General features: G+C 43.3%; 5 protein-coding genes and 1 gene segment (V, D, J or C); 5 read left to right on the top strand and 1 right to left on the bottom strand.

Annotated features, from left to right (window-relative positions):
* Positions 1-5,496: 5,496 nt before the first annotated feature.
* LOC115150133 (transcriptional repressor scratch 1-like) lies at positions 5,497-9,450 on the top strand. Its single transcript, XM_029693092.1, has 2 exons — positions 5,497-5,939; positions 8,132-9,450. Exons 1-2 carry the CDS (start codon positions 5,792-5,794, stop codon positions 8,965-8,967), a joined length of 984 nt encoding a protein of 327 aa, XP_029548952.1. The 5' UTR covers positions 5,497-5,791; the 3' UTR covers positions 8,968-9,450.
* Positions 9,451-17,482: 8,032 nt separating this feature from the next.
* On the top strand, positions 17,483-19,118 carry LOC115150134 (transcription factor 15-like). The gene is made up of 2 exons (XM_029693093.1): positions 17,483-18,132; positions 18,767-19,118. The coding sequence occupies exons 1-2, from the start codon at positions 17,635-17,637 to the stop codon at positions 18,830-18,832; spliced, it is 564 nt and encodes a 187-aa protein (XP_029548953.1). The 5' UTR covers positions 17,483-17,634; the 3' UTR covers positions 18,833-19,118.
* A 20,905-nt stretch (positions 19,119-40,023) lies between these two features.
* Positions 40,024-51,621, top strand: LOC115150132 (casein kinase II subunit alpha). Its single transcript, XM_029693091.1, has 13 exons — positions 40,024-40,163; positions 42,492-42,760; positions 42,929-43,040; positions 43,180-43,281; positions 43,367-43,417; positions 45,496-45,555; positions 45,867-45,950; positions 46,225-46,335; positions 46,654-46,755; positions 46,979-47,079; positions 47,197-47,345; positions 48,161-48,250; positions 50,122-51,621. The coding sequence occupies exons 2-13, from the start codon at positions 42,660-42,662 to the stop codon at positions 50,238-50,240; spliced, it is 1,182 nt and encodes a 393-aa protein (XP_029548951.1). The 5' UTR covers positions 40,024-40,163; positions 42,492-42,659; the 3' UTR covers positions 50,241-51,621.
* A 2,125-nt stretch (positions 51,622-53,746) lies between these two features.
* On the bottom strand, positions 53,747-57,438 carry LOC115151173 (solute carrier family 2, facilitated glucose transporter member 10-like). Its single transcript, XM_029695185.1, has 2 exons — positions 57,412-57,438; positions 53,747-54,712 (listed from the first exon to the last, which is right to left on the bottom strand). Exons 1-2 carry the CDS (start codon positions 57,436-57,438, stop codon positions 53,759-53,761), a joined length of 981 nt encoding a protein of 326 aa, XP_029551045.1. The 3' UTR covers positions 53,747-53,758.
* Positions 57,439-57,603: 165 nt separating this feature from the next.
* LOC115150131 (EKC/KEOPS complex subunit TP53RK) lies at positions 57,604-63,477 on the top strand. The gene is made up of 2 exons (XM_029693090.1): positions 57,604-57,861; positions 62,978-63,477. Exons 1-2 carry the CDS (start codon positions 57,636-57,638, stop codon positions 63,469-63,471), a joined length of 720 nt encoding a protein of 239 aa, XP_029548950.1. The 5' UTR covers positions 57,604-57,635; the 3' UTR covers positions 63,472-63,477.
* A 133-nt stretch (positions 63,478-63,610) lies between these two features.
* LOC115150130 (Ig mu chain C region-like) lies at positions 63,611-70,888 on the top strand. The segment is given in 7 exon segments: positions 63,611-64,290; positions 65,093-65,434; positions 65,908-66,252; positions 66,750-66,860; positions 68,989-69,330; positions 69,615-69,932; positions 70,451-70,888. Coding segments are annotated over 7 exon segments (1,842 nt in total).
* The last annotated feature ends 415 nt before the right edge of the window (positions 70,889-71,303 follow it).

Below are 71,303 nucleotides of genomic sequence, written 5' to 3'. Positions count from 1 at the left end.
TGGGCCTCTGTACGTCAATGTAGATATTCCATTAAAAAAATCAGCCGTTTCCAGCTACAATAGTCATTTACAACATTAACTATGTCTACACTGATTTCTGATCAATTTGATGTTATTTTAATGGACAATTCTTTTTGCTTTTCTTTAAAAAACAAGGACATTTTTAAGTGACCCCAAACTTTTGAACGGTAGTGTATATCTTATATTTATTCATTTAATGTCGTAAACTTGTGTTCATTAGACCAACTGCCTGATCATCAAATGAAATATCTGTAGTCGCACACATGTTGATTATTGACTCCATTCTCTGATTGCACTCCATTTGTTGCGTTCAGATGTCAAACACAGACAGAGAGAAGACCAGCTGTGGGAGGAGTCACATGATCCACTGACACACATAGTGCCACACCATTCTCCAGCATGACCCGATGTGTATGGGGCTGCGCCGAGCAGTTTTGAGAGGCCCATCTGCTCATGTGGTCAATACCACACACACACACACACACATTTAAACACACACTCTCGCTCAAAGAGAGTGAGACCCACAACTAGAGTGCCAATTAGCTAAATGAGACAGATTGTTTGCTTTGTGTTGAGTTTCATTTCGAACGATGGCGCACATGCAGTACATGGGACATTTTGGGTTTGCTTTGAGATTTGTCCCGTTGATTGAAACGGCTATTGATTAAGTTGATCATACTCTGTCATATGTCCTTTTGGACTTTCTCATTTATAAACAAACGTGTTGATTTTGTTTAGACACTTGGGCATTGGAGAAAAGTGGAAGGTGAGTTTTCCCTCCCTTGATAATAATGACAAATAAACATAGAGAAACTGAGGGCTAGTTCAGCTTACTTGGGGGCTGCAGAGGAGCTGTTGACAAGGTTGTCAGTCTTCTATCTAGCATATCTCATTTATAATAAAAAAATACTTACCAAAGGCACCCATTCTAAGAAAATAAAGTTATATGTTATATGTTAGTAATCCGGACTTCCTGTCAGTTTTGACTGGAGCCAACTGCTTTGTCAGTGCCGTCATGCCACACGTGTCGAACACAGATATTTCCCCCCTTTATTCTGAACAAAAAAACTAAAATAGCTGATAAACCAATGCAACTGATAAGGGAAATGGAGAGTAATTTCGGCAAGGTCACTTGGGCACTGTAAATCTCCATCTCTGTGTCACGGCGCCAGGCTTCGGCCCCAATAGCCTGGTCCCAAGGGAGCAGCTGAGTAGCTGGCTGTCGCATGGCTTTAAGGTGACGGAATGTAGCCCTCTACCAATATCCCACCCCTTACACCCCCTCACACTACTGCACGCCCCATTACGAAACCCTGAGCAGATGGCCCCGGGACAAAGAGTGTGAGAGGGTGAGAAATCCCTCCCCCTGAACACACACACACCACTTCCCCCCTTAGACCCCCTCCCTCTAGCACACAGCTCGTGGTCTCAGCACTACAGCTGGCCCCTATCACACCCATTGCAACCTCTCCTCGAACCCCCCCCCAACACACAGACACACACACACTTTCCTGCACGTGCCACGTGCCCCTCAATTAGGCAGAATTGATGATGCGTTCTCCCAACATTCCTTTTTCAGCTCATATACAGATACAGTGATTATTCTAGTGGTACTTCAGTTTGTAAAAAATAGCTTTTTTAATGCAGACCATAGCCAAATGGTATGTTGTTTCCTTTCAGATAAGAGTCCCCATTGGGGTCCTCTGCAGGTAATTCTCCCTTAATACTACTACTAATAATTAATAATACTCCCTTTGACAGTGCAATTGAACCGCGAGCGCTGAAGGGCTATCTGGCAAAGAGCCATTTAGTGTAAGTGCTCTCAAGGCCACCGAATGACACTTGTAGAGACAATGTCACCCCAAGTGGCACCATGAGTTGATTGCATATTGAATAGGGACAAGGGAAGTGATATATGCTCCTCTGGGTTAGAAATATGCAGTATTATTGGCAAGCATGAAGTCCCAAGGCCAAATGTCCTCCTACGAAAGTTAATTCACTCTGGATGTGTCCCAAATGACACCCTACTCTCCACATAGTGCACTTCTTTTTACCAGAGCCCTATGGGTCCAGGTAAAAAGTAGTGCACTATATAGGGAATAGGGTGACATTTGAGGCGCAAGCCTCTTTATCAATATCAGGAGCCAAGGACAACGGGATGCTATTGGGACATTTAGCCAATAAAATCGGGTTATTTCAGTAATGCGATAGACACAAATGGTACGACATAATCTTTTGTTATGGCTTATCAGTGTAGTGGACACCTGTTCTTTTTCTGAAACACAATAGAATGCACCAAACAGGCACTCGTCAGCATTTTCAACATTGTCTAATGTCATTGATCTACTGTCTGAAGCTGAGCTGACCTTTGCATGTTGTTTGTACATTTATTTTGTATTTTCTTTTGGGGGGGGTAGTTTGAGCGAAAATGGCCACAGTCCACGTTTTAGCGCTATAAAAAAAGAATCACATGTTCTTGTATCCTGTGTTCCTGGTTTGTAATGTATCATTATTGGTCAATAAGAACACAATCACAAGTACTATTGAAATGAATGTCTCATGCAGTACAGTACATTTCTCCTATTGTCTGCTCTAGCATCCATCCAGATCAGGCATCATGTCACAGCTTTCTCCTCCTAATGCACCTTATTCTCTCTTCTTCTGCCTTCTGTAGGTCCCAGTTCCCAGGAGACCTGGTCCTCCTCACACCACCACAACGGATGGACGTCGTGGAGAAAGACCGGTGGGAGGGAGGGAGGGAGGGAGGGAGTGACACGTTTGATTGATGACCACCGAAATGGAGAGGAGAGAGACGGACAGAATCCTTTTATCAGGATTGAGGCTCGACTAGATTAAAATGTAGTTGTACAACCCCTGTTGTTCCCCCCAACAGCTCTCCGCCCTACTCCATCTCTCCCCCCTTATCACAACACCTAATGGGTTGATGTTTTTCTCATATCTCTTTCCGTGACCTCTCATCAGACCTTCTTGTTAAGGTCTTTGGGTGGGATAGGGATGGTGAGGATAGAGTTGATTGTACATGCCTTTTCAAGTCACCTCAAAATTCAAGTGGAGGTTTTGTCATGTGTTTGTCCTATGCAGAATCCCTGTGGTCTTTGTAGCATTGTTTTCCCAAGCAGAAATAGAGCTGAAGTCAACAAAATGTTTATGTGCGTTATGGGTATGTATAAGACTACACTAAAAGTATATATTTTTGAAGAAGAATTCTTCATTTTCAACTTGGACAATACTCAGAAATAAGTGAGTGAAGGGAATAAGTGGAGTGAAGGTGAAAACAAGTTAATTCCTTTCTTTTCTCAGATTCACTCACTGGTTACTGCCGATTAATGGACAAGACAATCAGGCTCATTCATTGGCTTGCAGCTGTCTCATTGTCAGGTGCTGAAGAAAGCGACTTTAGCGAAGCGCTGAAAATACGTTCTTAGTGAAAAGGACCTGCATTTGTTTTGCAGAGGGCCCTCCACCAATGACTGGATGTGATTAGCACAAATTATCTCAATTATCGCTACTAAAACAGACCACAATAGCCACTCCCTACTAACACACTGTATGGCCTAATTGCTATGCGGTTAGCTAGTCAAATAGTGCACAGTCGCACACAAAATGAATCAGTGATGTGTATAGAGTTAAAACACACGTGCCATGTTGTACTTTATATGTAAGTATCTTTACAGATTTGCAGGATTGCACATTTTCTACCATTACCTTGTTCCTTGTATGAGTAAAACACTTGTTTTCCCCAAGAAGAAAAGAAACAGAAAAGGAATGAAATTAGGCATATCGCTTTTCTTGTTGTTGGAGAGAGGCTTTTCCTTCTGTTCGTTCATTAGCAAAAAATACATCCAAAGACTTTTCAAGTCACATAGCCCACGATTTAATCCAACTGTACCTTTAGAATCTATAAACCCATCCGTATGTGTGAGTGTGTGTATCCTCACTGTCCAGGCCTTGGTAAAGCCGAGTCCCAGCCGTCCGGTTGACGTTGGGGTTAAGATATTATTAAGTGGACATAAAACTGCCAGAAACCTACAATAAGGGATGAGAGTGAACAATAGCAGCTGTGGTCTCAGCACTGACTGCAGTATCTCTGAAATGTCAAAAATGTAAATGTAAAATGTGGAAGTGGTTTATGCTGGAGAGATACACATCGCAATGTAATGCCCTTCGTTCATTACATCCAATTCAATATGTATGGCTGATGGCTACATTCACAGTTTACAGCCTCTGCCACATATATGTACATGTAACTACCAAAATAAAGGAAACACCAACATAAAGTGTATTAATAGGGCGTTGGGCCACCACGAGCCGCCAGAACAGCTTCAATGCACATTGGCATAGATTCTACAACTGTCTGGAATTTGGTGTTTTGTTGATGGTGGTGGAAAACGCTGTCTCAGGTGCCGCTCCAGAATCTCCCAGAAGTGTTCAATTGGGGTAAGATCTGGTGACTGAGACACACAAACCCTTTAAACCCTCTATGCACCCTCCTAATCATATTTCATTTACAGTTAAGACCTGAAGCTAGTTCCATTGGACACCTCCCTCTACAGCCGTCAAATTATACATGACCCATTATACATGACCCTAAGCATGATGGGATGTTTTAATTTCTTAATTAACTCAGGAACCACACCTGTGTGGAAACACATGCTTTCAATATACTGCCTCATTTAAATGTTTCCTTTATTTTGGCAGTTGCCTATATATTGCCTTTTGTTAAAATCCATATCCCCATTTACAGGAGGTTGGTGGCACCTTAATTGGGGAGGACGGGCTCGTGGTAATGGCTGGAGCAGAATAAGTGGAATGGTATCAAACACATGGTTTATATGTGTTTGATGCCATTCCATTTGCTCCGTTACAGCCATTACCATGAGCTGTCCTCCCCTCAGCAGCCTCCACTGCCACTTACATATACTTTATAAAAGAAGATTATCATTATGAAATCAAATTCCATGAATCAGCATTTAGCCGTTAAATATTCTAATATCTGCAGAAGAGGGTAAGACAAGATGTTGTGTGTAGTGTCACCCACGTGCTTCAGCCATGCTATTGTCTGCTCTCTCTCTCTCTCTCTCTCTCTCTCTCTCTCTCTCTCTGTGTGAGCGCAGTGATGAAGGGGTGAAAGAGTGGGGGTGGGAGGGGAGGGGAGGGGGGGAGTTGGCTGCAATGTGCATGTGCACTCGTGTGTGTGTGTATGTGTGTGTGTGTGTGTGTGCGTGCGTGTGTGCGTGCGCGCGTGCGTGCGTGCGTGCATGCGTGCGCGCGCTGGCATGCACAGACGGCTTGTGGTAATTTGATGTGTGTCCTCGGGGATGTTTGATGGATTAATGCTAAGCAGGCTCCCTTTTCCAAAGGCACCACCTGATCTTAGGGGACTCGTGTCCCATATAAAAGCCTGTGCGATTGCTGAGCTCAGCTAGTCTAGCCCTCTTCTCTCGCCCTCTATCTCTCTACACTTTATTTATTTCTCTGTGTTATTTCTCCTATCCTTTGTCTTTCACTTTTCCCTTTCTCTTCTGTCCTTTCTGTTTCTCTTCTTTCTGGCATTCAGACTGAGGCTTTTCAGGCTATTCAGGCCTGGGAGTTTTAGCAGTGAGGGAAATCTCAGAGCATCTTTTAGCATCGTCCACCACCATTTTGGCTTTCTTTGACTTGAGGCCTTTTCTAAAGGGTGCAGGCCTTTGGCTTTTTCCTGTGCAGTTTTGTTCTTCATACGTGGCATTAGGAACAGCCCGTCAAGAAAATGCCGCGTTCTTTTTTGGTGAAGCAACTGAAGGTCCACGATTTCTCCTCCAATCATCCTCATCAGCATCACAACAACGGATCGTACACAATCACACGTGCCATCAACGAGTCCACCACCAACTTGGCGGTCCGTTTGAGTGAAAATGGTGAGTCAAGATTACTTACAAATTCTGTCTCCACATTGAAAACAAAAAGTGCATTTTCATCATTAATTTGCTTGCTGTATATTTTTTATTATTTTATTTTTATTGAACCTTTATTTAACTAAGCAAGTCAATTAAGAACAAATTCTTATTTCCAATGACGGCGTACCCCAACCAAACCCTAACGACGCTGGGACAATTCTGCGCTGCCCTATGGGACTCCCAATCACGGCCGGTTGTGATACAGCCTGGAATCAAACCAGGGTCTGTTGTGATGCCTCTAGCACTGAGATGCAGTGCCTTAGACCGCAGCGCCACTCAGGAGTATATAGATTAGAGTTGTAGGTTTTAGATAACTTTTTTGTTGCAATACTGTATTTGTTCAGGAATGGAAAAATCACAAACGCATTCGGTTTAAAAATTACTTTTATTTAAAAAAATATTCAGTAAACGGATCAACTTCTTGATCCATGTTTTGTCTTCTGCCGTGAAGCCTGTGATGTTGTGTTTGCAATTCAACCTTCTGTTTTCTAACTCCAGTGATGCTAAATAGTATTCAGGTCACACTGGACCAATCAATTTAATACCGAGCAGATCACACAACAGGCTTTAATACTATTGTGTACATACATAATGGTATACATGGATGCGTACATTAGGCTTGAAATCCCATCCAAGCCTTTGTGAGGTCCAAACCTCTCCACCACCACCAGAAAGCAGATATCCACATGGGACTGGTTTGTCCTTAGCTGTTGTTCTCGAGCTTTTCCCCTTATCATCACCAACCCCCCTCCATATCTCCATCCCTCCATCTCTCCATCTCCTCATCCCTCCATCCCATCTGATCTTACAGGATGCTAGATACCCACAGGGGGTCGAATTGCAGAAATTAAATCCCTCTCTCTCCCTCTCTCTAAAATCCATTGACAAAATATACAGTTTCTCTGATGAATTGACAAAACTCAATGTTAAATGGTGAAAAAGAGCATACATTAGAAAATATTACCTTAAATGGAAAAGGGCAACATGCTTTATGTAACATCATTTGTTTATGTCACAAAATGGATTCAAAAAACGAGAGGGGAGTACAACCAACTTTAGATGTACAGGTTTTGTCAGCTGATACTGTGATTTCAGGGCAAAACACTTCCATAGAAATTTGTGGTGTGTTTTGTTTTTGTTGTTGGTGGAATGTCCTTCATAACCACAGAGCTTTGGCTCGCCGGATCATCTGTCCCCAGATTTAGGATGCCAGCTGTCTGGTTCCCTTTGTGTTGCAGGGGGGAGCACAATATAGTGTGCACTGCTGTCAAGATCAGACTATAACTCCTCCTCTCCATCCCCATCCTCAAATCACACGGCACCTGTCATTCAATCTCTGTATTACCATACTCACAGGCACTTTCAACACGCCACAGATGGAGAATGATCTGATTACAATCAATTAGTGCTTTGGGGGATATCTCTTCTTAGACATTCTGTTTTGTTTTGGCCCAGATTTAGATATGGTGGCATTGAATGGGAAGGTGACAAGTGGATCGGTTGTGGAGAACTAACAAGTGTGTTTAATTTTATGACTGTTGTGTCAGTGCATAGAACTTGTGTTTTGTATGTGATGGTGTTTTTGATGTAGCTAGCAATGATAGTCCTTATGTGCGTCCCAAATGGCACCCTATCCCCTATGGGCCCTGGTCAAAAGTAGTGCATTATATAGGGAATAGGGTGCCATTTGGGATACAACCCTTGTTCTGAGCCGGATGAGTTATTGATCGCTGCAAAACGGTGCACTGAAGAGTCATTCATATTTAATTCGCAAATCTTGCTGAACCAAGTACTTGCAATTGGTTTCCTGTATACAGTTTCATATTGATTCGCAATGCACGGAAGATCCAGCTCACTGGACACACTGGTTGAATCAACGTCGTTTCCATGTCATTTCAATGAAATTATGTTGAACCAACATTGAATAGACGTTGAATCGACGTCTGTGCCCAGTGGGAGATTTTTACTCAATGGCTCAACAAACAAATAAAAAACAACAAGATGCTTTCAACTGGCATCAGAAAAAGTGCTGGAATCATAAAACCATAGCATCCTCGACCCCAAAACGTATTTTGTAACAAATTATTTAGTAACATTTTTTATAAATGTATGCCCTTATTTATACAAAATCTTTCTCTTCCAACCCGCTACAGGCTACATCCAGGATTATGTCATCCCCTCAATATGCCAGAGCACAAAGGAGCTGGGTTCGAAGCGGCAGACCGGGCTCTCTGTGGGGCCCCTGTACTCTCCAGGGAGCACGGGGAGCAGCGGGGGGGAGGACTACTCCGACCATGACATGGAGCAGCCCGACAGCCCCCACTCGAGCGTCACCACCGAGTCGGATAGCAGCATCTACTACCCGGTGGATGCTTTCCTCATCTCCGACGGCCGCTCTCGGAAAAGGGCCAACCACAGGCACCAACACAAGGAAGGTGAGGAGAGAGATAGCAGTACAGAAGCAAGCTCCACAGGAGCCACAGCGGCCAAGGCTGCCAAAGGGAAGTCCGGGAAATCCAAGGGACCGGGCCGCCACACGTGTGGCGAATGTGGCAAGACCTACGCCACCTCGTCCAACCTGAGCCGCCACAAGCAGACACACCGCAGCCTGGACGGCCAGCAGGCCAGGACATGCCCCACGTGCCACAAGGCCTATGTGTCCATGCCGGCGCTGGCTATGCACATGCTCACCCACGACCTGCGGCACGAGTGCAGCCTATGCAGCAAGGCGTTCAGCCGGCCGTGGCTGCTGCAGGGTCACATGCGCTCGCACACGGGCGAAAAACCATTTGCCTGTGCCCACTGTGGCAAAGCGTTTGCGGACCGCTCTAACCTGCGTGCCCACATGCAGACGCACTCAGCCTTCAAGCATTATGAGTGCAAGCACTGCAGCAAGAGCTTTGTACTCAAGTCCTACCTGAACAAGCACTATGAGTCGGCCTGCTTCAAGGGCTCTGGAGACGAAGAGGACTGCTGCTCTGAGGACTGATCAGGGATCAGTTTATTTTCTATTTCAGCTTATTTATCCAGGTCAGTCTCACTGAGATATCATCTCGTTACAAGAGAGACCAGGGTTGTGTTCATTAGGGCATATAACAGAAAATATTTTAAAATGCTTCGTAACTGAAAGCGAAAATTAGGGTTTCTTATTGGACAAATCCAGGTAGTCCCTCTCCTTGTTTCAGTCCGATTTCTTCCATTCGGTGCCTAATAAACACGACCCTTGTCAAAGACGGCACTCCTCAACACTCGTCTTCCTCTTCCTGCCTTTTGGTAGAGAGCAATAATAATGACATTGAGGGTTGTTCAATAACATAGAAGATAACTGATGATGAGGACTGAATAACTTATTAAAATGTGAATATTTTTTATTCAATATTTATTTTATGGATTCTTATTTATTTACTTGCAATAATTTACATTCCAGTATTATTTTATCATGCCAATTAGCTCTTAATTCCCCTTAAACATGTCTTCCACAAGAGACATATAGTGGGGCAAAAAAGTATTTAGTCAGCCACCAATTGTGCAAGTTCTCCCACTTAAAAAGATGAGAGATGCCTGTAATTTTCATCATAGGTACACGTCAACTATGACAGACCAAAAAAAATCCAGAAAATCACATTGTGAATTTATTTGCAAATTATGGTGGAAAATAAGTATTTGGTCACCTACAAACAAGCAAGATTTCTGGCTCTCACAGACCTGTAACTTCTTCTTTAAGAGGCTCCTCTGTCCTCCACTCATTACCTGTATTAATGGCACCTGTTTGAACTTGTTATCAGTATAAAAGACACCTGTCCACAAACTCAAACAGTCACACTCCAAACTCCACTATGGCCAAGATGAAAGAGCTGTCAAAGGACACCAGAAACAAAATTGTAGACCTGCACCAGGCTGGGAAGACTGAATCTGCAATAGGTAAGCAGCTTGGTTTGAAGAAATCAACTGTGGGAGCAATTATTAGGAAATGGAAGACATACAAGACCACTGATAATCTCCCTCGATCTGGGGCTCCACGCAAGATCTCACCCCGTGGGGTCAAAATGATCACAAGAACGGTGAGCAAAAATCCCAGAACCACACGGGGGGACCTAGTGAATGACCTGCAGAGAGCTGGGACCAAAGTAACAAAGCCTACCATCAGTAACACACTACGCCGCCAGGGACTCAAATCCTGCAGTGCCAGACGTGTCCCCCTGCTTAAGCCAGTACATGTCCAGGCCCGTCTGAAGTTTGCTAGAGAGCATTTGGATGATCCAAAAGAGGATTGGGAGAATGTCATATGGTCAGATGAAACCAAAATATAACTTTTTGGTAAAAACTCAACTCGTCGTGTTTGGAGGACAAAGAATGCTGAGTTGCATCCAAAGAACACCATACCTACTGTGAAGCATGGGGGTGGAAACATCATGCTTTGGGGCTGTTTTTCTGCAAAGGGAACAGGGTGACTGATCCGTGTAAAGGAAAGAATGAATGGGGCCATGTATCGTGAGAAAACCTCCTTCCATCAGCAAGGGCATTGAAGATGAAACGTGGCTGCGTCTTTCAGCATGACAATGATCCCAAACACACCGCCCGGGCAACGAAGGAGTGGCTTCGTAAGAAGCATTTCAAGGTCCTGGAGTGGCCTATCCAGTCTCCAGATCTCAACCCCATAGAAAATCTTTGGAGGGAGTTGAAAGTCCGTGTTGCCCAGCGACAGCCCCAAAACATCACTGCTCTAGAGGAGATCTGTATGGAAGAATGGGCCAAAATACTAGCAACAGTGTGTGAAAACATTGTGAAGACTTACAGAAAACGTTTGACCTGTGTCTAAACTTTTGTTATTGACCAAATACTTATTTTCCACCATAATTTGCAAATAAATTCATTACAAATCCTACAATGTGATTTTCTGGATTTTTTTTCTAATTTTGTCTGTCATAGTTGAAGTGTACCTATGATGAAAATTACAGGCCTCTCTCATCTTTTTAAGTGGGAGAACTTGCACAGTTGGTGGTTGAATAAATACTTTTTTGCCCCACTGTATTTGTTTATTTATTTATTTTTTCATTAATGTATTTATTTATTTATCAAATGATGAATTGATTGGTGATGTTGTTAATTGATGTGATTTATGAATTGAACATCTTATAGAATGCTGTAATATATTTCTGAGACTAAGTAGTGCTATATCTGATTTCATTCACAATAATTGTTATATTCATGTTCCACGTAGAAAATGATGAATATGCCCCTTTGGTTTTGAATCTATGCAAAGGATGTAATTGTAAGCTACAATGTGATAGTTAGACATGTAAAGACAGAGTGAAATTGTTATACCATTCATTATTTGTCCTATGTAGGTCTACAATACAGCTGTTGAATTTGAATTGTACTCAACTTTGTATGTAATCATGAAAAGCCTTGAACTTTTACCAAGTAATATTAATGATTAAAATATCATATTTTCACTAAGTTGTTGTCTGTGCCGTGTTCCATTTTCAATGGGTCAACCATCATTGACTCAACACACATGTTCACTCCAGGTAACATTACCTGACACATAAGCCATTAAGAAAACAAAAGTATCAACGAATTCAGAATATATTTTGTTTGAATCCTTCTTGCTTTACACAACATCTTTGAGTTAATTCAACTAACAAATAACAGACAACCAACCATCAGTGATTTACTTTAACTGTAGCTCTTCTCTTGACCAGCAGAGGGGGCTACCACTTTTATGAATCAGGATCCATCAAACAAACAAGGTTTGTACGACCAACCAGTCAGTCCTTAGTATACAGTACATAGGGAAAACCACCATGTAGGGTGTGACAGTAGTGTGTTTCCCCCATGCTTGTGCCTCCAGAGAGCCAGTCAGAGAGCCAGTCAGAGACCCATCCGGATCTAGTTTGGGTCAGAGGCTCTCCACTGGCTCGGCTCGGCCCCCTGACCACACCACGCTGTGGGGCTGAGGACAGGATGTGGACTGGGTCAGGTGTCATGAGAACCAGGCCCCTTTCCCCCCTCTGGCCCAGACGGGGGCCCAGAAACTTCCCTTCTCGGCCCCCGGCCACTGGGTCCCCCATGGGAAAGTACAGCTATGTGTCTCAGTGCACTCCAGATGACTATTTTTAGACACAATGCGGTCCGTACACACATAAACACCCATCCCACATACACGCGCTATTCTAAACCACAGTCCATGAAAAGGATGTACCTAGCTATTAAAAACAGCCAAACCCCACACACACTATACATTAAAAAAAACATCAAAACAATTAACAAAAGAGTCCGTATCCCCACTCCAGGTCCACTCTCAGCCAATCGCGACTAAGGATACAAGCGGCCCAAATCAAGAGCACATTACATCAGAGGGCTAAAGCGGAAGGGGCCTTTTATAGCCTACCTTTACTAAATCTGATCAAATCTTCAACCTTGGAAGTAGGATCATAAAAAAGGAGCTTTTATGACCCGCTTTGTATGTTCTTGTAGATTCTCCAGCCTGATAAACTAGCCGGCCCGTGAACACCATGGAGTTGAGACAAGGGTCCCGAGGTCCCATGCGATCCAAGAGGAAGCTGTCTAATGTGGGTCAGAGGAACCGCAGACAAGGCCAGGCGACCATTAAAGCCTGTTAGCAGGCTTCTCCAAAGAATCGTCGCGTGTGAGAAAACTTCCTGTTGTGATCGAGGGGTTGACCTCCAAACTGTCTGGGAGAGATGAGGGTCTCAGAGGAGATGATGATGACATGATAGTTAGTTCATCAAACGCAGTATCAAACCTCGGCACCTGCTCCGTTTGGATATCCGTCCGTCCCACCAAAAATACCACCCAAATGTCCCCAGGTCAATACTTGACCAAGCAAGTGTAACCTTGAGAAACTGTCACCTATAATAGGAAATGTTTGCTGTTTTTGAATCTATCCTACAATGTAACAAAATACATTGTTATTATATAGGAAACATATCTAAGTACTATCTCAAACCAGAAAATCTGCTGTTCTGCCCTTGAGCAAGGCAGATAACCCTCACAACAACTGCTCCCCGGGCCCCAATGACCTCGATAAGGGACCTCGATAAGGGCACCTCGATAAGGGCACCTCGATAAGTGCACCTCGATAAGGGCACCTCGATAAGGGAACCTCTCTGATTCAGAGGGATTGATATTAGCCACTTTCAATGCAACATACCCAAATAAAACTAACTATGCAAGACTTACTATGCAAAACCTATGCAAGAGATTTTGCAAAGAGCATCAGATTAGGATTCTATTGCATTGACAGGCACCAGCAGTCTTGAGTAGATGTGCTTGTTTTGAGATCAAAGCGAGAGCTGCATGTAGCCACGTGTACACTTACTGTATGTTCATATTCATTGCTAGTTGTGTGGAGTTATTGGCCCTGTTCTATCTCATTTCTGGTCAACATTGGGAGAGTGATTGCTTCCTACAAGAACACAAAACATGTACATTTCTAGCCATCTTTGAAAAACAGGTCAGGTAAAGAGCATTTTTTATGTCTTAAAAGGACAGTGTTGTATTTTGAGATGGGCTTGAATAAGCTAAGTAGCTAATAGGCAGAGGGTAGCATACATTTTCATCTGATTCTCTGGGAATAATCATTTATTTTATTTTGTAAAGTGTTTTCTTGCATCAAACACAATACAACATTTCACTCACCTCCATTTCCAGTCACCTCTAAAGGACAAGTGAATAAACAGGTTAATGTTAAGCCCTGCATGTTTTTTCATATGTCTCATGGAATGTAGCCCTACATTGAACACCACACATTGGCTGCTACTGTAGACTGAATGATAGAACAGCTATTTCCATGTTAAAATGTTATGGGATGCATTTTCTCCATTGTTTTGGATGGTAGGCCACTCTGGTATGCCTACATTATGATTTTAAAAATAATGTTTTGAGGGAACATTGCACCTATTTCATTGGACCAGTCTCAAACATGTACATTTTCATAATTTGTTCATGTAATCCTGAAATAAAGTGAAACTAGGGTAAATACATTGTGGTGTAGTCAGACTACTGAAGTATAGGGCCATTTAGTGCTGATTTTAACTGACACCCACCTGTCCAGATAACTCAGCATGTCGAAAGCTGTGTAAGACGATCAGTATCTTTGGGAAGGCGGGAGAGAGGGAGGCAGGGAGAAAAAAAGTGGGGGGAGGGTTAGATTGAAAGCCTCATCTTTAGGTCACATTTAAGGGGTCAAAAAAGTAGAGTCTTGCTACTTTATAATCCTACCAAGTTGCATGAACTGACGGACAAACTGGAAACAATGGTATTGATAGACATTAAAGTAGAATAAAAAGTGTCATGTTCTTATATTTAACACGTTATATAACAACAATGACAACTGATGTGTTTCAGCATGAAATAGTCTCAGTCAGTAGTCAAGTAATAATAAGGAATTTCCCTCGACCACGCCCACAAATTGGGGGAAAATAACATTTCCCACGTAGGGAAATACAGGGTGCGAGAAGAGCCCTGTGGCTTCAGGCTATTCAGGGTGGGAGAGTGGGAAATGTGGGGACCCGGTGCCCAAGTAGGCTACAAGTAGCTATGTGTGTGGGAAACATTTCATCACAGGTACGACTTGTTTAGTCCGTTTGTAACTCCACTCACTATTTCTAGCTGACTGTATAGTCTGTTTGTTTGTGTTATTGGTCTTGGCTAGCTTAATGTTCCAGTCGGTAGCTAGTTAGCACTCACACACGTGGCTGCTAGCACCGCCATGACAAGGGGCATGAGAGAAGCCCTACAATATTAGGTTTTTCTGAGTAGTGAAATTGCTAGGGAGAAGGCAATGTTGAAAAGTCATCTTTAGACATGTTGTACTTTTCTTAAACGTAGCTTCGTCATTGATTTAAACAAGCAGACAACAAGAAAATTGTGTTTGAAAAAGGTAATGTTTTTGCTGTGGGCCAATGGAGTAACCTAGTTAACCTTGTTTTCCCCACAGGCGGGAGGGGCAGCGACGTTCTGTTTAATACAGACATCATCATGATGCACCTCCTCCACAAAAACGGTGTGATGTTTGCAGCAATAACCACTTCTATTGGAGCAGTCTCTTTGAATGAGTGATATAGGCACCTGAAATGTTATTCAGACCTCATATCCTACCACTGCTTTTACTTTTCTGTACATAAACCTCATGCTGGAAGTATTGACAATATTAAAATCTATTGTATGCCCCCAATATTCTAGGAGAGCTGCAGCTGGCAGGGTGATATTCGGGTAGCTACTCTAGCCTGGTTCCAGATCTGTTTGTGTTGTCTTGCCAACTCCTACACTCTTAGAAAAAAGGGTTCCAAAAGGGTTCTTCAGCTGTCCCCATTGGAGAACCCTTTTTGGTTTGAGGTATAACCCTTTTGGGTTCCATGTAGAACCCTCTGTGGAAAGGATTCTACATAGAACCCAAAATAGTTCTACCTGGAACTAAAACGTTTTCTTCAAAGGGTTCTCTTACGAGGACAGTCGAAAAACCCTTTTAGGTTCTAGATATAACCTTTTTATCTAAGAGTGTGTGATGACTTCATGACCACAGGTGTTGGCAAAACAGCACAAACAGATCTGGGACCAGGCTAGAGCTGCTCTGGGTCGGGGTTTCATCTGTTTTCTCCGAGGCTTCCATGAGTCAACACGCCTGACTACAGAGAGTATGTAACCCTGGCGGGTCATCATGGCAGCGCTCTGCTGGCTCTATTACAATATTGGGTCTGACTCACGATGTGGTCACCATAACATCACTCAAAACAGTGCAGGAGTTGTCCAAGAGAGAAAACAGTCAGGAGGAGTTGATGTATTGTCCTAAAGGGAGATATTTGTCAGGCCTGTTGTGACACTGTTCAGCTGCCTGCCTATACAGACATCACTTAAAAACATTATCTTGATTTTTACTTTATTTTGTCATGTAATGGTCACAACTCGTGGTTTCTTGCAAATGTCGTTTTTTATTTCTTATTTTTCTGTCCTAAAAAATTAACAATTACTTTTTGCACCATAGTCTATAAATTGCACTTAAATACCACCTTCTCATTGTACACCTACAAACACTACTTTGGAGCACACTGTGACTGCAAACTAAATGTCCCTTAGTTAATCCCCTCAACAAGTTTTAAGTGGTATTCCTTGGTGCGGGGGGGGGCAAAGTATTTATGGTTCCAAACTGTGAGCTGGGGGAAAGTGAGTAAGGGGTCGTGTTGCTGGCCGGCTGAGGAGCAGTAAAAATGACCTTGGCTTGCGGTGTCCCAATTTATGAGTGTGCACTGGGTCTTCTGCAGGTCAGCATTGTTGGTGCAGCTGAGCTAGTGCCAGAGGCAGCAGGGTCTGCCGGTGGCTCGATGTGTCAGAGGTTGTATTTGTAAAGCAAGCCAAACAGGCCCTTTGATGGCACACACCAGAGAATCTGGAAGCCATTTGCTTTTCCTCACTCCGTGTGTGCGTCCCAAACGGCACCCTATTCCCTTTATAGTGCACTACTTTTTATCAGGGTCCATCAAAGGTAGTGCACTATATAGGGAATAGGGTGCCATTTGGGGCCACAAGCAGAGAAAGTGGAGGGCTTGATCACCTCCAGCATCTGCTGCCTGTTTATTTACCCAGCTCACTTAACCCTTTAAACAAACTAACCAGGGCTCACCGTTGTGCCACTCTTAGATTGGCCTCTGAGGACAGAATCTGTCACAGGGGCCTTAGACTAATACCCATAGAGAGACATAACATATACCTTGTTATAAGACATTGTAACGTTGTGAAGTTATACATAACTTATAAAGCATCAGACCTGGATGCTTTAAGTAAAGTGTTATTATTTTTAAGAGGAGATAGAGTTTAGAACCCCCTTGTCAATGATCCTAGGCCTACTTTAGTTTGATTACATGATAATAAACTGTAATATGTATACTTGGGCCTACATAATAAACAATTTGTTGTGGTTACAGATTGCTTGCTTTCTAGCAGTTTTGGTAAGTGCACTTACCTTTTTATATCTTGTCTTGTTGCCTTGTTGACCAAAACCTACATTTTTTATATAAAGGATTTGGTTTGAGTGCCACACCTCACATTCATTTTGCATAATCACACTAATAACATATTTTGAATATCCAACAATGGTGGTAGGCCAATTTAAATTAGTGCAATGTTGGACAAGAGGTTTTTCTCATAACAATAGCTATTTTTTTGATGGTGGTGCATAATTAAATGGCAAAAGCAGCCTCCAGTGTCAAACAGTGTTTAAAGGGAATTCAAGAAATAATTGAAATTCCACCATATCATGTAAATGATGCTTTAATTTATGAAAATGGTACTGACCTATTAAAATTATAAAAGTTGTTTATAGTCTATAATATCATTTTGGAGGGAAATTGTTTCTTTTGGACAGTTATTGGTCCTTTTGGACTGATTGGTTTGCCTGAACAACTCCTCCCCTTCTGCTGAAGAGCTACAGTAGGCTATAAGAGCTCACTCAAGCACGTTTACACACACTCACTGTTGATCATCTGGCCACACCATCCTACGGGGATATGTCAACAAAAAATAATCTTATTCGAGGTGGAATTCTTATGCACGTTCTGGTCTCCACGGCTGTCCATGCCCACAAATTAAACTGTTGCCTTCTCTAGGGAATAGTTTCATTATACTTTAGTTTACCATGGCCTTTACCATGCTTCGGCCGGTGGCAACTTACCCCTTCTCCTCATATCCCCCTGACTTCAACATGATGTCGGACGACGAGGGGAACCGCAGCGAGAGCGACGGCAGCTCGGACCAGAGCTATGGATGCTGTGCCTCTTCAGAGAAGACTTGTCGGCAGATTTCCCGCGTGGTGGGAGTCGGTGGGGTTGTTGTGGTCAAACAGCGCAACACAGCCAACGCCAGGGAGCGAGACCGGACCCAAAGCGTTAACACCGCCTTCACCGCGCTCCGGACACTCATACCCACGGAGCCGGTGGACAGAAAGCTCTCCAAAATTGAAACGCTCCGGTTGGCGTCCAGCTACATCTCGCACTTGGCCAACATTCTTGTCCTTGGGGACGGGTGCGAGGATGGGCAGCCGTGCTTGAGTGCAGTGTATCGCGTGCAAGGAGATGGCGAGGGGAAGCAACCCAGAACAATCTGCACCTTTTGCTTGAGTAACCAGCGGAAAGGGGTAAGCGTGCATGACAGTGCTATGTCAAGTATGAACTTCAGATATATGTAACTTATTTCACGTAGTAGACAGGCAGTAGCCTATGGTTCTGAAGTGGGCGCGTGGCACGTTTGACAGCTAGTATTGCATCATGTTATTATAGTCTACTGTTGCTGTGCATTCAATGTCATTTACAAAAATAGTCATTTCACAATGATAGTATGGCATAAAAACAATACTAGGCCTATAATAAAATACTTTCTTACCATATCACTTGAAGATTCATGATAATGGGCATCCATCAGTTAAGGGCAATTTGTCAAACATGCTAAAATCTGTCAAACAGCTTCTTGAGAGAGAACACACAATGGAAAATGATCCCTGTTGGGACATCGTGCATTTATTAATATCATTTTCAGTCTGCTTTTCCTTTAAAGGAAAAACCCAGGAAGGGTTTGTTGATATCAATGACATTAGATTTCACTAAACTATTTGTATTATCCACAAGGGAGAATGAGCATGGATTTAAGCCAAAGACAAAGATGCATGTAGTATTCATATGTTGGTCGCAGATGGTTCCCGCTTCAGAATTTTCCAGAAATCAATTCTGATGTTAATGAAAAACATTGACCTAACATGACATTTATTTTTGCAGGGGAAAGGTGGTCGGGGTTGTCTGAAAATGCATGCAACCCGTGCACTACGAATGAGCCGAAGATAGACAACTCTCAAACTCCAAAGATGGTTTAGTTCAAGTCCGCACCTCAGGGATAAAACTCCAGCTATCACTCCTACACAGACCGACACATAGGCCAGAATGCCTTTGAATTTCGGAAAAAGACTGTCAAAAATATGAGTATCAGGAATGTGTTTGTTTGAGAAAAGAATGTTCCTCTCATAATGCTAGTTTGGTGAAATGTGATTTTGGAGGAACAAATTAGACTATTTGGTTGCCTTTTCAACACCATTTTGTATTTTGCTTTGAAATTAAATATATTTTTACATAGTTGTTGTTGTCCCTAGTCTAATTTCAGCCCCTCATACCAACACATTTGTGGTGATGTTTTCATATGGTTAACCCCTTACACTTGTGGAAATTGGGCCATATTGAAATGTTTCTAACATAATAACAATAAAAAGCATATACATGACCATGGTAGCAATTGAAAGAAAACACTTTGGAGATTATGGGGAAATTAACACACCAAAGGTGAGGATACAACAGTTTACCTGACACAAGACTGAATCCAAACATTACACTGTTGATTTTATGTGCATTTTACATTTACTGTACTTTTCACAGCATATGGCAAAAACTAAATCTTAAAATACTCTGGATACATTCAGTAACATATTCATTGACATTTTGGAGTAGGTGCAAGATGAGAAAAAAACGACTACAAGGGTTTGACTGAGAGGTCTAACTGGTGTCTCCAATTGGCCACCCACCTCTCCAAACTGCACAGTTCTTAACTAATTTCAATGTATTTGTATGACTCAAGGAAAGAGCCTTCAACTATAAGGTGATTTTTTTTAAACTCTCCTAGCTTTGATAGGAACACAGCCCAGATTCCCCACAATCACACAATTACTGTTTTTCTTTACGCAATCCAAAAACGTTCCATTATAAATTGCAAATTGGGTGAGGTGGGAATCATTTGAAAGCTTACTCTCTTGCCAACATGGTTATAAAGTTGGTTAACAAGTTATAAAATATGATCTTACTAGTGTTAGGCTTTCAAAAGGCACTTCAGACAAACATATTGTCATTTTGGTGGTAATAGAATGGAGTTATGACATGAGTGCATTCAAGTGTGTGTTCCACTGCATGCAACACGACAAACATAAGCTCATTCTGTTCAGGACAACCCAGGCAGGGCATAACACATGTCAGTCCTCCTTTTAACTGTGGATCAAACATAGCGATCATAAATGTTGACACTGTAAATTACATTCGTTTTCAAATATGGAAATGTGACGTGCACATTTGGACTCATGGGTGTGTGGTTTGCTTGTATGACATCAAAGCTGTATTTATTATAATCCTCAATGTCTCATCTTTCAGAACACATCGACTTCTCTCAATTTACAGCATTTCCCCTCACTCAGAGAACAACAAATGTGCAAAAGTAGCACAATTAGTGGGAGGGATGGGGGGGATCTTATTGTCGCGCGCTGTGCTCAAGTTTATAACGTTTGTTAGTCAAAAACCATACAGAACTGTAAAGCGGAAAACCGGAACTCTGACGTCATGTATAGCATGTTACTGTACAGCGACTGCGTTCCAATTTATGCGTTTGACAATGACAAAATCTGTCATTTTCAACCCGTTTACATGATGACAGGAGTGGAAAGGGCTACCGAAATGTCCACCAACAAGGTGAGGTAGTGAATTGTTTGAAGATGAAGTGTATATGGGAATTTTAAGTACAGATTTGCCTTGAGCAATGCTAAGGAATCTCTAAAAGGAAGCGTGAAATGGGGCCTTTCCAAAATAGCTGAGCTGGCCGATTCTAAAGTGGCCAACCAAGGGCCCTTTGAGCCTAGTAAGGATAGGACATAGCAAAGTGTGTGAGGAAAACATTATTCACTCCGAATCACCATTCTCTGAATTTGCTGTACAAAGTTAAAGGGGAAAACAGGAAAGGCAACCTGAGTAGATCTATTGTCAAGACTAATGATTACTCATGGAAACCATCAAAACGTGTGGCACATTGCTGAACCGATGCCCAATATCAGGAAATTATGGTTAAAGGTAGTGAGCTGAACAATTGGTAGCACTTCAGTTAAAGCCTCAACCAACTCAGGGGCTTTTGGTTATAGTGTCCACCCTGAGATTGGAAGGTTGGGACTTCAATCACAGGCCAAGTCATACAAAGACTGTAAAAATGGGACTTGATGCATTTTGCCGGGCGCTCAGCATTAAGGAGATTGGGGGTAAGGCCCTGCGATAGACTAGCATCCTATCAAATCAAATCAAACTTTATTTGTCACGTGCACCGAATACAACAAGTGTAGACCTTACTGTGAAATGCTTACTTACAAGCCCTTTACCAACAATGCAGTTCAAGAAGAGTTAAGAAAATATTTTCCAAATAAACTAAAGTAAAAAATAATAAAAATGAACACAAGAACATAACAATAACGAGGCTATATACAGGGGGTACTGATACCGAGTCAGTGTGTGGGGGTACAGGTTAGAATGAATTTGTAAATGTAGGTAGGGGTGAAGTGACTACGCATAAACAGCGAGTAGCAGCAGTGTACAAAACAAATGGAGGAGGGGGGGGGGGTCAATTTAATAGTCCGGTGGCCATTTGATTAATTGATCAGCAGTCTTATGGCTTGGGGGTAGAAGTTGTTAAGGAGCGTTTTGGTCCTAGACTTTGTGCTCCGAGTACGGTAGCAGAGAAAACAGTCTATGACTTGGGTGACTGGAGTCTCTGACAATTTGGGCTTTCCTCTGACACCGCCTATTATATAGGTCCTGGATTGCAGGAAGCTTGGCCCCAGTGATGTACTGTGCCGTACGCACTACCTTCTGTAGCGCCTTATGGTCAGATGCCGAGCAGTTGCCATACCAGGCAGTGATGCAACCAGTCAGGATGCTCTCGATGGTGCAGCTGTGGTGGTATGTAGACAGCTACGAAAAATAGAGGTGAAAACTCTCTAGGTAGATAGTGTGGTCTACAGCTTATCGTGAGGTGCTCTACCTCAGGCAAGCAAAACTTGAGACTTCCTTAGATATCGTGCAACAGCTGTTGTTTACGTAAATGCATAGGCCCCCGCCTGGCCATGGTTCACATCAACAGCATCCTCCTGGATACCCTAGACCCACTCCAATTCGCATACCGCCCCAACATATCCACAGATGACGCAATCTCAATTGCACTCCACACTGCCCTTTCCCGCCTGGACAAAAGGAACACCTATGTGAGAATGCTGTTCATTGACTACAGCTCAGCGTTCAACACCATAGTGCCCTCAAAGCTCATCACTAAGCTAAGGACCCTGGGACTAAACACCTTCCTCTGCATCTGGATCCTGGACTTCCTGACGGGCCGCCCCCAGGTGGTAAGGGTAGGTAACAACACATCTGCCACTCTGATCCTCAACACGGGGGCCCCTCAGGGGTGCGTGCTCAGTCCCCACCTGTACTCCCTGTTCACTCATGACTGTACGACCAGGCACAACTCCAACACCATCATTAAGTTTGCTGATGACACAACAGTGGTAGGCCTGATCACCGGCAACAATGAGACATCCTACAGGGAGGAGGTCAGAGACCTGACCGTGTGGTGCAAGGACAACATCCTCTCCCTCAACGTGATCAAGACAAAGGAGATGATTGTGGACTACAGGAAAAGGAGGACCGAGCACGCCCCAGGTTGAGAGCTTCAAGTTCCTTGGCGTCCACATCACCAACAAACTAACATGGTCCAAACACATCAAGGCAGTCATGAAGAGGGCAGGACAAAACCTATTCCCCCTCAGGAGACTGAAAAGATTTGGCATGGGTCCTCAGATCCTCAAAAAGGTTTTACAGCTGCACCATCAAGAGCATCCTGACGGGTTGCATCACTGCCTGCTATGGCAACTGCTTAGCCTTTGACCGCAAGGCACTACAGAGGGTAGTGCGTACGGCCTAGTACATCACCTGTGCCAAGCTTCCTGCCATCCAGGACCTCTATACCTGGCGGTGCCAGAGGAAGGCCCTAAAAATTGTCAAAGACTCCAGCCACCATAGTCATAGACTGTTCTCTCTGCTACCGCAGGGTAAGCGGTACTGGAGCGCCAAGTCTAGGTCCAAGAAGCTTCTAAACAGCTTCTACCCCCAAGCCATAAGACTCCTGAACAGCTAATCAAATTGCTTCCCAGACTATTTGCACCCCCCCCCCGGACCCCTCCACACTGCTGCTACTCTCTGTTATTATCTATGCATAGCCACTTTAATAACCCTATCTGCATGTACATAATTATCTCAATTACCTCAACACCGGTGCAACCGCACAATGACACATTAACTCTGAACCGGCACCCCCTGTATATAGCCCCGCTTTGTTATTTACTGCTGCTCCTTAATTATTTTTTCTTATCTCTTTCTTTTTTTTTAGGTATTTTCTTAAAACTGCATTGTTGGTTAAGGGCTTGTAAGTAAGCATTTCACTATAAGATCTACACCTGTTGTATTCGGCGCATGTGACAAATAACATTTGTTTTGATTTAACATCGGCTACTGAGAGCGATATCACACGGTCATCCAGAACAGCTGGTGCTCTCGTGATTGCTTCAGTGTTGCTTGCTTCGAAGCGAGCATTAAAGGCATTTAGCTCGTCTGGTAGGCTCGCGTCACTGGGCAGCTCGCGTCTGGGTTTCCCTTTGTAGTCCGTAATAGTTTTCAAGCCCTGCCACATCCGATGAGCGTCAGGTCCCGTGTAGTAGGATTCAATCTTAATCCTGTATTGACCCTTTGCTTGTTTGATGGTTCAGCTGAGGGCATCGCAGGATTTCTTATAGGCGTCTGGATTAGTGTCCCGCTCCTTGAAAGCGGAAGCTCTAGCATTTAGCTCGATGCGAATGTTGCCTGTAATCCATGGCTTCTGGTTGGGATATGTACGTATGGTCACTGTGGGGATGACGTCGTCGATGCACTTATTGATGAAGCCGATGACTGAGGTGGTATAATCCTCAATGCCATTGGATGAATCCCGGAACATATTTCAGTCTGTGCTAGCAAAACAGTACTGTAGCGTAGCATCCGCGCCTTCTGACCACTTCTGTATTGAGCAAGTTTTTGCTTGTAAGCAGAAATCAGGAGGATAAAATGATGGTTGGATTTGCAAAATGGAGGGCGGGGGAGAGCTTTGTATGCATCTCTGTGTGTGGAGTAAAGGTGGTCTAGAGTTTTTTGAGTCTGGTTGTGTAAGAGTGTAGGTTCCGTCCCTCTCTTCGCCCCAACCTGGGCTCGAACCAGGGACCCTTGCACACATCAACAACTGACACCCCACGAAGCATCGTTACCCATCGCGCCACAAAAGCCGCGGCCCTTGCAACGCAAGGGGAAACCCTACTTCAGGTCTCAGAGCGAGTGACGTCACAGATTGAAACTCTATTAGCGCGCACCACCGCTAACTACTAGCCATTTCACATCGGTTACAGTTGCATATGTGACATGCTGGTAAAAATGTGGTAAAACTGATTTAAGTTTGCCTGCATTAAAGTCCCCTGCCACTAGGAGTGCCGCTTCTGGGTGAGCATTTTCTTGTTTGCTTATGGCCTTATAGAGTTGGTTGAGTGCGGTCTTAGTGCCAGCATCGGTCTGTGGTGGTAAATAGATGGCTACAAATAATATAGATGAGAACACTCTTGGTAGAGAGTGTGGTCTACAGTTTATCATGAGGTACTCTACCTCAGACGGCAATACCTCGAGACTTCTTTAATATTAGACATCGCGCACCAGCTGTTATTGACAAAAAGACAATCACCCCCACCCCTCGTCTTACCAGACGTAGCTTCTCTGTTCTGCCGGTGCATTTAAAAGCCCCCCAGCTCCATATTGTCCATGTCGTCGTTCAGCCACGACTCGGTGAAACATAGGATATTACACTTCTTAATGTCCCGTTGGTAGGATAATAGTAGGTCATCCATTTTATTTTCCAATGATTGCATGTTAGCAAGTAGCGGTTCATTGACCCCCCCCCCCTTGTTTTTACACTGTTACTACTCGCTGTTTATTATCTATGCATAGTCACTTTACCCCTACCTACATGTACAAATTATCTCGACTAACCTGTACCCCCACACAGTGACTCGGTACCGGTACCCCCTGTATATAGCCTCATTATTGTTATTTTATTGTGTAACTTTTCATTTAGTTTTTACTTCAGTTTATTTAGTAAATATTTTCTTAACTCTATTTTCTTAAAACTGCATTGTTGATTAAGGGCTTGTAAGTACGCATTTCACGGTAAGGTCTACACCTGTTCGGCACATGTGACAAATAAAAGGTGATTTGATTACTTGTACATCAAGCTGCCACATGCTACAGAAACAGGAGAGGCTTGTGCTCCTATGAGCCATTCCAGCTCACTCGTACAAGGCTACTTACTTAGTTAAAGCCTGGAGGTATAATTAAGCAATAAGGCCCAAGGAGGTGTGGTATACGGACAATATACCACGGCTAAGGGCTGTTCTTATGCACGACACAACGCAGAGTATATGTTGGCCATATACCACAAATCCCTGAGGTGCCTTATTGCTTTTATAAACTGGGTATGACCAAACTACTTGTTTACTGTTCTATTTATGGTTAGAGTTGGGCCACTAACCAAAAGCTTGCCGGTTAGAAAACTGGTTTGAAAACTCTAGTGCAAGAAGGCACCTCAAGGGTATGTGGTATAATAACTCAGTTTCTCATTGTGCATAAGAACAACCCTTAGGGGTGATATAGTCCCAGTCGGTAGATAGTACACACGCCTGTGGGGAAAACAACCTGTGGTTACCTAGGTTACCGTAATACGGGCCTTGACCTCCATTTTTTGTTGTATGCTTGTTTTAGCCAATTACAAAACTACATTTAAAAAAAGTACAATATGTCTAAAGAGGACTTTTCAACATTGCCTTCTGCAGAGCATTCTCACTACTTACAAAAAACATTTTCATGATGTTGCTAGCAGCCATGTGAATGAGTCCTTGCTAGCTACCGCCAGAACATTAAGCTAGACAAGACGAACAACACAAACAAACGGACTATACAACTACAAGTTGTGAGTGGAGTTACAAACTGACTATACTAAACAAGTTAAACGTCGTACCTGTGATGAAATGTTTCCCATTCACATAGCTACCTGTAGCCTACTTGGGCACCGGCACCCCACATTTCCCACTCTCCCACCCCGAATAGCTTGAAGCCACAGGGCTTTTCTCGCAGGCTCTGCTTCCCTACATGGGAGCATTGCGAACCATAGGTGTCACGATCCTCTTTGTCAGAAGATATGTTGAAATCGCTGACCAATATGCAGCGGATTGCGTGCTCATCATACTTTATTAAAATGTGAACACCACGAACAAAAACAAGAAAACAATGACCGACAGGAACAGTATAGCAGGCTACACACATATAGCCGTGCTAAAACAACTACCCACAAACAACAAGACCAAACACACCCTAATATATAGGACTCCCAATCAAAGGCAACTAGAAAACACCTGCCTTCAATTGAGAGTCCATACCCCAATTAACTAACATAGAAACAGAACAGATAGAAAACCCATAGAAACACAAACATAGAAAAGAAACCCAAAACCCAGACTACATAAACTAATACCCTCTGCCACGTCCTGACCAAACTACAATAACACATAATCCTCTATACTGGTCAGGACGTGACAATAGGTCAGAATTTTTGACCTGGTTACATGTATACCACGGTTTTCAGCCAATCGGCATCCAGGGCTCGAACGGCCCGGTTTATGATGGCCATTATAAAATGGGTTGGTTGAATCCTGGATGCTAATTGGTTGATAGCATCCATTCCTGAAAAATGTCATAATGCCATAATTCCATTTCAAGTATCAATGCACATCCACTGTTACTTCCCCATGCTTCTTCCATAGGATTGTGCCTTTCTGTATTTTGAAAGTTCTATATCATGGAAACTTGATTGGTGACATGCAACATTTGTTGGGACTATATCAACAGTGGACTAATGAAACAAATACCAAAAGATAGTTTTTGAGTGGAACTTTCCTTTAAGTAAAGTGTTATTAACTGAACAAATTACATGTTTGAGTTACAGATCCACAAGTTTATCAATTCTCAGGTCTGCAGTACAGTGCACTTAGAGTAGAAAACCATTTAATGATTTTAGCTTAGAATGTATTGAAGCTGCATTTCAAGAGCTGCAGAGGATCCAAGTAAGCAGTAAGTTGCAGGGTGTTCTTTGGCACTGGTGTGTTTCAGTGAATCTCGTGGGCTTTTAATGCACATGTGCTATTGATCAGTCACACCTAATATCACCTAGCAGCCTGTGTCGAGAAAAACACAGCTGCTGATATATTAATGGTGTAAATCACAACTCTAGTCTCCGGAGCTGGAGCGGTATGGGGGAATGGGGGGTCGCTTTTAAGAGGGGAGTTGTTGCTTTGTAAGCACTTCTAAACTGGTGCAAGTTGTGATTTAGCCCTTTTTTTATAATCATCTGTCATAAAGACAACTTATTGCTGTCAAATTGACTTATATGTCTTTTCTCCATAACACACATGAGGTAATCTTGTTTGAATAGTTGGTTACCTCAACTCTGATAATATAAGGACAAAAAAAATCTATATTTGCAGTTAGTTAGTTACCATTATCAGATTTGGAATGTTGTCATGTCACCAAAATTACTACATTACTGTAAATGACAGGTGTCACAAAGTGGCATTGCAGTGGTGCGTTACGTTTCAGCCGTAACCCATGAAGAACAAGTGGTGGAACAAGCTCCCTCACGACGCCAGGACAGCGGAGTCAATCGCCACCTTCCGGAGACACCTGAAACCCCACCTCTTTAAGGAATACCTGGGATAGGATAAAGTAATCCTTCTAACCCCCCCCCCCCCTTAAAGATTTAGATGCACTATTGTAAAGTGGTTGTTCCACTGGATATCATAAGGTGAATGCACCAATTTGTAAGTCGCTCTGGATAAGAGCGTCTGCTAAATGACTTAAATGTAAATGTAATGTAAATGTAAGAACGTCCAAATAATTGCGCACTTGCATAAAAACACTCCCAGTCCCACTCCCCTCTCTATCTGCTGTCCAACAGACGTGAGTTCAAACAATATTCGAAAACATTTCTAATACTGTAGCTGGGCTCAAGTGAGCTTGTCTGGTTGCAATGGAACCAATGGAAGAGTCCTAAACCACGCCCACCTGGCACTCCTGGCACACTAATGCAAACGCTCAAATATATGAACAATTTCAAATAGTATTTGAACCTGATATGTTGTCAAAACAAATCTAAATAGAAGCTGCTGCTGCCTGAGCTTATCCTGAAAGTCTGGGTTTTGGGCCCACAAGGGCCCCTTCAAATGGCTCCCAGAGGGCCCCAAGGCAGGAAGATGACACGGAGGAACAGGAAGGAAAAGCCGGAGCAGCCAGCACGGCAGAGGCCCTCCCTGTGGGGCCAGCAAGTCCTGGGTCAGTGCCAGTACTGACATCAGCCTGCAGAGCTGGGGTCCAGATGTCCAGCTTCTAATTTTAATTCCTGGGTGGGAAAGCCTGGCATTCCATCATGTATTATACAAGTCTAGAGAGGATAAACTGTAACACCAAGTCCCTAACAGCTGATAAGGTTACAGGAGAAAAGATGTTACACTGTAACAGTATGGCAACCTGTACTGTAATACCGCCAGGCATGGAGGCTGTTGTTTTTATTGTTACTTATCTTTATTTTACAGAGTAATTTGACTAAGAGCAGATATTTACAGCAGCAACCTGTACGTCATTGAGAACAGAACATTTAACTGCCATGGGGTTAAGACGGAATAAAAGGAACATATACATTTTGAAGCAAATTGTCTTGTCAACGAGTCCAAACGCATCAATTCCTCAATTCCTATCTGCTAAACATTTGCTATGAAACCATGGGACAACTAAATGGGGGCTAATATTGTGATGCAGTGCCCTCCACCATGCTTCGACCAAAACAAACACTTATGCTGCTGTATCTCAGACAATCGACCAGGGAGCTCCCCCCCCTCCCCCCCATTCAACTTAAAGTTTCCTGGCCAACCTGCAAGTCAGGAAAGCTAATCGCCATCAGACACGGCACTGCGGCCCTTTCATGAGACATGGCTTTGGATACGCTGCTTCCGATTTTTTATGATCCTTTTTTCCATGGTAGGAGGGTGGGGAGCCACCCAATCCAGCCAAGCAGTCCCAACCAGAGCCAGACAGAGGGAGGGATACAATGTGTGCATGCATGTGTGTGTGTGCGTGGCTGTGTGTGTGAGTGTTCCGTAGAAGCGATACTGTTGACACACTCTCCACCCGACGGACACCCTGTGGGCTATTGTTTCTCTACAGTGTGAGGAAGGGAATGAATGCTCTGAGACATTAGCCCAGAGACAATGTCAGTCTGCCGGGACCGGGCCCTGATTGCCATGTGTCCCTGGCTCCCGCTTCTGCCGCTGGGCCTCAGACCCAGGGTGGGGTCCTTAATGCAGAGGTGAAAAGGCGGCTAATTTCTAGCCTGATTTCTTCCCTGCCAAATTATAAAAAAATATGAGTGCACAAGCAGCCCTTCAGGAGGAAGTAACCATCCATCATGACGTAGTCATTCATCGTTGTTTTGCGCATGAGCATGGGCTCACTGGGGGTCAAGTGGAGCTGCCCAACGATCAGGCCTGCTTGTATAATACCAGACACTAGGCACAAAACCTCTCAGAGTAGGAGTGCTGGGACAGGAGGGTCAGGTCCCTCCTGTCCATGCCATCTTATTCATTACGATCTAAAATATATATTTTTTATCCTAGATCAGCACTCTGAGGCGCTTTATGAATACGGGCCTTGACATCCATCTACCATGAACTTAATTTTATGAGTCTTCAATACATCTCAATGTTAGAATGAATAAATCAGGAAATGGAATGCAGGTCGTGTTGTTTAGCGTTCTTTTCCTCTCTTGTAAACTTTACGTGTATCTAATGGTTGCATCACCACAAAAGTGTAACTCTGTGCCGTACACTCACTGACCAACTATTTTCTGTATATCCTAACTTCGACATTAGATGGTGTGAATGACTTAAATGTGTAAAATGGGGTCTAAGAGCCTATAAATCTGATATTTTTGTTGTCACTCAGGACAGCGATGTCTGACACTTTCCCACCAGTTCCAATGTGTGTGTGAGAATGTGTGTGTTTTATTTTTGTTTTTACAGTAGCTTGGAAACTCTTCTGGCTGGGTAGATGACTAGACATCTAAAACGTAAAATAAGGTGGGCCACATTTCATTTTAACACCAGGAGCAATTGTTAGGAGGATATCCTCAATCAAGGACCCCAAGGACCCAAAGACCGCAATGAATATCCTCACTTACAGAAGCAAAATAAAACCCTACATAATGTGGAATAATTGCTGTGAGGGTGTTTATTGTTGTTCTTAAGAATTGTCCGGCCAGACGTCTAGACATATATCTGAAACATCTGCAAGCAGCATGGTGACATTTCACATGGATCCAGTCTAACCTAACCATTTTGAAGTGGGAAGTGGCCAGCATAACCAAAAGGGGAAAGCAACACAACACACATTTACAACTGTGTGTGGGCACAGCTAGGTTCAGTAGGCCTACTGTAGCCTACTTATAACTCACTGGCACAGCATTCACAGATGCAAGTTACATATTGCCCCCTTGTGGTGTAGCCCAAATAAAGTTTCTGGAATGTTATATATAACGTCTATCTATGCTCTGGAGTGGGGTGTAAAGAAAATTGCACGTTTGTTTTATGAAACTATATTATAATTATGTTTTTATTCATTGCTCTTTGAATTAATTACCATTTGACTGTTGTCTGTTAGTTGATGATACATGTCCAGCTGCCGCTTTTAATTTTATTTTTTGATATCACCTTTATTTAACCAGGTAGGCCAGTTGAGAAAAAGTTCTCATTTACAACTGCGACCTGGCAAAGATAAAGCAAAGCAGTGTGACAAAAACAACAACACAGAGTTACACATTAACAAACGTACAGTCAATAACACAAAAGAAAAATAGAAAAATCTATGTACAGTGTGTGCAAATGTAGAAGAGTAGGGAGGTAAGGCAATAAATAGGCCCTAGAGGCAAAAATAATTACAATTAGGCATTAATACTGGAGTGATAGATATGCAGATGATGATGTGCAAGTAGAGATACTGGGGTGCAAAAGAGCAAGAGGGTAATAATATGGGGATGAGGTAGTCGGGTCTGCTATTTACAGATAGTGTACAGGTACAGTGATCGGTAAGCTGCTCAGACAGCTGATGCTTAAAGTTAGAGAGGGAGATATAAGACTCCAGCTTCAGAGATTTTTGCAATTCGTTCCAGTCATTGGCAGCAGAGAACTGGAAGGAAAGGCGGCCAAAGGAAGTGTTGTCTTTGGGGATGACCAGTGTAATATACCTGCTGGAGCGCGTGCTACGGGTGGGTGTTGCTATAGTGACTAGTGAGCTGAGATAAGGCGGGACTTTACCTAGCAAGATGCCCTGGAGCCAGTGGGTTTGGCGACAGATATGTAGTGAGGGCCAGCCAATGAGAGCATACAGGTTGCAGTGGTGGGTAGCATATGGGGCTTTGGTGATAAAACGGATGGCACTGTGATAGACTACATCCAGTTTGCTGAGTAGAGTGTTGGGGGCTATTTTGTAAATGACATCGCCGAAGTCAAGGATTGGTAGGATAGTCAGTTTTACGAGGGTATGTTTGGCGGCATGAGTGAAGGAGGCTTTGTTGCGAAATAGGAAGCCGATTCTAGATTTAATTTTGGATTGGAGATGCTTAATGTGAGTCTGGATGGAGAGTTTACAGTCTAACCAGACACCTAGGTATTTGTAGTTGTCCACATATTCTAGGTCAGAACCGTCCAGAGTAGTGATGCTAGTCGGGCGGGAGGGTGTGGGCAGCAATCGGTTGAAGAGCATGCACTTAGTTTTACTAGCATTTAAAAGCAGTTGGAGGCAACAGAAGGAGTGTTGTATAGCGTTGAAGCTCGTTTGAAGGTTTGTTAGCACAGTGTCCAAATAAGGGTCAGATGTATACAGAATGGTGTCGTCTGCGTAGAGATGGATCAGAGAATCACCAGCTGCAAGAGCGACATCATTGATATTTACAGAGAAAAGAGTCGGCCCGAGAATTGAACCCTGTGCCACCCCCATGGAGACTGCCAGAGGTCCAGACAACAGGCCCTCCGATTTGACACACTGAACTCTATCTGAGAAGTAGTTGGTGAACCAACTACTTGAAGGCCCAGTGCTGTCAAAAACATGATATCCTGTGTTTTATATATACACCACCGTTCAAAAGTTTTGTCTATTAAAATAACATCAAATTGTTCAGAAATACAGTGCAGACATTGTTAATGTTGTAAATGACTATTGTAGTTGGAAACTGCAGATTTTTTTTATGGACTATCTACATAGGCGCACAGAGGCCCATTATCAGCAACCATCACTCCTGTGTTCCAATGGCATGTTGTGTTAGCTAACCCAAGTTTATCATTTTTAAAGGATAATTGATCATTAGAAAACCCTTTTACAATTATGTTAGTACAGCTGAAAACTTTTGTTCTGATTAAAGAAGCAATAAAACTGTCCTTCTTTAGACTAGTTGAGTGTCTGGAGCATCAGCATTTGTGGGTTCGATTACAGGCTCAAAATGGACAGAAACTAAGATCTTTCTTCTGAAACTCGTCAGTCTGTTCTTGTTCTGAAAAATGATGGTGGCCAACTGCAAGAAACGTCTGACCTCTGTGATTGCCAACAAGGGTTTTGCCACCAAGTACTAAGTCATGTTTTGCAGAGGGGGTCAAATACTTATTTCCCTCAAATGCAAATCAATTTATAACATTTTTGACATGTGTGTTTCTGGATTTTTTTGTTGTTATTCTGTCTCTCACTGTTCAAATAAACCTACTATTAAAATTATAGACTGATCATTTCTTTGTAAGTGGGCAAACGTACAAAATCAGTAGGGGATCAAATATTTTTTTCCCCCACTGTACTATTTATGCGTTAAGTAAACTGTTGTTCAGTTTGGTTCCAAATCCCATGCACACCGTGGATATTAAGACAACGTTGAATTATTTTCACGACGATTATCATGATCTATAAAGATCATTCAGTCTGTTCATCAAGTCTACAAACACACACTTGTGAAAGATAAATCAATTCAGTGGTGTATAGAGAGCAATAGTAATGCTGTCTTTTTAAGGCACTAACTCAAATAAAATAAAATAAATGTTTATTGGTCACATACACATTGTTAGCAGATGTTAATGCGAGTGTAGCGAAATGCTTGTGCTTCTAGTTCTGACAGTGCATTTACATTTACATTTACGTCACTTAGCAGACGCTCTTATCCAGAGTGACTTACAAATTGGTGCATTCACCTTATGATATCCAGTGGAACAACCACTTTACAATAGTACATCTATATCTTTTTGGGGGGGAGGGTGGGGGGTTAGAAGGATTACTTAATCCTATCCCAGGTATTCCTTAAAGAGGTGGGGTTTCAGGTGTCTCCGGAAGGTGGTGATTGACTCCGCTGTCCTGGGGTCGTGAGGGAGCTTGTTCCACCATTGGGGTGCCAGAGCAGCGAACAGTTTTGACTGGGCTGAGCGGGAACTGTGATTCCGCAGAGGTAGGGAGGAGAGCAGGCCAGAGGTGGATGAACGCAGTGCCCTTCTTTGGGTGTAGGGACTGATCAGAGCCTGAAGGTACGGAGGTGCCGTTCCCCTCACAGCTCCGTAGGCAAGCACCATGGTCTTGTAGCAGATGCGAGCTTCAACTGGAAGCCAGTGGAGTGTGCGGAGGAGCGGGGTGACGTGAGAGAACTTGGGAAGGTTGAACACCAGACCGGCTGCGGCGTTCTGGATGAGTTGTAGGGGTTTAATGGCACAGGCAGGGAGCCACACCAACAGCGAGTTGCAGTAATCCAGACGGGAGATGACAAGTGCCTGGATTAGGACCTGCGCCGCTTCCTGTGTGAGGCAGGGTCGTACTCTGCAAATGTTGTAGAGCATGAACCTACAGGATCGGGTCACCGCCTTGATGTTAGCGGAGAACGACAGGGTGTTGTCCAGGGTCACGCCGAGGCTCTTAGCACTCTGGGAGGAGGACACAAGGGAGTTGTCAACCGTGATGGCGAGATCATGGAACGGGCAGTCCTTCCCCGGGAGGAAGAGCAGCTCCGTCTTGCCGAGGTTCAGCTTGAGGTGGTGATCCGTCATCCACACTGATATGTCTGCCAGACATGCAGAGATGCGATTCACCACCTGGTTATCAGAAGGGGGAAAGGAGAAGATTAATTGTGTGTTGTCTGCGTAGCAATGATAGGAGAGACCATGTGAGGATATGACAGAGCCAAGTGACAAGGTGTATAGCGAGAATAGGAGAGGGCCTAGAACTGAGCCCTGGGGGACACCAGTGGTGAGAGCACGTGGTGCGGAGACAGATTCACGCAATGACACCTGGTAGGAGCGACCTGTCAGGTAGGACGCAATCCAAGAGTGAGCCGTGCCGGAGATGCCCAACTCGGAGAGGGTGGAGAAGAGGATCTGATGGTTCACAATATCAAAGGCAGCAGATAGGTCTAGAAGGATGAGAGCAGAGGAGAGAGAGTTAGCTTTAGCAGTGCGGAGAGCCTCCGTGACACAGAGAAGAGCAGTCTCAGTTGAATGCCCAGTCTTGAAACCTGACTGATTTGGATCAAGAAGGTCATTCTGAGAGAGATAGCAAGAGAGCTGGCCAAGGACGGCACGCTCAAGAGTTTTGGAAAGAAAAGAAAGAAGGGATACTGGTCTGTAGTTGTTGACATTGGAGGGATCGAGTGTAGGTTTTTTGAGAAGGGGTGCAACTCTCGCTCTCTTGAAGACGGAAGGGACGTAGCCAGCGGTCAAGGATGAGTTGATGAGCGAGGTGAGGTAAGGGAGAAGGTCTCCGGAAATGGTCTGGAGAAGAGAGGAGGGGATAGGATCAAGCGGGCAGGTTGTTGGGCGGCCGGCCGTCACAAGTCGCAAGATTTCATCTGGAGAGAGAGGGGAGAAAGAGGTCAAAGCATAGGGTAGGGCAATGTGAGCAGGACCAGCGGTGTCGTTTGACTTAACAAACGAGGATCGGATGTCGTCAACCTTCTTTTCAAAATAGTTGACAAAGTCATCCGCAGAGAGGGAGGAGGGAGGGGGAGGAGGATTCAGGAGGGAGGAGAAGGTGGCAAAGAGCTTCCTAGGGTTAGAGGCAGATGCTTGTAATTTAGAGTGGTAGAAAGTGGCTTTAGCAGCAGAAACAGAGAAAGAAAATGTGGAGAGGAGGGAGTGAAAAGATGCCAGGTCCGCTGGGATCCAATAACACACGGTCCGCTGGCATCCAATAACACACGGTTAGCACCAATACTTGGTTACAACAAACTACCAATGGATCATTCGTGTCTGTGTCTAGTTCCTTTCATAACGCAGAAGTGCAGTAATATCTAACAAGTAATCTAACAATTCCCCAACAACTACCTAATACACACAAATCTAAAGGGGTGAATGAGAATATGTACATATAAATATATGGATGAGCGATGGCCGAGCATTATAGGCAAGTTGCAATAGATGGTATAAAATACAGTATATACATATGATAGGAGTAATGTAAGATATGTAAACATTATTAAAGTGGCATTATTTAAAGTGACAAAGTTTAAAGTGACAGGTGATTAATTTATTAAAGTGGCCAGTGATTGGGTCTCAATGTAGGCAGCAGCCTCTCTGAGTTAGTGATTGCTGTTTAGCAGTCTGATGGCCTTGAGATAGAAGTACTGACCTTGCTTTCTGCATGGTAGCGGTGTGAACAGGCAGTGGCTCGGGTGGTTGTAGTCCTTGATGATCTTTTTGGCCTTCCTGTGACATTGGGTGCTATGGGTGTCATGGAGGGCAGGTAGTGTACCCCCGGTGATGCCTTGTGCGCCATTGTCCACCATGGTTCATTGGACAAAGCCTATGGGAACATTAAGGGAGTTTTTGGATGTTTTTTATAAAAAGTACAAGATCTCCTCAGACCTTATTTTCGCCGTTTATCCCAAAACCCTATTCTTTCCCCATTAATTTTCTCCATAGGAATAGCTGAACGAACCAGAGTTAACTTGTTTCATTTTTTTAGGACTACAAGCTGGCGTGCTCTATTCACTGGGAACCAAACAGAACCTAACGGAAGCTAACGGAACGAAACAGGGCGGGGCCTACCTGAAGTTGTCCAATGGAAACTTTTGTTTCTATTGAACAAATTCCCAGAGTTTGATCTCCAAGTCTGTACTTTGTTCCAATGATGACAAGGAGGATTCTGGCCCAGTGGTAGTGAGAGTTTTGGAGAGAATGGGTCCTTGCCTTCTGGCTGATCCATGTGGTGTCAGGATGGGTGGAGAAGAGGTTGGAAACTGTTGAGTAGGTGAAAGTAACTTGAAGTGGACTCTGACAAGAACTGTGACTTGCTTTGCTCTCTGGAGCAGGGTGCTGTTGAAAAGAGTGATAACTGCGGTACCATTAAGTGTTGAGGAGGATCAACTGAAATGGAAGATTCCCGGTGTCTGTGAAGCCCGCTATTTGGTGTGATGCAGACCCTGGTGGAGAGCGTTGTGAAAAAGTCCTGCTGAGTTTTGATGCAGAGTCTTTACCCTACAAAGTCAAGTTAGGATGTGTCAGTTATCCCGTGAGAGCTTTTGTCCCAAACCCATTACAGTGTTTTAGGTGCCAAGCTTATGGTCATGTTGTAGCACTGTGTAGAAGGCAGATTCCTAGATGTGAGAAGCGTGCAGGAGGGCATAAGACAAAGGAATGTGTGGTATCGGTGAAAAAAGTTGTGTGTTAACTGTAGGGACATCCATGGTGCTGGAGATCAGAATTGTCCGGTGAGAGAAAAGCAGGTTGCTGTTGCTAGGATCAGAGTAGTACAGAAGGGGTTGTATGCTGAGGCAGTGAAGAGAGTAGTGGAGGAAGATGATGGGTCCAGGGCAAGGGATCCTGAGAGGTTCCCTGTGAGTTCATTTGAGGCCAAAAGAGTGATAGGAATAACATGTGCTTCAGGAAGGTTGGTTTCTTAGCGTTCATAGCCATTGTTATCAACTGTACTGCAGAAATGGAACATAAATCACAGAAAATAGATGTTGTGGTGGCAGCTGCAGAGTACTTGTGTCCCATCCTCTCAGGCTGCCGGCCTGGTGTAGGATCAGGGCCAAATAGTGGAATAGCGGTGAAGATTTAATGGGTGTAGAGTTAGTTGGTAGGGCAATTCTTATCCCTTCATTTTTCCCTTCCCTTTTTGTGTCACAATGTGTAACAAATTCAAACACCTGAACAGTAGGCAGAAACAAAGGGCTAGATAAGAGAAACAGAAGATGGAACACCAGCCTCGGTAGCGTGTAGTATGCCAGAAAGCCACATAAAGAAGAATAAGAGCTCATAAACAGGAGCCATTTTGACATCTTTCTCAGACGGGCAGCAGTTGAACCGGTCAACGTCATCAGAACCCGATTAACGTTCATGTTTTTGAGGGAAGTAAGATTTTCAGTCTCACTGCAATGAGTCCGATCGCGTTGACTAGGGATTTGGGGAGTAAAGTAGGAGAGACTATGTCTGCTAAAGTTTTTTGTAATGGAATTTTCGCTGTGGTGTGTTTCAATGTTAAACAGTCTGAGAAGGCGCTCAAACTCATGCAGGTATGAAAACGTGTGGTGGATAGTAGCCTGCCCGATCAAACTGGACGGCAAAAGGAGATGTGCAAAGTGTGGGGGAGAACATGCATATGGGGAATGTGGAGATGGGGTCCAGTTAAAGTGCTGTAATTGTGGGGGAGTAATCTAGAAGAAAAAGAAACGCACACCTATTAAGGTGAGGTGCTGGCTAGCGGAGTAGAAAACTTGAAAATAAGGGAGCTCAGATGCAAAAATGTAATATCCAACGTTTCGACAGCCAAGCTGTCTTCATCAGGATATATGAGGGGGAGAATTGTGGGGGAGAACATAGTGTAGCGTATGGGGGTTGTTCAGTGATGAAAAGACAGGTGGAAGTGTAACAGGTGAGGAGTGAGCGTAACATCTCGTATGCAGAAGCAGTGAAGGTAGTTCACACAGAAACAATCGGGGCACCTAGAAGAGCAGGTATTCCAGGGCAGATTGAGATGCAAGTTGGGCGTGAAGTAGGGAGCAGAATGGGGCAGAACACATACTGGGAGGAGACATGAGGAAGGTTGTTACATTTGTGACAGCAGCAATCAATTGCACAGAAAAATTACAATCAAAGACTAAAAAGATAAAGATCATAGTGGAGCAGGCAGTGAGGTATCTTTGGATTAAAGGACTGACATGGGAAACTGTACAGGATGACATCAATAAAATTGAGAATCAGTCCAGCCAGGAATCAGGTATTGGTTAATTTGCATTATGGTGTTAATCCTTCAATGGAATGCCAGAAGTTTGATGGCTAATGGGTAAGAGTTCAAACAGTTTTTGAGGAGTTACCAGCCAAACCTGATGAGACATGGCTAAAACCTACTCCAGATGTTGTATTACAAGGTTATGTTGTAGTCTGTAGAGATAGGGTAGCAGGGGGAGGAGGGGAATGTGCTACCTTTATAAAGCAGGGGATCCATATACTGTACCAGTCCAAAGTTTGGACAAACCTACTCATTCAAGGGGTTTTCTTTATTTTTACTATTATCTACATTGTAGAATAATAGTGAAGACAACAAAACTATAAAATAACACATATGGAATCATGTCGTCACCAAAAAAGTGTAAAACAAATCAAAATATATTTTACCTGGAGGGTGGAAGCAGGCGATAGTGGTGCCAATACAGAAACCTGGGAAAGACCCTACTAGTCCTTTAAGCTATAGGCCGATAGCGTTGACCTCTCATGTATGCAAACTATGGAAAGGATGATAACGGAAAGACTGACGTACTTTCTGGAGAGTGGAGGACTAATGTCACCAGATCAAAGTGGGTTCAGAAAAGGTAGGGGAACGATGGATCCTGTACTGTGCCTTGAGTCAGTCATACGGAAGGCACAGGCAAATAAGGATGTGGTGGTAGCTGTTTTCTTTGATGTAGAGAAGGCTTATGATATGATGTGGAAGGAAGGCCTATTTATCAAGTTGGATAACATGGGGGTAGGAGGAAGGGTTTTTAACTAGATAAAGGGTTTTCTTTTTGGGTGCAATTAATACAAGTGAGGGTGGAGAGCTCTATGTCAGAAAGCTATGAGGTAGATAATGGTACCCCCCAGAGAAGTGTCATTAGTCCTTTGTTGTTCTCTATTATGATTGACGATGTATTCTCAGGTGAGACCTGTCATTGTGAGGTCATTGTTTGCGGATGATGGAGCGATGTGGAAGAGAGGGAGAAATATTACCCATACAGCCAGAAGAGTTCAAGAATCGATTAGTGTAGTAGAGCAGTGGTCCCTCAGGTGGGGCTTCAAGTTTTAATAAGAGCAGTGGTTAAAAATAAGTGGCAAGAGTTGTGGAACAGGGAGAGAAAGGGAAGACACCTATATAAGATCCAGGAAAAGGTGGGGGCAGGGAGGTCCTCAGGCTCCCTGCCCCCACCTGGCTCAGTTGGTAGAGCATAGTGTTTGCAACGCCAGGGTTGTTGGTTTGATTCCCACGGGGGGCCAGTACAAAAAAATAAAAATTTATGAAATGTATGCATTCACTACTGTAAGTCGCTCTGGATAAGAGTGTCTGCTAAATGACTGAAATGTAAAAAATGTAAGAAGGGAGGAAAGTGTAGTCACAAGGCTGAGACTGGGACACACAAGTACATTGACATTGCTGGGGAAACATACAACTGGGAAGTGTGATCATTGTCGAGAGGAGATGGAGACAGTGAAATATGTTCTATTTCAGTGCCAGAAATATGTGAGAGTACGGGAGCGATTATTATTTGATTTGGGGAAATCTTCAGGGGATGTAGTATTGAATTATTTATTTTGTTTCCTTAGGGAGATGGGTTGGATTTAGACCTTCACTGTCTCTGGTCCACATTCCAGTCCAGTTGGTGGCGGTTATGCACCTTAAAGTTGGTTGCCAACTGCCATATAAAATCCACAGAATAAGGAGACCAGCCTCACACTCCAGTACAGTAGATGGCGGCATATGCACCTTTCAGTTGGTTGCGATCTGCCAAAAGAAGAAGAACAGCCGTGAGTGGCGGTAGTCGGCCATATTGTCCCTGAGACAGCAAAAATCATACGCAAGTACACCGGCGAGAGGAAAGGAAGGGACCCTGCCTTCACTCCGCTCCTAAAAGAGGAGTTGGGTCACAGATTTTATCAAAGAGGTAACTATACAATGGAAGTTATGACTGGTTCAAATTATTTTATGAAACAAGAAGTCAGTTAGCTATCTAGCTAGTTTTCAAGCTTGCCATTGGGACTGGTGACTAACGCGTTAGCTAACTGGGCTAGATGAGACTACCGGTAGCTAGCTACTGTAGTTGGATAACAAAACTGTCCAATGTAGTTATTACTGCGCAAACCAGCCATGCGTTAGCTAGCTAGATGTGTGAAAGTGCTAACCTTAGCTAGTATAGCTAATCTTTGAAGCAACCCCTCAGCGTTTCCTAGTCTTGGTCTTGGGGACCCCAAGGGGTGCACGTATTGGTTTTTTCCCTAGAAGCACCATACAGCTGATCCAAATAATCAACTGATCGTTAAGCTTTGATCATTTGAATCTGCTGTGTAGTGTTAGGGCAAAAATCAAAACGTGCATCCCTTAGGATCGCCAGGAACGAGTTTGGGGATACGCTGCAACCTACAATTGTTACATTGATTTCGTTAACGTTCTTATTTTAATAGGTATAGGTATGGTTTTTAATTTATTTAAAAATGTATTTAACTAGGCAAGTCAGTTAAGAACAAATTATTATTTACAATGAAGGCCTACTTATAAAGCCCCTCCGGCCAAACCCTCCCCTAACCCGTACGAAGCTGGGCCAATTGTGCACCGCCCTATGGGACTCGGTTATTGATACGGCCCGGGATGGAACCCGGGTCTGTAGTGACGCCTCTAGCAGTGCGATGCAGTGCCTTAGACCGCTGCGCCACTCGGGAGACGTTAGTCTACCTAACTAATGTAACTAGTCACGAGGCACTGAGCAAACAAACCTTTCTTATTCCTCAAAAGCTAGATACACATGTTTGTTGTCAAACATGGCATTCGCTACTGTTACCTACCGTTAGCTAGCTATATCTTAGCCAGAGGGCAGCAACACCACTTTTCCCCAAACGTGTCTTGCATCCATTGTAGAGAAGATTATTCATTACTACGTATTTTTTTAGAATAAAACTGCTAACTTTAGAATGTAGTGGATGTGGAACTCGCCTGTAGCATGTTGGCTGGAGTTAATATTAAACTGAAATCTAAAGGCAACTGTCACTCAGTGGTTCTAGTTGCTCGAAGCAGAACAAAAGCACTCTGTTACAATGGTGTCGTGACCCGGATCTACAGTTGGGCTCTGCCCGGTGCCGAGGCAACTTCAAGGAGGAGTAGGAGGTTGGTCTTTATGACGGGTGATAGTTTGGGACAAAATATCTAAAGGATCATATTATTAAACATACTTTCCAAATGTGGGTCTGTTGTAGACCCACTGCCTCTGCATACCTCGTGTCACTTCATAATGACCAACCATCCTGCCCACCAGCACACTAAGTAGAAATGGAATTGTATATGACTTCTTGCTTCCCACAGACTGTTGCTAAAAGCTCTTACTTTAAGCCTAGGTCAGATACATACTATCAGAGGTAGAGAGCTAGATGTACCAGACACCTCAAAGCTAAGTAAAACTACATATCCCTGGGTCACTTACGAACCAGGTAAGCCCCAAATACACTCATAGTACTCACGTTTTCTTTTTTTTGTATCACATCCGGCCGCATTTGGGATTCCCATAGGGCGGTACACAATTTGCCCAGCGTCATCCTGGGTAGGCCATCATTGTAAATAAGAATTTCTTCTTAACTGACTTGCCTAGTTAAGTAAATGTTTAAATAAATGAAAAACCATACCTATGCCAACCTCTATACAGAGCTAGAGGATATCTTTGACAGGCACCAGAGTTATGACCGTTTGTTGTTGGCAAAGATGAGCGAAGGCTTGACTATTGCAGAGGAAATATGGATAGATATCATCATTTATCAATAGAAGCCTATATGAGTATGTATGAACATTTTTCTGAACAAATGGGAACTTCTGTTAGAGTATAAAAAGTCAAATGTGATAGTATTTTCACACCTTTTTTGACTTTTTTGTGTGGTGTTATTGGTGAATTCCATCAAACGTTGATGATCACGGCAGTAAGAGAATGGATTTTGTATTTTAAACTAAATCAATAGTCGCATAGCTTATCCCCACCAGCTTTAGTAATTAAACATTGTCAATACTTTAGGGGCGATACATTGAACATTTTAAAACAGCCTGCTGGTAATCAGTGTTGTAACAGTGCATCAAATTCCATTACACACACACACCTGTAGAAACGTTGATTGTCTGCACTGGCCATCAGTTCTGCAGGATGTTTTTACACCCATGTCAATGATACGTATTTGATCTGGCCTAGGTGATGGTCTCAAATATAACTGACATTGTTTCTTTCCCCCTGTTTTCTCAGCTGTCCTCCCTTGGTGCCCAACAGCCAAAGCCCCCCTTACCCTCTGCCCTGTCAGGAAGAGGCCCCTGACCTGTTCCCCCACCTTCCCTCTTCTCCCGCCTACTCTCTTCCCTCCTCATCCTTCTCTGCAGTAAGTGCACCCCCCTCTCCTCTGCCAAGCTGTCGGACATGTCAGGACCCGTGCCGAGTCGGGCCCGCGTGTACACCGATGTCAACACACAACGGCCCAGAGAGTACTGGGACTATGAGTCCCATGTGGTGGAATGGGGGTACGCAGCGACCACACACACACTCCCAGTCTCTAACTTAAGTCAGAAAATGTTGGTTGGTGCTCGCTAAACTAACTAATGACGTTCTCTTCTTTGCACATTGAATCTCTGCAGTTTAATTCCAATTTCCTTGAATTATGTAATTGACAAAAACAATTCTGACTGCAGAAATCAAGATGACTTCCAGTTGGTGCGGAAGCTGGGACGTGGGAAGTACAGTGAAGTGTTTGAAGCAATCAACATCACCAACAATGAGAAGGTTGTGGTGAAAATACTCAAGGTAAGGCCACGATGAGAAATCAGTATCATTCAGATCATAGATTTTCCATTCTATTCAGACTCACATTGGCTTGTTGGAATCATATTGAAGTAAAACCACCCAGACAATCAATACAATTGGTCTTTAATTGTGTCCATAGCCCGTCAAGAAGAAGAAAATCAAGCGTGAAATTAAGATCCTGGAGAACCTCCGCGGAGGCCCGAACGTCATCTCCCTTGTAGACATCGTCAAAGACCCAGTGGTGAGTAGGAATGGTGAGGAAAGAACTGTATTACGCTTTTAGAGGGGCTCCCATGACTTTAATGTAACAACCCCTTTTCTTTCAGTCTCGGACACCGGCCTTGGTCTTTGAACATGTCAACAACACAGACTTCAAGGTAAGACGGAGCATCCGCTTAAACACCGGGGTCGTATTCATTAGACCACACAACATCAAAACGGTTTGCGTTTCTTATTGGACAAGTTCAGGTAGTCCGTCCTCGTTGCAGTCTGTTTTCTTCCGTTTCTTGACAGTGTACATCTCTATTCAGAAACAAAGCCCTATGAAACCTTTTTTGGCGTGCATGTTGTTTCCCCGTACTCCAGTGTGAACAGTTGAAGTCGGAAGTTTACATACAACTTAGCCAAATACATTTAAACTCAGTTTTTCACAATTCCTGACATTTAATCCTAGTAAAAATTCCCTGTCTTAGGTTAGTTAGGATCACCACTTCATTTTAAGAATGTGAAATGGCAGAATAATAGTAGAGTGATTTATTTCGGCTTTTATTTATTTCATCACATTCCCAGTGGGTCAGAAGTCTACATACACTCAATTAGTATTTGCTATCATTGCCTTTAAATTGTTTAACTTGGGTCAAACGTTTCGGGTAGCCTTCCACAAGCTTCCCACAACAAGTTGGGTGAATTTTGGCCCTTTCCTCCTGACAGAGCTGGTGTAACTGAGTCAGGTTTGTAGGCCTCCTTGCTCGCACACAATTTTTCAGTTCTGCCCACAAATTTTCTATAGGATTGAGGTCAGGGCTTTGTGATGGCCACTCCAATACCTTGACTTTGTTGTCCTTAAGCCATTTTGCCACAACTTTGGAAGTATGATTGGGGTCATTGTCCATTTGGAAGGCCCATTTGCGACCAAGCTTTAACTTCCTGACTGATGTCTTGAGATGTTGCTTCAATATATCCACATATTTTCTTTCCTTATGATGCTATCTATTTTGTGAAGTGCACCAGTCCCTCCTGCAGGAAAGCACCCCCACAACATGATGCTGCCACCCCCGTGCTAGACCGTTGGGATGATGTTCTTCGGCTTGCAAGCCTCCCCCTTTTTCCTCCAAACATAACGATGGCCGAACAGTTCTATTTTTGCTTCATTAGACCAGAGGACATTTCTCCAGAAAGTACATCTTTGTCCCCATGTGCAGTTGCAAACCGTAATCAGGCTTTTTTTCAGGCGGTTTTGGAGCAGTAGCTTCTTCCTTGCTGAGCAGCCTTTCAGATTATGTCGATATAGGACTCGTTTTACTGTGGATATAGATACTTTTCTATCTGTTTCCTCCAGCATCTTGACATGGTCCTTTGCTGTTGTTCTGGGATTGATTTGCACTTTTTGCACCAAAGTGCGTTCATCTCTAGGACACAGAACACGTCTCCTTCCTGAGTGGTATGACGGCTGCGTGGTCCCATGGTGTTTATACTTGCGTACTATTGTTTGTACAGATGAATGTGGTACCTTCAGGCATTTGGAAATTGCTCCCAAGGATGAACCAGACTTGTGGAGGTCTACAATTTTTTTTCTGAGGTCTTGGTGGATTTCTTTTTTGATTTTCCCATGATGTCAAGCAAAGAGGCACCGAGTTTGAAGGTAGGCCTTGAAATACATCCACAGGTACACCTCCAATTGACTCAAATTATGTCAATTAGCCTATCAGAAGCTTCTAAAGGCATGACATTTTCTGGAATTTTCCAAGCTGTTTAAAGGCACAGTCAACTTAGTGTATGGAAACTTCTGACCCACTGGAATTGTGATACAGTGAAATAATCTGTCTGTAAACAATTGTTAGCAAAATTACTTGTCATGCACAAAGTAGATGTCCTAACCTACTTGCCAAAACTAGACATTTGTGGAGTAGTTGGAAAAATGAGTTTTAATGACTCCAACCTAAGTGTATGTAAACAGGTGCAGTGCTGTCTTCGGGGGCCAGGATGTTTCTTGTCTTGTGGTTCTATCCTCAATCACTGGTACATGATGATCAATTGGAATGGTTGCGTCAAGTTTGGTGTTCCGTAATAGGCCTAAGTGTTACCAGTCAGATGCCCAAGTTGATAGTTTGTGATTTGAGTAATATGTGAACTCTTTGTATTAGATGATGGGTTCAGGTTGGTTAGACAGATATATGCATGGACTCTTCAGGGTTTGGTTAAATCACAGTATTGATTCATCCGTTTTTACTTGCAGCAATTGTACCAGACCCTAACGGACTATGACATCCGGTTCTACATGTTCGAGATCCTCAAGGTGGGTCTCGTAATGTTGTAATTTGGGCGTGTACTACCCCATTTCATTTGTGCTCTTAAAATGTATTGGAATGCCCAGAGACTGCTAGACATGAGTCAGCATTTTCCTTTCCCAAAACAAGAACATTCGGGTGCTTAGAGTATAAGCCCCTTGTTTGTCCGACGGTTACATATTAACCGTCTATTTTCCCATCAACATGTTTGTGCGCCCAGACGGGAAGAAAACATCTGTTTTGTCATCTTTGCATTTCTTTGTTGATTTAAATCCCCAGCCTCCTTGTTAACTTGCAGCCATTATGTTTCTGTCCGCAGGCCCTGGACTACTCCCACAGCATGGGAATCATGCACAGGGACGTGAAACCCCACAACGTGATGATTGATCACGAACACCGCAAGGTGAGTGTTTATGACCAATGCGGCAGAAGCACGCTTATTTCTCTCCATCTGATTTGCCCGTAGACAAGACCTTTGTCATCAGTACATTTAATGTGACAAAAAAAATTATGGTAGTTTAAATTGGAGCTGTAATACAAGCAGATATTGCACAACGACATTACAATGCCCAAGTAGTCCCTCCCTGTTTGTCTCTTTATTTATGTTTGTTGTCCTAATGAACACAACCCTGTTCTGCTCCTCTCAGTATCGATTGTCTGTGTTTGTGTTCTTCCAGCTGCGCCTTATTGACTGGGGTCTGGCTGAGTTCTACCACCCGGGACAGGAGTACAACGTCCGAGTGGCTTCTCGCTACTTCAAAGGACCTGAGCTTCTGGTCGATTATCAGGTATGTTGTCCAGCTACTGTTTAATTGTCAAGCTCAGTCTATATTATTTTCTGTTGTGTAGATCACAGCTACATGCACACATACCCTTTTCACACCATTGAACCAAACTGCTGAGCTGGTTAAGCATCCACCGTAGTTACTGGAACCATGCTCAACACAGCAATGTGAAAACTAAACAGGCAAATCTCCCATTGGTCATTCAAATCCATTTCATTAGATGGTCCCAATATCTCCCTAAGGGGCTGTTGCAGGCTCCTCTTCCATTCCGCCATCTTGGCTTTTCTCTAACTCACTGATTTGACTGTCTTCTTCTTCCAGATGTATGACTACAGTCTGGACATGTGGAGCTTGGGCTGCATGTTGGCCAGCATGGTCTTCAGGAAGGAGCCTTTCTTCCACGGCCACGACAACTACGACCAGGTAAACACTATCCAAAACGTTGTCCACCATGTCGCAAGGGCCACACTCATTACAAGTGACGAGAATAACCTTGGGCCCGTTCAGGAGGGTGAAAGGTTCCAGAACATTCCGATGGAAATGGATTGTATACAACAGATTTGATTATGTCAGGTACTATCGGGAATCCTGTCAGTTCTATTCATGAATGATGATATTTCCCTATGATTTTTTTCCCCTTTGTCAGTTGGTGAGAATAGCCAAGGTGTTGGGAACGGAAGACCTGTACGACTACATTGACAAGTACAACATAGAGTTGGAGCCTCGGTTCAATGACATTCTGGGAAGGTATGTGGTTGTCTGTCTTTACGAATGTGTGGTTTTCTGCACTTGTTTTGGGCACTTTGTAAAGCCAACTCCTGAATCTAAACACACAGCTGCTCTTAACCAGCTTTCCCCTTCCAGACACTCTCGTAAGCGGTGGGAGCGCTTCGTCCACAGTGAGAACCAGCAACTGATCAGTCCTGAGGGTCTGGACTTTCTGGATAAGCTGCTGCGCTATGACCATCAGGCCCGGTTGACTGCCCGCGAGGCCATGGATCACCCCTACTTCTGTGAGTGTGGATGTTGAAGGTTTTTAAAGGTAGACTCAGCGATGCATGAAGTAAACAGCAATATCGGGTTGATTTCCGCAACAACTAAGAGCGTTGAAGTGCAAGGCTAAACTCCTTTGCTGTTCTGGTCCTGTAGATACCACGTTTTAATGACGTGAAGCGTACATGGCCAGATACTATGTCTGGCTGTATGAGAGTACAGTTTCACATCACGCTCATTTGAATGTCTGCGGTGCTTTTCATGACAACGTCATAACGCTGAGTCTACCTTAGTAACTCGGAAAGTTGAGAAACTTAACTTAATTAATAAAAACGTTTTTATTAATTTTCTTAACCTTCTGTGAGAGGAATTTATAGGTTGGTGATGTTCTTAGAATATTCTCTGAAAGTTGCCCACATAATAATGATTGGAATGGAACTGCTGTGGGTTTATTGATTAGATCAGAAAATGATTTAGTTGTGGCTGCTGCTGACAGGAAAGATGATCCCAACTGTAACCCTGTGTGCTTTGTTCTGTAGAGTAGCGTAATATGGTGGTGTAGAGTAGCGTAATATGGTGGTTTGAGCAGAGTAGTGGGATGGTCCTACTTAAATTAGCTTTCAAAGATAATTTACTTAGGATGGCTAATCAGCCGTACCAGTGATTGTCCGGGAGGTGAGTTTAACCTCCACCAGTTCCCTCCTCCCCCCTGGGGGGGGGGGGGGGGGGTCTGGTTGAAGTCATTCATTGCAAACCTGATCTGACCTATTTGGATCCTCACAGGACAGTCATGACATTAGAGGTTTGTTCAATATGTGTTTTCTTGTCCACACAGATCCCATTGTGAAAGAGCAGGGTCGCATGCCAGGGTCGGCTAACCAACCCTGCGGAAATACAGCCGTGAGCACAGCCAACATGATCACAGGTGAGCGCACACACACCGATCAGCCTGAATCCCCTCCCGGCTCCTCGTCTGAACTCCCATTACTCAGTGTTGAGGAGGATGTTTTGTCAGTGGGAGGCCGAGCTTGGAAATGAAATGGATTCAAGCAGCCGACTTGGTCTGTATAAAGATTCAATGAAGCTTGGTCACCTGCTATATGTGTCCAGGCAAATGTCCTCAGTATGCCGTCACTGATGTTAGTCATTTCTCTCTAAAGGCCTTTGTAGACTGTACATCCATATTCTATCTTTTACGATTATAACGTCACACTGTGCAACGTTACCAAATTAATGTCTTTATCAACCTGTACGATTTGATATAGTTCTGTCGCCACATTATGCAATTGGCTTGAGAGGCTAGGTTAACTGCTGCTGTGTGTTTGATCTGTGCATCTGCCAGCAGCGCAAGCCTTTCTTTGCTTATAAACGAGTCAAGTGAGTTCGGGAAAAACTGTAGTATACATCTTAGAAATAGTTTTCACATTCAATTTTTATATATCCGAACTCAGAAGCAGCTTCCCCAAAATATCATGTTGTAGAATGTTTATTTTGATTGCCGATTTTTGTGAGTTTTTCAAAATCCAATCAGGTATGCTGATTACAGATGTTATGCAAGCAAGATTATTAGGGAAATCGTTCTTCTTGCACAGCATGTAAACGTTTCATTTGAACTATTATATCAATCGGACTATTCACAATGATCGTATTCTTGTGTGCCGGCTGTGTTCCTATTGGTCAGTTACCGGGATCGGCTCAACACCAGCCACACAAGACTACGACTGCACGTAGTGTTACTTACAGGCTGACTACACCGCTCCAGTCGCGTGCGTGAGCGTTGCAAAATAAATGTAGAAACCTATATTATTCAATTATTGCACCCACGCCAACGAGCGTCTGTGTTGCCAAGGGCTGAAATAGAAGTCAGTTCCATTTCTGACGCAGATCGTGCTGCAAGTCCTGCCTCTCCCCATCTCCTCATTGGTTTATAGAAGCAGGTACCCACGTGCCATCTCATTGGTTATACCCACGTGGGTGACTGAAAGACGAACGAGGTCGTGGCGGTAATGCACCTAATTTATGAAAGTTGCCAATCGCAATATAAAGTCAAGAGAAGAAAAAGCCTAGAAGGAGGAGAGATGACTAGAAATGATTGGGTTGACCGTTTTATGTGTGGATTAATTGTCGGAGTAGAGGACCTTGTGCATTTTAGGTAAAATAACAACTCAATGTTTATCCCAGGACAAATTAGCTAACAACAGCAAGCTAGCAAAATAGGACAAATTAGCTGGCAAGTGCAAGCTAGCTAGCTAAATTGCCATAAAGGTTTAATGCTTTTCGACCTGTCCCCAAATGAATGTAATTGGTTCAGAATTTGTTTTGATATTTTAACCTGCTTGTTGTGATCGCGTTTGGTGTGGGGGGACAAAATACATATATGCACGATAGCTTATGCGTGCAGCCGGTTTGGGTTCTGTGTTACTTAATTGGCAGACATAGCCCTGTCACACTGATCGAGCCAAGACATCCGACTGTTGTTTATGACCAAAGAATTTGCCCGCGGCGTGCACACTTTTCCCGGGATGGCATAAGAAGGCTAAAATCATACATTTGGCAAAGGCCTTTAAAGATGGGTAGTAAAATAATGACTATCACATTGTCATAATTGACATACTGTAATTTAGTGCAATACCTTTCAGAAGAGCTCAACTCTCAGCATATTTGAGTGCATCCATTGTCATCATTCCTATGTAACTCATTGGTTAATGTAGTCACTGCATCATCAGAACTCCCTTGGAGTGTTTTCTAAGTAACCCACATGCTTAGTTAAGCTAAATTCCCTGTCTTTCTCTCTAGGCATCTCTGCTTTGCCAGTTGCTACTGCCCTGGTCACCCTCACCGGCTCGCCCGTTCTCTCTGCTGCCACCAACGCCCTGAGCATCCCCGTGCCCGCCGCTGCTGGTCCCCCCCAGTGATTGCAACCAACAGGGGCCACTCATTCTGCCCGCGCCACCACCTCTACTCACTCACACAGTCCAACTGCCCTGAGATCCAGGAATGCCAACCTCTGAAGGCAGTCTCATCTGAACAATGTTAGTTTGTATCTCCTTTAATGAACTTGAGGTAAACAGACATATGAAATGAATGTTCTGTGTAATTGATACGTACAGGTATTCCTTTCATCTTGAAGTGACGATGTGGCTGTGTGTGTGTGGCTGTGTGTGTGGCTGTGTCTTATGTTCACAAGCCAAGAATAAGTTACGAATCCACTGGTGACGGGGGTCCCTCCCCTTGCAACACGTTTTGTTTGTACATCACTGACAATGGTCACGCAAAGTAGTTAGCGGAAGGCAACAGGAAAGGACGCTAACATTCATACCAAAAGGAGCAGAATCTGTAGTTTACTAATGCAATGTTGTCAAACAAGACCTGGCTAGAACACCTTAAGCAATCCCCTGTGTTTAGGTCAATCCAGAACTCCATACCACCATTATAAAGACTTCGCCACGGCATTTGAAAGTGTTTGGTGCTGTTCTGTGCTCCAGTCGTGTGTTGAAACACTGAAGCCGCCTCACTCCACCTATACTAATGACACTTTAGTCTGAATAGTATGTCTTGCCTTTCTACCGAACTGGATACCTAGTCTTTTTGATGTAAGGGTTCCCTGACAGTTTTCCTTTTTTGTACTGAAATGCTATGGTGCTGGATGGGTTTAATTTACTGTGGAAACGGTTTGATGGCAGTATTGTCATCCAAATCCAGACAAAGCCATCCGTTCGGTTAATTTGAAACGTTTCTCTCAAACTTGCTGCTTTACAGTTCCTTGAATTAATTCAAGTTGTAAAAAAACCAAAGTTTACTCAATCGTTTGGAAAAAGAGACTGACCAAACCTTTGTTTTCTTGGCGAGTTACACTGAGTTATGTGGAGATAATATGGGGGAGAAAATATTTGTTAGATCACAACAGAATACGAAAGCACCGGAGTCCTGGTTAAGTTGGCTTGAAATGTATTATCTCTGCTGTTCGAACCTGAGGAAAGTTTTTATTTTATTTTTATTTAGTTTGTTTCAAGGCTAAGTTTCGTGATCAATCATCTGTTTGGCTAGACACTGAAGGATGTATTGAACTTGAACAGTTGAATTTTTCCTGTGTTTGTGCCAGAAATGGGAATCTTGTTTGAGTGTTGCTGTACATATGCATTCTTTTTTCATTTGAAATCTCTCAACATATGAAATACATGCATACATCGACATAATGAAGTTGTATGAGTCCTTACATCACTGTATATATTTTTGTCCGTATGTAGACTAGTATTTGAAAATATTTGTGTAAATAAACACATTTTATCAAGTATATCTGATTTGAGTTGACAAAAATCAATTTCCTTAATTATTGTATTTTGACGTCACTTCTACAGTATGCGTTTTTGCTATGTTTTTAAATTAATTGTAACAGTGATAATAAAACTGGTTGTCTGGATCCTAGATGCTGATTGGGGTCTAAGGCACTGCATCTCAGTGCTAAATTGGTCACTACAGACCCTGGTTCGATGCTGGGCTGTATCACAACCGGCCATGATTGGGAGTCCCAAAGGGCGGCGCACAATTGACTCAGCGTCGTCCAGGTTAGGGTATGGCCGGGATAGGTCGTCTTTGTAAATAAGAATTTGTTCTTAACTGACTCGCCTAGTTTAAATAAAAAATAAATTAATTGGACGAGCAGCGTGTTGGCCGTCACACACCTTTGCCTGTTAACAGTTCCATCTGAATGACCACTGCCCCTCCATAAGAATATCATGTTTGTTACTGTCTGAATCATCTCCTGTATTTAGCTGAACTAGAATGTCATGTTGCTGTCTGAATCATCTACTATATTTAGCTCAACTCGTACATTTCCCCTTGCTTCCAGCCTAGCATTTATACTGAACAAAAATATAAACGCAACATGAAACCATTTCAAAGATTTGTTAGTTCAAATAAGGAATCATTCAATTGTAATAAATTAATTTAGGCCATAATCTATGGATTTCACATGACTGGGAAAATAGATATGAATTTGATCACAGAAACCTTTAAAAAATAAAATAGGGCTGTGGATCAGAACCAGTCAGTATCTGGTGTGACCATTTGCCTCATGCAGCACAACACATCTCCTTCACATGCTGTTGATTATGGCCTATGGAATGTTGTCTTACTCTTCAATAGCTGCACGAAGTTGCTGGATATTGGCGGGAACTGGAACACGCTGTCGTACATGTCGATCCAGAGCATCCCACACTTGCTCAATGGGTGACATGTCTGGTGAGTATGCAGACCATGGAAGAAATCTGATATGTTCAGCTTCCGGGGATTGTGTACAGATCCTTGCGACAACGGGGCTGTGCATTATCGTGGTGAAACATGAGGTGATGGCGGCAGATAAATGGCATGACAATGGGCCTCAGGATCTCATGGTAGCTGTGCATTCAAATTGCCATTGACAAAATGCAATTGTTTGTTTTCCGTACCATAACCCAACCGCCACCATGGAGCCCTCTGTTCACAACGTTGACATCCACAAACCGCTTGCCCGCATGACGCCATACATGCGGTCTGCCATCTGCCCAGAACAGTTGAAACCGGGATTTATCTGTGATGAGCACACTTCTCCAACATGCAAGTGGCAATCGGAGGTGAGCATTTCTTACTGAAGTCGGTTACAACGCCAAACTGCATTAGTCCATTAGCTGCTGCTGATGAGCTTCCCTGAGATGATTTCTGACAGTTTTTGCAGAAATTCTTTGGTTGCGGAAACCCACAGTTTCATCAGCTGTCTGGGTGGCTGGTCTCAGACGATCCTGCAGGTGAAGAAGCCAGATGTGGAGGTCCTGGCCTGCAGTTGGACGTACTGCCAAATTCTCTAAAATGACATGTTAGAGAAATGAACTATTAATTTTCTGGCAACAGCTGTTTGACATTTCTGCAGTCAGCATGCTAATTACATGCTCCCTCAACTTGAGACATCTGTGGCATTGTGTTGTGTGAGAACATTTTAAAGTGGCTTTTTATTGTCCCCAGCACAAGGTGTATTGTGTAATGATCATGCTGTTTAATAAGCTTCTTGATGTGCCACACCTGTCAGGTGGATGGATTATCTTGGCAAAGGAGAAATGCTCACTAACATGGATCTAAACAAATTTGCTCATGAAACATGGGACCAACACTTTACGTGTTGCATTTAGATTTTTGTTCAGTGTAGATAACGATAATTTCAGAGTTTTATAATCTAGTGCAGAATGTGCCCTGTTTAGAATTATAGTGAATGTGCAAGTTTAACAACATTGAATGACTGATTAACTGAGATTGCCAAGAATGAGTATTTAAACAGCCCCACCTACTCAGGAGCTTCAGCTTCCTGACCCCTGTGTACGATGTCTCTTGGATTAAATGGAAAACGCTAATTATTTTTCATGCAGACTTGAAAGTTAGTAGGATGCCTGTATACCTTTTAAAACTATTGTGCTTTATCATTTTCATCTGTGAAAATAAATGAGTTATCCCCAGCACTACAGGGTGTCTTGGTGTTGACCACCGAACGCCTACTCAGAAGTCCTATGGTGATCAAACACACAGACATTACTGTACATCCACCGATGAGCAGAGGCCTCCTGCTAACCCTATTGGCAAACACCATGGAGACCAAGGTGGCGATCACTTTGACTACCCCCATGCCCACGGATGCCTGCACTGCTGAGGCATTACTCTCAAAGCCCACTGAATGAAAGATGGTTGAGGTGTAGAAGAGCACTTTGGGCTGACCGGAGAACTGATGAAAGATCACCAAGCCCAGCCCTATCATAGTCCTGAACCTCACGTTATCCATCCGTTGAAAGAGGTGCACAATGCTGTGCTGTGCATTATCAAGTCTGTTGGAAATGGTTGCCGAATTCTCTACTTCGTGATCCTCAATGAAGCGAATAAGGCCTCTTTGAGCGCCTGCTCTTTGGCATTCTGCAGGTGCTCCAGCGTTGGACGGGAGGAACCAAATGGAGACAAATTGAGCCAAAGTCAGCACGATGGCTGACCCAAACATATATTTCCTTCCATGTCTGGCATCAGACAGGATATAGTTCATGGCATAAGCTCCCAGAATGCCCACGGTGATACCAACTTCGTTAGGTCCCAAAAACAAAAACCTATGCTTGTCGGTGACCATCTCCGTAACAAAGATACAGCAGGACATGGAGGAGATGCATATGGCGAAGCCCACCGTGATTCTTCCCACCACCAGCGCTAAGTAAGAGGTGCTAACCAGGACCAGACTCCCTGCCAGGATAAGGACGTTGCTGAGGAGGATGGAATTCCTGCGGCCATAGAGGTCAATCAGCCACCCGCCGACCAGGGAAGCCAGCAAGACCCCGATCAGAAGGGTACTGACCACCTCCTGCTGGACACAGGTGAGCTGGAACTAGGCCTGGAGCAAGGCATTTCACTGTACTTGTGCACGTGGCAATAAAACTTAACCTAGGGAAGAAGAAAAACATTTGGAGTATATGAGTTTAACATGTTTTGTGTGAGTATAGGATTCATTTAGTCTACATTTGAATGATCCTTGGATGATGTGACACAATTGATCATGGTTTGGACATATGGTAAAAATATCAAGGTGCAACAGTATGTACTAATGTGTGTCTATTTTCATATGTGTGCCTATATGGAGGAAATGTATATAGTAAAGCAGCTAAAAGAAATGCTCATTTGTTTATCATAAATATATTCAATGTCCCAAATAAAACATTAGCTGTTAAAAACTACATTCATGTTTGGAGAAAGGTCATAAACAATATATATTCTTCATGTACATATACATGTTTGATATGCAATATATTGCTAATGAATCTGGCAAAATTCCAGGATATTATGTAAACCCTATGTGGTATCTTTAATGATTATTCAGGCTTTATTACAGTTCTGCAGATGGCAGACTAAAACATTGCATAAGTATTGCATGTTATTTTAGGCCTACTGTACATCAGTGGAGGCTCCTCAGAGGGGGACCTTCCTCAGTGAATTTCATAAAAATAAAAAGTGAAAAGTTGACCCTTTTTAGATAAAACTATACTAAATATATTCACATGTCAACAAATATTTAAAACACACTGTTTTGCAATGAAGGTCTACGGTAGCCTCAGCAGCACTCTGTAGGGTAGCACCATTGTGTAGCCGGAGGACAGCTAACTTCCAAGCTAACTTCTGTCCGTCTCTGGGTACTTTGACTTCAATACAAAACCTAGGAGGCTCATTGTTCTCACCTCCTTCCATAGACTTACACATTAATAATGACAACTTCCGGAGGATGTCCTCCAATCTATCAGAGCTCTAAATTATGTTAGAGTGGTTAGTGGTCATCTATTTAGGCAAACTTATTTGTATGTACAGTGCATTCGGAAAGTATTCAGACCCCTTCACTTTTTCCACATTTTGTTACATTACAGCCTTATTCTAAAATTGATTACATTTTATTTTTTCCTCAAATCTACACACAATACCCCATAATGACAAAGTAAAAACATATTTTCAGAAATGTTTGCAAATGTATATAAATAAAAAAAAAAAAAAATGATATCACATTTACATAAGTATTCAGATTATAGCCTCGAGTCTTGGGTATGACGCTACAAGCTTGGTACACCTGTATTTGGGCCACTCAAGGACATTTAGAGACTTGTCCCAAAGTCACTCCTGCCTTGTCTCGGCTGTGTGCTTAGGGTCGTTCTCTCTGTACTTTGCTCCGTTCATCTTTCCATTGATCCTGATTAGTCTCCCAGTCCCTGCTGAAAAACCTCCCCACAGCATGTTGCTGCCACCACGTTTCACCGTAGGGATGGTGCCAGGTTTCCTCCAGACGAAACGCTTGGTATTCAGGCCAAAAAATCAATCTTGGTTTCATCAGACCAGAGAATCTTGTTTCTCATGATCTGAGTCTTTAGGTGCATCTTGGCAAACTCCAAGCAGGCTGTCATGTGCCTTTTTAATGAGTGGCTTCTGTCTGGCCACTCTACCATAAAGGCCTGATTGGTGAGGTGCAGCAGAGATGGTTATCCTTCTGGAAGGTTCTCCCATCTCCACAGAGGAACTCTAGAGCTCTGTCAGAGTGCCCATCGTGTTCTTGGTCACCTCCCTGATCAAGGCCCTTCTACCCCGATTGCTCCTTTCTCTGAGCTCTACGGACAATTTCTTTGACCCGATGGCTTGGTTTTTGCTCTGACATGTACTGGCAACTGTGGGACCTTATATGGACAGGTGTGTGCCTTTCCAAACAATGTCCAATCAATTGAAATTACCACAGGTGGACCCTAATCAAGTTGTAGAAACATCTCAAGGATGATCAATGGAAACAGGATGCAACTGAGCTCAATTTCGAGTCTCATAGCAAACAGCCTGAATACTTACTATATGTAAATAAGATTTTGGTTTTTTATTCATAATACATTTTCAAAAATGTCTAGAAACCTGTTTTCGCATTTTCATTAGGGGGTAGTGTGTGTAGATCGCTGAGGATTTTAAAAAAAGTCAATTTTAGAATAAGGCTGTAACGTAACAAATTGTTGAAAAAGTCAAGGGGTCTGAATACTTTCCTGAAGGCACTGTATCCATGTTACAGCACTTGTTTACGGAAGGCAGACGGAAGCAACTACCTGTGCTAATTAGCTATCTATGGTGCTCAAACACCTGTGAGTGTGTAACTAGGGAGGAAGTGTATGGGAAGTGTAGTTCGTTGACTGGAGGCACACAGCCGTATGGATCTGACCTTTTACAGTGAGTGTATATTTTTTTATTTGAAATACTGTTTTTGCTCATTTGAAAGATAAGTTCCATATTTTTCAAAAACCGTATTGCAAGCAATGGTTATTGATGATCTGTTTTAACATTTAGAAACGTCAGGATTGTAGTTCACATGGACCCACTGTAAGCAGTGCTTAGCTGAGAACCCTTGGGATAAGAAAGAATGCCTTGGGATCTTGAGAGCAACAAGCAGGCTAAATAAAAACCCTCACAGTAGTATATGCAAATGACTTATTGTCTGCAAAAGCCCATATAAATTACAGCAAGTAGGGACAAACACGTATTGTGTGACTATAAAAATGTTCTGTCTAAATAACTAACCTCACAATAGGCAGTATGGGCTATCATTTCCCGTTGTGAATTACATGTTTGATGTGACCTAGCTTGCGTTATCTCCAATCTTTTTACAGATTTCGACTGAGGGCATGAACATGATCAATTCTGATCCTCGTCAGTTTTACGCCGAAACAGAAGGTGGCAGCAGTTTTAAATTTATGTAATTGTGCCAACTGTCAGGAAGAGGGACGACACAGCGATTTGTAAACATGGCTGTTGAAGGGACCAGCGTGGCCCTACCGCAGTTTCTTAACAAAATACAACTGATAAAACAGGGTGCAGAAGCTCGTGTATATCGAGGGTCATTTTTGGGCAAGCCAACCATTGTAAAAGAAAGGTTTCCGAAATTGTATAGACACCCGTTGTTGGATGAAAAACTCACACATCGCAGAACCGTGCAAGAGGTGCGCTCAATACTTCGCTGTCGAAAAGCTGGTGAGTAGCGTTAGCCCAAGATGTAGCTGAGGAAAGCTCAACTCCGTTCTCTTATATCAAAGAGGAGGTGAGTATTGATAAATGATCGCGCGAAATTCATACTTTTATTTTTTTTTAAACCGTATCAAATACAACCACGGACTTTTTCCTCGTTTGTGTTGCTCAACTGGAGACGTAGCGGCCTTGACCTAAACCTCATGTCAACCAGATGCATTGCGTTCCGTCGGAAGTCATTCATTGTCAGTGGAGCAGTCCGCTACTCTACGTTGTGCGGCACTGCAGTGCGTTGCTTTACCGCGCTGTGGTACGAACGGAAGTACACAGACTCCACCTTGCTAGCTTTTAGCCAACGATTTTTTTTTTATATCCAAGAAAGACCTAGACGATAGGATGTCGTATCAAATGGGAGCAAGTTAATCATAGTGGGCAGAGCCAAGCACGAGTTTGTGAGATCCTATTGGCGCATTCAGTTGCATATTTCCGTTATGGAATGTCTGAAGTTCATGTGTGCATTAACTTAATTCGACCTTGCACTCCTAAACGTCATTTAAAAAAAAAACTTTTGCAAAGGGTAAAGTCTTGGAGATTGTAGTTTTGGAAACATAAAACTGTATGGACATCAAATGTTTAATCATTTAGAAAATGTGTCTGCCAAAATCCATCTCATTCCATCTTCTCCCACTGCCTGCCACTAAGCTTTCTCTCAGTGGATGCTTCACATTTAGCCTATACAGTGCATTTGGAAAGTATTCAGACACCTTCCCTTTTTCCACATTTTGTTACATTACAGCCTTATTCTAAAATTGATTAAATTATTTCCCCCCCCTCAAATCTACACACAATACCCCATAATGACAAAGTGAAAACAGGTTTTCAGAAATGTTTGCATTTCTGTTAAAAAAACATACCATATTTACCTAAGTATTCAGACCCTTTGTTATGAGACTTGAAATTGAGCTCAGGTGCATTCTGTTTCCATTGATCATCCTTGAGATGTTTCTACAACTTGATTGGAGTTTGCCAAAAGGCACCTAAGGACTCTCAGACCATGAGAAACAAGATTCTCTGGTCTGATGAAACCAAGATTGACGTCTTTGGCCTCAATGCCAAGCCTCACGCCTGGAGGAAACCTAGCACCATTCTTATGGTGAAACATGGTGGTGGCAGCATCATGCTGTGGGGCTTTTTTTCAGTGGCAGGGACTGGGAGACGAGTCATAATCGAGGGAAAGATGAACGGCGCAAATTACAGAGGGCTGCAGAGCATTCAGAACCTCAGACTGGGGAGAAGGTTCACCTTCCAACAAGACAATGACCCTAAGCACACACCCAAGACAACGCAGTAGTGGCTTCGGGACAAGTCTCTGAATGTCCTTGAGTGGCCCAGCCAGAGCCCGGACTTGAACCCGATCGAACATCTCTGGAGAGACCTGAAAATAGCTGTGCAGCGACTCTCCCCATCCAACCTGACAGAGCTTGAGAGGATCTGCAGAGAAGAATGGGAGAAACTCCCCAAATACAGGTGTGCCAAGCTTGTAGCATCATACCCAAGAAGACTCGGCTGTTATCGCTGCCAAAGTTGCTTCAGCATAGTACTGAGTAAAGGGTCTGAATACTTATGTAAATGTGATATTTCAGTTTGTTATTTGTAATTAGCAAAAAAAAATACTAAACCTGATTTTGCTTTGTCATTATGTGTGTAGATTGATGAGGGGGGAAAAACAATTTAATACGTTTTAGAATGAGGCTGTAACGTAACAACATGTGGAAGAAGTCAAGGGGATCTGAATACTTTCCCAATGCACTGTACATCAGGTGAAATATCTGGCTCATTTTTCTTTCTGTGTTTTAGCCAGTTGAAAAATGAAGCACATATACGGAAAATGCGGGCTAGACATCCAGCAAAACCAGTGGTGGAAAAAGTACCCAATTGTCATACTTGAATTAAGATTCCTTAATAGAAAATGTCTAAAGTGAAAGTCACCCAGTAAATTACTATTTGAGTAAAAGTCTAAAACTATTTGGTTTTAAATATACTTCAGTGTCAAAAGTAAATGCTTCCTGTCATCCAGGACCTCTATACCAGGTGCTGTCAGAGGAAGGCCCAAAAAATGGTCAGACTCCAGCCACCCAGGTCAGACTGTTCTCTCTGCTACTGCATGGTAAGCGGTACCGAAGCACCAAGTATAGGTCCAAAAGGCTTCTTAACAGTTTCTATCCCCAAGCTATAAGACTGAACAGCTAATCAAATGGCCACAGTGCAGCTACTCGCTGTTTATTATCTGTGCATAGTCACTTTACCACTACCTACATGTACAAATGACCTTGACTAACCTGTAACCACGCACATTGACTCCATAGAAGTAGGCCAGGTGGGCCTGCTATGGTACTCGGTCTCGCGCGCTCCGTCTACATTAACAGGACAGAGAAACCAGACACGTGCTCATTGCTGACATGGAGCGCGTAAATGATGGTGTGAAATAAACCAACATGTGTTTCTCACAAGTGTAGCAGGTTCCTCACTCTGCAAATGACGTTTCCACTCCGAAAACGAAATGACTAATTAATACATGCATTAACAGGATATAATGTAGGCTAACCAAATGACTGGGATTCATGGTAAATTGTCTGTTTTACAAACGGTAGGTTACCACATGAGTATTCATAAAAGTGCATTGCGTGCCGACACTGTATGGCCTAGGCTACTATTATATTTTGCGGGGTTATGATGTGTGACAGAAAAATTACATATTTACCTGATTTGTTGGATATTTAACAATTATTTACTTAACAAACACTGAGATATTTCTGTCCTACTAATGCTGTGTTTTATGGTCTCAACTGTAGCACCCTGCAGCTAATCTGGGTGTATAGTTTTACTAGAGATAGCTTGAGTGTGCAGTTGACTGCTTCATTATTGCAATAATAAGCGATATTAAATAAAGATGATTGTTTGAAGAAATGTCTCCCTCAGTATGAATTTCCATGACAGATGGAAGCATTTTTTTTGTCTCGCCTAAAACGGCATATTGGCCAGGTGTTTGTGTGTGTGTGTGTGGGCCAGGACTAAACATAATCATTGTTGATTAGTCTATAAATTAAGAAAAGATTCCATATCAAATTATACCATGCCAGGTTCAGCAAGCAAGAGCAAGCCTGTATCTCTCCTCCAATAGGCTATTAGTAGGCTAAAGAAAATAAGTCGAAATAAGTGTCCAACAAGCATTTGTATAGTCTGGCTTTTCCTGGGACTGTACAAGATTTAAGAGGAATAGCCGAGGGTCCGGAGTGTGTGGCCCAGAGTGTGGCCTGGAGGAACGCACAGATCTGCCATTTCATAATCTGTTTAACTTTATTTTCAGGCACTTTCACAGATAAATATTTAGCCTATGCACTAATATTTAGCTAATGAATGGCCTAACATTTAGCTTCTTACTTCAGTTACACATCACTATTCTCTCTCTTCCAGCTGTTTCCGTGCGCAATAGTCTATAGGCCTATGCACGCCTCTCCGCAGTAGGCAATTCCTCTTCTCATGAAATCCCAGCAAAAGCTATAGGACATTTATTTTTTATACTAGGCCTAATAGTCTATTTGGGGAAAGAAGCAGGCTTGCTCTTGCTAATTGTTGAATGTTAAACAGGCCTACAGCATAGGCCAAATTAACTGTTGTATGCAGTCCGCACTGTCATGAATGATTCAACTGAAAATCAGAGGGAGCAATCTTTGGACAAGAGGTAGTGAGTGACCACAGGTGTTCTATGCAATCATTTTTCATCTTGAAATAAATGTTAGTTACAGAGCTGCTTCTCACTACACAGGTGTCCAGAACTGGACAGCTGTCAAATCTTTCCAATACAGGATGTTGATGATTGCTAGGCCTATACTGTTCTAGCGCAGATTATATACAAAAGTATGTGGACACCCCTTTTTTAAATGAGTGGATTCGGCTAATTCAGCCACACTCAATGCTGACAAGTCTATAAAATTGAGCACACAGCCATGCAATCTCCATAGACAAACATTGGCAGTAGAATAGCCTTACTGAAGAACTAAGTGACTTTCAACGTGGCACCGTCATAGGATGCCACCTTTCCAACAAGTCAGTTCGTCAAATTTCTGCCCTGCTAGAGCTTCCCAGGTCAACTGTAAGTGCTGTTATTGTGAAGTGGAAACGTCTAGGAGCGACAACTGCTCAGCCACGAAGTGGTATGCCACACAAGCTCACAGAACGGGACTGCTGAAGCGTGTAGAGCGTAAAAATCATCTTCTGTTGCAACACTCACTACCAAGTTCCAACCTGCCTCTGAAAAGTTCAGCGCAATAACTGTTCATCGGGAGCTTTGTGAAGTGGGTTTCCATGGCCGAACAGCCGCGCGCACACAAGCCTAAGATCACCATGTGCAATGCCAAGCGTTGGATGGAGTGGTGTAAAGCTCATCGCCATTTGACTCTGGAGCAGTGGAAACGCGTTCTCTGGAGTGATGACTCGTGCTTCATCATCTGGCAGTCCGAAGGACGAATCTGGGTTTGGTGGATGCCAGAACGCTACCTGCTTGAATGCATATTGCCAACTGTAAAGCTTGGTGGAGAAGGAATAATGGTCTGGGGCTGTTTTTTATGGTTCGGGCTAGGCTCCTAAGTTCCTGTGAAGGGGAATCTTAACTCTACAGCATACAATGACATTCTAGACGATTCTGTGCTTACAACTTTGTGGCAACAGTTTGGGAAGGCCCTTTCCTGTTTTAGCATGACAATGGCCATATGCACAATGCGAGGTCTGCACAGAGCCCTGACCTCAACCCCATCAAACATCTTTGGGATGACTTGGAACACCGATTGTGAGCCAGGCGTAATCACCCAACATCAACGCCTTACCTCACTAATGCTCTTGTGGCTGAATGGAAGTCCCCGCAGCAATGTTCCAACATCTAGTAGAAAGCCTTCCCAGAAGGAGGAAGGAGATGTTCGAGCACGTGTCCACATACCTTTGGCCATGTAGTGTACATATCAGATAAGATACAAGCCTGTATATCCCTGATCTGTATTAGTGTCTAATTATACCCCCCCTTCTCTCTCATCCCCACCAATATATATCTCTCTCTCTCTTTCTTCAGGAATATCTGCACCAGTCGTCTACTTTGTAGACTACACCTCCCACTGCATCTTCCTTGAAGACATCGTCGGCTCCATCACCGTACGAGACCACATCGCCTCCACACAGCTGTCCTCTGCCCAGAAAAGCCCAGTGGAACGCCTGGACCAGCTCGCTCAGAAGATGGGTCAGATTCTAGCCAAAATGCACGATGAGGACGTTGTCCATGGAGACTTGACCACTTCCAACATGCTGTTGAAGGCGGGCGCTGAGAGCGGAGAGACGGAGCTGGTCCTCATTGACTTTGGCCTGAGCTACATATCGGCGCTGCCTGAGGACAAGGGAGTGGACATGTACGTGCTGGAGAAAGCTTTCCTCAGCACCCACCCCAACACTGAGGCTCTGTTCGAGAAGCTGCTGAAGGCATATGCAGCCTCGTCCAAGAAGTCCCACGCTGTTATCAAAAAGCTTGACGAAGTTCGACTGAGAGGGAGAAAGAGGTCGATGGTCGGCTGAGAGGGAGGAAGAGGTCGATGGTCGGCTGAGAGGGAGAAAGAGGTCGATGGTCGGCTGAGAGGGAGGAAGAGGTCGATGGTCGGCTGAGAGGGAGGAAGAGGTCGATGGTCGGCTGAGAGGGAGGAAGAGGTCGATGGTCGGCTGAGAGGGAGAAAGAGGTCGATGGTCGGCTGAGAGGGAGAAAGAGGTCGACGGTCGGCTGAGAGGGAGAAAGAGGTCGATGGTCGGCTGAGAGGGAGAAAGGGGTCGACGGTCGGTTGAGAATAGAAAGGTCGATGGTAGGTTAAAGGGAACCTACGAGATAATCTGTGCAAATGCATTTATAATGACATGCCCTGTTTGGCACTGATTTGTTAAGTTCTATTTGATTTTTGTATGGGAGCATAGAGACTGTCAGTGCCACAATGTTATGTTACTAGAAATATTAGTTTTTGAAATAAAAGACTGCTCGCTTTATTGGTTTGTGTTCTTTCAGTTTAGTATGCTGAGAATCTAGAATGTGGTTCCTCAGTCAGCCCCACACAGTATGCAGGCAATGCTTTCTCAATACTATTTCTATTGCGCCTTTCTGACGCCCACAATCACAATATTCACTGTTACGTAACGAAGTCCATATTTGGTAACTTATGAGCTTTCCTGTGACTCAATTGGAGCATGGGAACGCACTTGACTGAGATCTGTGTCAAAGTTTACTTTCAGAATTGCTCTCCAGTCTCAATACACCTGTCACAGTAAAAAACCTGACGTGATTACCAATGAATAGTAGCTGGGATATTAAAAATGTCACTACGATTCTGCTCCTTATTTTGCATTGTAAAGGTAAGAGGAAAAACTGGCCAGTATTTTGATTGTCTTTGTATTCTAACTACAGGTTTCTTAGGAGTAGTGGGACAAAGGTCAAAGTCAGTCCTCGTAGCGAGCAACAGTATGTGTCTTGGCTACAAAACAAGTTCTTAAACATTTTTCACGTCTAATCTTTATCGTTGCATTACTACATTTATGGGAAGATATCTTACAGTAGCTGTTTATGCTATGCATGTTTTTTATGTAACAGCAGAGAATAGGCTGTTTTATATCCGGCCGTGATTGGGTGTCCCATAGGGTGGCGCACAATTGGCCCAGTGTCGTCCAGGGTAGGCCGTCATTGTAAATAAGAATTTGTTTTTAACTGACTTGCCTAGTTAAATAAAGGTTAAATAAATACATAAAATAAAACGTGTCAGTTTTGATTATGGGCCAGCGGTCGTACCCCCGAGCTGCCTGTGGGGAAATCTGCAAGGAGTGATCTGGTTGTTGGCTTTTATATCCCTGTATACTACCTACCCCTTGAACAAGGCACTTTTCCCCTAAGTGCTCCCAGGGGCGCTGCTCCCAATGTGTCAGGTTGGGTACGATGACAGCAAAAAAAAATTAAGCATATCTGTGCAAATTGACCAAAAAAGTATTGTATCCTATGTATTGAGTGTGAGTCAGGGTGATTATCATAAAATACCTGCCAGCTACATGCTGTAGACTCATGTGAATTTTTTTATATTCAAATACTGCAGCAAGGCACTCAACCCCAAACTCTCATGACTGAGATAAAAATATATTACCTAAACTGGTTTGTGTTTTGGACTAGGTGCAAAGGCCCAGTCTACAAAGAAGATAGCCATCTTAGCTGGCACGGACGTTACCTTAAACTGCTTTTTCAAGAAGCCTGAACGTGTACCACTGGAGAAAATCACGGTTGAGTGGGGGATGATGGTGGATAAAGAAACCATAAAGCACCTAGTGTATACCTTCCAGAATGAGAGCGCCAAGGTGCATCGTGAAGGGTCTCAAGTCGACCAAACGGGGTTGCTTCAGGGCAATGCATCCCTTCGTTTGTTCAACATGACCGTGGCCGATGAGGGATTCTACCGCTGCAGAGTGATCATCACTCCCAACACATACAAAGTTTCCTCACAGCTGGAAGTATCAGGTGCTGTCTGACATGCTGTTTGCCCCTTCTTTTGTGCATTTTATCACCAGAACATTTTAGCCCAGCAGAAAATGAAGCAATGATAGGCAGTGGAGGCTGTTGAAAAGAGAACGGCTCATAGTAATGACTGGAATGGAATGTGTTTGGTACTGTTCCAGTCATTACAATGAGCCGGTCCTCCAATTTTAAAGTGACACCATCCTCCACTGATGCTACAATAGTATTGGTATTTCTGTGAAAGTAAGTGGAATTGTTGAGAATAGGCCTCCAGTAGTATCCTAATGGATGTACCTTATTGTTTACATAATGACATGGCTTTACCTTACACACACAGGCCTAGTTCACAACTTCACACTCAGGCTTAGTTCACAACTTCACACTCAGGCTATGTGTACAATGTATTTAATTGTGTGTGAACTAGGCCACAGTGAGGGAAATAAATTCACTCTCTTTACTCCATCTTTCCCCTACAGCCAGACCCTCAGTGTCCCTCCCAGAGACCGCCACGGTGATGGAGGGGCAGGAAAGGACATTGATGTGTGACATCACGGGATTCTACCCAGAGAATCTGGCCGTGACCTGGCTGATCCAAAATGGCTCCCGGGTGGCCCGTGGGAGCATGGCTCGCGGGGCCATCTCGCGGGATGTGTGCACTGGAATGGCTGTGCCCAATCCAGACGGCACCTACAGTGTCAGCAGTCACATCACTGTCCAGGCTTCAGCCGTAGGGAGCGGAGGAGCCATGTACATCTGTCACATCGAACATAGGTCCTACCCTGATGGGAAATACAGCAAAAGCATCTTGTTAACCGTGCAAGGTGGGAAGCCAACAGACCACTCTATCAGCTTTATATTGGGATTCATAACAAATTATACTGTATTTTCCCCATGGGGAAATTTAGCTTGCGGCTCTGAGCATAAATTAAAATATATCATTAAGCATACAAAAGACAAAGACAAATACAGATAATGAATACAATGAGAATTTTAAAAAAAATGCAATTGGGTGTTTTAATAAGGATTCAACTGAACACTACTATACACATAGTGTATTTCAATGGACTGAAAGTCAATTTCAGTGTATTTCTAGTGTATTTTATCAACATGCACTTCTAACTCCTCATCAGATCCAGGGTTTAATGCTGTAACACTTGTGGTAGTTACTAGTCTTGTTAGTGTTCTTCTGGTCTTCTCTGCAATTGGGTGATTTAATAATGATTAAACTGAACACTACTATACACAAAGTCAATTTCAGTGAATTTCTAGTGTATTTTATCAGCTAATCAACATGTACTTCTAACTCCTCTCTCATCAGATCCAGGGTTTAATGCCGTAACACTGATGGTAGTTACTAGTCTTGTTAGTGTTCTTCTGGTCTTCTCTGTCATCGGTGGTGCAATGGTCTTCTACAGGTATTTTTACACAGGTATGTTTACATCCAAGAAGTGATTATTAGATTCAGGTGTGTTCTGTTGGTGAATGGTGACTACTGACAACATGGTGACTACCGACGTAGCATGGTGACTACTGACAACATGGTGACTACTGATGTAGCATGGTGACTACTGATGTAGCATGGTGACTACTGATGTAGCATGGTGACTACTGACAACATGGTGACTACTGATGTAGCATGGTGACTACTGACAACATGGTGACTACTGATGTAGCATGGTGACTACTGACAACATGGTGACTACTGATGTAGCATGGTGACTACTGATGTAGCATGGTGACTACTGACAACATGGTGACTACTGATGTAGCATGGTGACTACTGACAACATGGTGACTACCGACGTAGCATGGTGACTACTGATGTAGCATGGTGACTACTGACAACATGGTGACTACCGACGTAGCATGGTGACTACTGACAACATGGTGACTACTGATGTAGCATGGTGACTACTGACAACATGGTGACTACTGATGTAGCATGGTGACTACTGACAACATGGTGACTACTGATGTAGCATGGTGACTACTGACAACATGGTGAATACTGATGTAGCATGGTGATTACTGACAACATGGTGACTACCGACGTAGCATGGTGACTACTGACAACATGGTGACTACTGATGTAGCATGGTGACTACTGACAACATGGTGACTACCGACGTAGCATGGTGACTACTGACAACATGGTGAATACTGATGTAGCATGGTGACTACTGACAACATGGTGACTACTGATGTACCATGGTGACTACTGACAACATGGTGACTACCGACGTAGCATGGTGACTACTGACAACATGGTGACTACTGATGTAGCATGGTGACTACTGACAGCATGGTGAATACTGAAGTAGTGTGGTGAATACTGATGTAGCATGGTGAATACTGATGTAGCATGGTGAATACTGACAGCATGGTGAATACTGATGTAGTGTGGTGACTACTGACAACATGGTGAATACTGATGTAGCATGGTGAATACTGATGTAGCATGGTGAATACTGACAGCATGGTGAATACTGATGTAGTGTGGTGACTACTGACAACATGGTGAATACTGATGTAGCATGGTGAATACTGATGTAGCATGGTGACTACCGACGTAGCATGGTGAATACTGACAGCATGGTGAATACTGAAGTAGTGTGGTGACTACTGACAGCATGGTGAATACTGATGTAGTGTGGTGACTACTGACAGCATGGTGACTACCGACGTAGCATGGTGACTACTGATGTAGTATGGTGAATACTGATGTAGTATGGTGACTACTGACAGCATGGTGAATACCGATGTAGCATGGTGACTACTGACAACATGGTGACTACCGACGTAGCATGGTGACTACTGATGTAGTATGGTGAATACTGATGTAGTGTGGTGACTACTGACAGCATGGTGAATACTGATGTAGCATGGTGACTACTGATGTAGTATGGTGACTACTGACAACATGGTGAATACTGATGTAGTATGGTGAATACTGATGTAGCATGGTGAATACTGATGTAGCATGGTGACTACCGACGTAGCATGGTGAATACTGATGTAGTGTGGTGACTACTGATGTAGTGTGGTGACTACTGACAGCATGGTGAATACTGATGTAGTGTGGTGACTACTGACAGCATGGTGAATACTGATGTAGTGTGGTGACTACTGACAGCATGGTGAATACTGATGTAGTGTGGTGACTACTGACAGCATGGTGAATACTGATGTAGTATGGTGACTACTGACAGCATGGGGAATACTGATGTAGTGTGGTGACTACTGACAGCATGGTGAATACTGATGTAGTATGGTGACTACTGACAGCATGGTGAATACTGATGTAGTATGGTGACTACTGACAGCATGGTGAATACTGATGTAGTATGGTGACTACTGACAGCATGGTGAATACTGATGTAGTGTGGTGACTACTGACAGCATGGTGAATACTGATGTAGTATGGTGAATACTGATGTAGCATGGTGAATACTGATGTAGTATAATGACTACCGACTTAGCAAGGTGACTACCGATGTAGCACGGTGAATACCGATGTAGCATGATCATTGTCATAATATTTGTGTATTTTTCCTCAGTTCCTCCCAGCATCTCTGACATCATCAAACCCACCATCGTTTATGCCATGAAGCCGACCAACTTAAAATGCACCATTAAAAGAGTACGACTTAGAGAGCTCAAAGTGAAATGGTACAAGATAACAGCCAATAGGGACTGTAACGCAGCTTCCAATAGCCAATCAACGGCACTGTTGAGCCGCAAGGACCTGAGTGACCAGGCTAACATCAGCTCTGAGAGCATGCATCACGTGTCCACCCTGTCCGTCTGTTTGTCAGTCAGTGAGGACCAGGCTAAGTACCTGTGTGTTGTGTTGTACAGAGGCAGGAGGATCACCAGGGAGACCACTGTGAGTGTAAAAGGTAATGTAATAATGTAATGGAATAATTATAATAATTTAATAACGTAATGTAACCAGTACATCATGCTGAACTGTTCTGTGTTTAAAGTCAAGTAGTTGTACAAGCTTGAAGTGGGTCTTGAGAGCAATACAAATGAGTGGACATATTAATATTATATATAATATTTTATATACACTGTCATTCATAAAACACAACCAAAAAAGTCCATCCAACTGAATTTGTACCAATATCTAGAAATGTGCCACTTTTGACTTAACACACTGTTCCCTTTTCCTTATCCCCAGTGACTCCATCGTTCTTTCACATCTCCAGCATGCCTCAGATCCCAGAGGTGAAGAGGTTGCTGGTGCTATGCTGTCGGGTCGAGAAGTTCTACCCGGACGACCTCCATCTCGAGTGGTCGAGAAATGATGGGGAGCAGGTGGGGACAGCCACTAACTATGGACCGTTCTCTGACCACGAGCGGATGTACAGCATGTGGAGTAAGATCGAACTGACAATAGCTCAGGAAGACGAGAGGGCGGTCTACACATGCCGCTTGTATCACTCCAGTTTCCCCGGGCCAGGATACAAAGACGTTCTCTATCATATCAACACACAAGGTAACTAATCAAAGACATGCTGTTCTTTTTAGCACAGGGGTCACAAACTCATTTTGACTGGGGGGGCACCAGTTTGAGAACTCTATTTTAGTTACGTTTCTACATTTATCTCACAAATGTATTCAGACAATCAAAGCTAGTCTATATGGTGGTAATTGTCATAATGTGTAGATGAAATACGAGTTAGAGGGCAAGTTTACATCCTGGAAATGGAATTCTATTTGTTGGTTGTCCTAATTTTGCTCAGAAGGGATCAACAGACAGAATATAACAGTTGTTATTCAAGATAGTCTTCCCCTGATAAGTTGATAGTGTCTTCTGAGAACTTTTTTGTGCAAACGTGATGTGTCATCAGTTATGTTAATTTGGGCTTATCATAGCAAAACTATTTTTGCAACTGAAAATGAAAATGATCATTTCTTATTGGACATGTCCAAGTACTCCCTCCCTGTTTCAGGCAATTTTATTCAATTTGATGCCTACTGTAATGATTAGGATCCATGTGTCTTCTTCACCAGGTACTCCTCCAAGTGTGATGTTCATCAAGTGTGAGCCACTACTCCCTCTGCTGGATGAGGAGTGCACGCTCAACCTCTGCATCAAAGACTTCTGTCCTGAACAAGTGTCTGTCACATGGTTTAAGGACGGACAGACGGTCCCCAACAGCCAGTTCTTCAACTCCCCACCCAGCCTCAACGTCAACGGCCTCTACTCTATGTGGAGCTTCCTCAAACTGAGCCCCACCATGGAGGACTACGGCTCAGAGTTCAGGTGCAGGGTGGTCCACAGTGCCCAGAAGGAACCAGAGGAGAGGGTGTTCACACATCACATCTCATAGTCACCTAGTCAAGGGAAGTCAGACCTTTGTTCAAATACTTTGTTTGCACTTTTGGGACTTTTCTATTGGTTCCATTACAACAGGAAAGCTCAATAAAGGATGGCTCAAGTATTTGAAATGATTTCAAGTAGTATTTGAACCCAGGCCTGGGATGTATATAAGGATATTACAGCTAAAGTATATAGTACACCTAAGGTTATTTTTGTAAATTAATTTGATGCATTTATACTTGTTTTGTTAATTCCGTTCACTTTATCTTCTGATAGACTGTAAATATTGAACTGAAAAAGGTGCTTGCCCTGAACTGTCGTAGCATACTAGATATGCTCATGAAATGTGGGGCCTAAACTAGGAAAAGTGTCAGTACTACACCTTTTATATTGAGGTAAGTTAATCTAACAAACACAGGTTTGTAACCCTTTACACTTACATCCTGCATACGGTATGAAAATAGCAGATTGATCACTATAAACACTTCAATTGGGGCGGCAGGTAGCTTAGTGGTTAGAGCGTTGGGTCAGTAACCGAAAGGG

This window comes from Salmo trutta, chromosome 16 (assembly GCF_901001165.1).
Source record: "Salmo trutta chromosome 16, fSalTru1.1, whole genome shotgun sequence".
Lineage (NCBI taxonomy): Eukaryota > Metazoa > Chordata > Actinopteri > Salmoniformes > Salmonidae > Salmo > Salmo trutta.
Note: the sequence above shows the minus strand (reverse complement) of the source record. Positions and strands in the feature narration are given on the sequence as shown.

Bases quoted from the DNA above. Each gene is read 5' to 3' on its own strand.
- LOC115150133 (XM_029693092.1), top strand. From the start codon at position 5,792: ATGCCGCGTTCTTTTTTGGTGAAGCAACTGAAGGTCCACGATTTCTCC. The intron at 5,940-8,131 runs GTGAGTCAAGAT...AACCCGCTACAG, and splicing joins GGTCCGTTTGAGTGAAAATG to GCTACATCCAGGATTATGTC.
- LOC115150134 (XM_029693093.1), top strand. From the start codon at position 17,635: ATGGCCTTTACCATGCTTCGGCCGGTGGCAACTTACCCCTTCTCCTCA. The intron at 18,133-18,766 runs GTAAGCGTGCAT...TTATTTTTGCAG, and splicing joins TGAGTAACCAGCGGAAAGGG to GGGAAAGGTGGTCGGGGTTG.
- LOC115150132 (XM_029693091.1), top strand. From the start codon at position 42,660: ATGTCAGGACCCGTGCCGAGTCGGGCCCGCGTGTACACCGATGTCAAC. The intron at 42,761-42,928 runs GTACGCAGCGAC...TTCTGACTGCAG, and splicing joins TCCCATGTGGTGGAATGGGG to AAATCAAGATGACTTCCAGT. The intron at 45,951-46,224 runs GTGAGTGTTTAT...GTGTTCTTCCAG, and splicing joins TTGATCACGAACACCGCAAG to CTGCGCCTTATTGACTGGGG.
- LOC115151173 (XM_029695185.1), bottom strand. From the start codon at position 57,438: ATGATAGCCCATACTGCCTATTGTGAG. The intron at 54,713-57,411 runs GTTAGTTATTTA...CTCCAGGCCTAG, and splicing joins CCCATACTGCCTATTGTGAG to TTCCAGCTCACCTGTGTCCA.
- LOC115150131 (XM_029693090.1), top strand. From the start codon at position 57,636: ATGGCTGTTGAAGGGACCAGCGTGGCCCTACCGCAGTTTCTTAACAAA. The intron at 57,862-62,977 runs GTGAGTAGCGTT...CTCTTTCTTCAG, and splicing joins ACTTCGCTGTCGAAAAGCTG to GAATATCTGCACCAGTCGTC.